This window comes from Hippopotamus amphibius, chromosome 2, assembly GCF_030028045.1.
Source record: "Hippopotamus amphibius kiboko isolate mHipAmp2 chromosome 2, mHipAmp2.hap2, whole genome shotgun sequence".
Lineage (NCBI taxonomy): Eukaryota > Metazoa > Chordata > Mammalia > Artiodactyla > Hippopotamidae > Hippopotamus > Hippopotamus amphibius.
Genome location: NC_080187.1, coordinates 205,791,974 through 205,850,985, shown reverse-complemented (window position 1 = coordinate 205,850,985; position 59,012 = coordinate 205,791,974). Strand labels below are relative to the sequence as shown.

The 59,012-nt window shown below is 38.2% G+C and overlaps 1 protein-coding gene and 1 non-coding gene across 4 annotated transcripts; one reads left to right on the top strand and one right to left on the bottom strand.

The window, feature by feature from the left end:
- Nucleotides 1-1,344: 1,344 nt before the first annotated feature.
- On the bottom strand, nucleotides 1,345-57,946 carry TRIP4 (thyroid hormone receptor interactor 4). Of its 3 annotated transcripts, none has more exons than XM_057723787.1 (13): nucleotides 57,794-57,946; nucleotides 51,882-52,051; nucleotides 50,933-51,066; nucleotides 45,123-45,335; nucleotides 42,652-42,730; nucleotides 39,665-39,794; nucleotides 37,553-37,768; nucleotides 33,633-33,759; nucleotides 29,817-30,004; nucleotides 26,125-26,249; nucleotides 24,822-24,913; nucleotides 7,827-7,929; nucleotides 1,345-1,790 (listed from the first exon to the last, which is right to left on the bottom strand). In XM_057723787.1, coding segments are annotated over exons 1-13 (1,680 nt in total). In that variant the 5' UTR covers nucleotides 57,895-57,946; the 3' UTR covers nucleotides 1,345-1,788. The 3 variants fall into 3 exon arrangements, with proteins under 3 accessions (XP_057579770.1, XP_057579768.1, XP_057579769.1); XM_057723785.1 differs by having other exon boundaries at nucleotides 1,345-1,638; XM_057723786.1 differs by lacking the exon at nucleotides 1,345-1,790 and adding an exon at nucleotides 1,800-2,472.
- Nucleotides 45,877-46,067, top strand: LOC130847469 (U2 spliceosomal RNA). Its single transcript, XR_009052229.1, has one exon. It is a non-coding gene; the product is annotated as a U2 spliceosomal RNA (small nuclear RNA).
- Nucleotides 57,947-59,012: the final 1,066 nt, after the last annotated feature.

Genomic DNA, 59,012 nt, shown 5'->3' with positions numbered 1-59,012 from the left:
AGGCTCTTCACCTCCTGCCTTTCAATTTTATTTTGGTATTAAGAAAACCAGACAATTCCAGCACAGAATTCAAGTTGCTATTGCCTGATAAACTATTAACTGCATAGTGAACCCAGTGTGGCTTCATAAATAGTACTAGGGTCTGCAGAAGGCCAGAGATAGACTTTTTTCCCCCTGAAGAAGTGCCATTAGTGTCCTTTCCACTTTCTCTACAGAAGTTGAACAGAAAAAAAAAAGAAAAGAAAGAAAGAAAGAAAACTACATGTCTGCATCACCAGAACAAGAATTGGGTGGGTTTTCCCTGGGAATCCAGAGTGATCAGGCCCCCGCAAAACCAATGCCCAGAGCTCTGCAACAAACAGGGTTCACAGTTGAGTGAACATCAATGCATAATGAGTAGAGGCATTTCAATGCAAATAAACGCTGAATATGAAGGATTAAAGAAAGGGGAAATTAATCTTTTTCATAACACTGGGCACTTTTTTCTCTCCCTTGTGCTCTCTTTTTTAAGTCATGCACACAACTGCTGGAGGGAATCCAACTTCCCCAGTGTAGAAGTGCTGCTTTATAAAAAGCAGAACATACACATTTAAGACCGTGAATTTCCTGAGGATGCCGGCAACTGAGATTCTGACAGCTCTTCTGAACAGCCTCAGAAAAAAAGTGCTTCACTAAGTGAGACCAGAATGACTAATAAAAATCTCATTTCAAACCAACCTTCTATTTTTCCAAAGCTCATAGCTTTCTGGGGTACAGATGGCTTAAAGGGTTTAGTTTCAGCATTTTGGGGTATCTGGATGAATTTACTGAAGGGATTTTACTCTTGTTTGTTTCTAATTGCTCCATCCAAGTGATACTTTTGCAATACCAACAAAATAAATAGGGTGGTTTCATGCTGCTTTAGCAGGTGGCTCCATCTCATCCCAGTCTGATCCTCTTATGTCCTAATGTCTCAAACCAAAGAACAAAGTGGCAGCACCTCTTCAGGTGATCCCCCCACCCCCATAAATCTGCCAATGAAGGTTACTCAGCTTTTGAATACTATTCACTTGAAGAGATGTTGGACTAGAGCAGCAAACTTGTTAAAAACCTTTTTGTCCCATCACACGTTTGTATTAAACACAGAATTCCTCAAACACCCTAATACTCTACCAGCCTATCAGTTTGAGAGGAAAAAGAAAAAAAAATTTTTAATTCAAGTGGTCCCTTGAAGTACCGTTAACTTAGGTTAAGAATTTTCCTAACTATAACAAATCCACACCTCAGAGAGGAAAATAATTTCCAACTTGTTCCTTTTTCTTCTGTGTCATTCTGAAAAAAATGTCAAAGATCTAGAATTTTTAAAATAAGTTTTTATAAATAATGTATCCAAAGATTTTGACCCACAACATAAAGTAAGAATCCCACTCTTTAAGAAAAATATACAGATTTTGATAAGAGTTTAAATTCTAAGAGGTTCAAGCCTGATGCCAAGCCTTTAGAGTTCTACTGCTTCAATTCCAAAGGACCAGTGGATAGCAATTTTAGTACACAAAACTCCACTATGCTGTACAACTCCTTTTTTCCTGGGTCAGACAGCTTTATTCTGCTTCATTAACCCCTTCTTTGCTCCTTGATGGATCTTGGAATCCAGTTTCCCTGTAAGGGAGAAAAAGAAGCCTCATTATTTATTTTTTATATTTGCAATGCAAATCTTTCATGGCCTCCCAGGTCTTCTGGTTACTGTGTTCCTGTCACATTCAATTATCTTGCTTCAGGACTCCGACACTTTCAAACTTCAGAGTTTCATTCTGTAAGAAGAAGGAAGCAGTGGGAACACTGTATAGGGACAAACGTATGCACACAAACACATTGAGTATTCACCTAAAGAATCTAAGAAGTTAATATTTCTAATTCTGTAGTTACTAGAAAAGAAACATCGTGTTTTCCAGCGTGTCTGATGCTAAGGCAAGTTTTTAAAGAATACACACATGATGATAAAGGAAGACATTTCACACAGTGGGAAACCCATTCCTCTGACCTGTTAACTGGCTGAGCATAATGCACGAACCTCCCTCACAGTGAGAAAAGCAGTTTGACTCACTCCTTTGCTGCCTCAGACTTAATAGGGGGAGTGACCTGAAACAGTGGAGTAGAATCCACATGAATGCTTTACTGACAAAGGGCCCCTATCACCAGCTAATAAGGGCAAAGGTCATAGGCTGTATGACTCTCCTAAGTGTTAAAGTTAGAAAACAAGCAACCTTCCTGTCCCAGGTGACCCTAATGAGAGGTACTTCACTGATGTGGTCTCCAACCTCTGACTCCTCAGATCTACCAGGATAAAGTTCGGTTCAGTGGTAGCCGCCTCAGGAAATATCCATCTCACGAAGAAAAACTTAACAGAGTTCCTGTCTGTCTGGCCTGAGAACAGAGCTTGCAGGCTGCTTTCTCCCACAGAAAGTCTTATTTAAGTCAACAGAGATGCTGATGCTGGAAACAGAAATAGTTCAGTTCAGCCTTGGCACTAAATAAACAAACAAAAAACAAAACAAAAGCAGCTGGCTGTACTACAGGCCTATACCCACAACCACTGCCCCTTGTATGTTTGTCATTTTCATTTGTTGCAGTAATCAGTTGTAAGAGGGAAAGCACTGGACAAGAAGTCAGGAGACCCAGGTCCAGTCCTCCTTTGTCTGATACCAACTAGATGCATGACTTGGGAGAAGTCATTCCATCTCTCTGGACTTCAATATCCTCATTTGCCCAACTAAGATAAGAATATATGTCCTGACTATTGCATAAGGAGAGTGTGAAAAAAATTACTTCAATCTAACAAGTTTCCCTGTTTTCTTAATTTTTTCCTTTTTCTTCATCTCTCCAGGGCTACACCTGCCTCTGGAATAATATTATTTTTCTGGGCTTCCTTAGAAACCATCACTTAGTGATACGCTAAATGATGTCCACAACAGTCACAATGATGTTGATTTTAACTTGGGCTTTAGAGCACAGAGTATTCCCAGGGATTTAGAAGTTCTTTCATCCCCCAGGCTGCCTTGCTGGAAATCCAAACATGTGCCAGCAATCTGGCAAAGAGCCCTGTTATGAGGCAAGTTTGCCTTTGTATCCCTAAGACTACCACAATGACAGCCAAATGGTAGGTGCTCAATCAATGAATTAACAAAAGCAGACACCACATATTTCAAAACCTTTACTTTATAGGGACTACTAAGTAACGAAAAATAGCAGATATCAGATAAACATAAAAGAGTACTCATTGTAAAGGTGGTGGTACCCAGAGGTACAAAGAAGTATTTCGTCTCATTAAGCTCCTTAGGACAAGCCAGGACAGGATTTAGAAATCCATCTAAGAATATAGACTTCTAGTTCTCTATACTGAATAAATTATAAGACCCAGGTCTCAGTTTTAGTCCTAAGACTACCTATCTGTATAACCTTGAGGAAGTCACCTAGTCGCTCTTTCCCTCAACTTTTTCAATGCTACGAGGAAACTGGACTACACAGTACTGGAGGCCCTTTGCGGCTCTAAGATACTGTGCCCTAAAAATGAAATGTAAATTGAAATACTTTGTTTCTGAGGCAATGTAATAAAGTGAGAAAAGCAGGAAACCTATAGGTAGAAAGACTTGAGCAAAATACAATTTCTGTAAACTTGTTCACTCAACTATGAAATGAAAGGAAGAAAAAATTTCTACTAACTTAAGTTGCTGAGAGGATTATAGCTAATGCTAAGTGCTTTTCTGTATACTAAGCACTGTACCAAGTATTTTACATACACTGAATCATTTAATCAAATAATTAAGTGAAGTAATATATGTTTAAGTGCTTCATAAGTACAAAGTTCTCTGAAAAATTAATGGTAGTCATATTATTTATGCTAAGGCTTGGGAGTTGTGTTTCTTAGTTATGGTCTCAGTTTTACTTTTAATTTACCATATTTACCAGACAACTCTAGGCAAGACTTTTAACTATATTTATTTCAGGCTCCTCATATTAAAAAAAAAGAGAGACATTACCTTCTTCATATTCTCAAAGCTTTACTGTATAAGTATATTCCAAATATAATTTTCATAACATTCCAGTCTAATTGTGAAAGCCCTCACATGAGACCAGCTCAGGTAAGATCAACCCATCAAAACAGAGCACTCAGTGGGAGGCAAACTAGCCTCTGGCTTTTGTGATGATGTCATAAAATAGAAAACTTTTAGGAAGAAGGAAATAGAAAGGAAGAAGGATTTCCAGGGCACTCCTAGGGATTCAGAAAGTCTTTCATCCCTTAGGTTAACCTAAGAAAACCATACATGTGCCAGCAATCTGTGAGCTCCTTACAACTAAAAACTTCTTTGCATCCCTAACATCTACCATAGTGACTGCAATAGTGGCAATTCTTGGGTTAGCTGGGCAATGAAGGCCAGGACTGGGGCTCCTTGCGTGAAGAAGCAGTTATCGTGGATGCCCTCTGAACTTTTGAATTCTAGTTTAGCCTGGTTTTTTAAGACTTGGTTTTTGGACAGTTAACTACAGTAATATACAGTACACTCTCTTAAAAGCAGAGTGATACTGCTTAGTTTCTGTATTTCCCCAATATTTTTACATTTAGTACGTACAGCATTTCAGTGTTAAATCACATCCTGAATCATGGTGCCTAAAAGAAAATCAAATGCATGTGCAGCAGATGGGGGAGAAGTTAAAAGGGAAAAAACTATTTGCCATCAATCGATATAACTCTGGTAGGGATTTTCACATGCTTTGCATAAGATATAAGGCAGAATTTGCATGAGTTTATAAAGCATGTAGTTCATTTAAAGTAAAAAACTTTCCTTCATCTCTTTGAGCATTCAACTTATATATTCTACTATACTTAATTTTTGCATTTCTTAATTTGAGCAGACACACAGCCAAGTGATTTCATATTGTACATTGTTTCCTGAATTATTTCAACTTCAAGAAGCACAATTATCCTCAGGTCAAGCAAGCTCAAGTTTATTTGTCCAAAAACATAAATAAAAATATATGCCTTTAATTTAAAGCAAATATATACATGTGATACAACATGTAAATGAGGTATATTGTAGAAGTTTATTTGTAACTCAGAAGCTTGGAACGTAGAATAAATTTCTCATAGAACTAATCTATGAAAAATAACTAGGTTCCTAAGCCATCTCACAAGAAAAAAATATTTAAGGCACAGAGCTGTAACTGAAGTAGAGTATTAATATTATTAATACCATGGAACTTAACCACTTCATGTAACAATACTCTAGAAGAAAATGTGAAGCATTTCAAATTAAGAGCCAAGTATGTATTTTCCTCTAATGACAGTGGGATTAAAGACTTTTCCAGCTGTAAACTACTGGAGGTGGCCCTTATGGCCTGAGGGAAGGAAATCCTGGCAGAGTGTAAGGTTTTTAAAGATAGTAAGGATGAATGAAGGATAAAGGAATGAAGAGTTACAGGGAATAGAAACTTCACACCAGACTAAATCCTCAGGTAGGCCGGCTCCCTCTCAATAGAAATTTTCTTCTGAGATAACAGGGATTGGTCATTTTACTCTCTCCCCTCCACGCCCCCCCCCCCCGGCCCCCCCTTATCTATTGTTTCTGACCCATGTTTCACCTTGTCTGGTCTACTATGGAAGAATCTGCAGTCTCACAATTTCTCTCTGGCCCTGCTGTCCCTGAAACAAGCACACAGCCATTTTGGCTTTTTAAAGCTTTTAACCAACAGAAGCAACGGGGAAAAGCTTTCTCTTAAGACCATCACTCTCCCTGCCCCCTATTAAACCTTGTGGAGAAAAATGAAGTTCACATATGTGCTGAAGGAGGGTCTCTTGGAAGAGAAAGTACTGAAGTAAAACATTTCAGAGAAATATATAAACTCTGTTTACACAGAACATCTTCTCACAGGAGTTTAAAGCTGCAGATGAAAACCAAGATAGGGAGGAAGCTATGAAAAGGTAACTGGGACTAAAGATCAAGTAGCAGTGGGTCTCGGAGAGAAGACTGACTGTGTTTTCCTCCTACCACCAGTGTTGCCATCAGTGCCTACAGTAAGGTAAGAATGGACCATCGTAGGAAGGAGTAAAATTTCACAACCGAAAAAGGAGAGAAAAAGGGAGATTTAAATCCTAAATAGTGATGAAGAAGGAAAAAGAATTTCCAGGGCCACTTGGCTAACAGGAGGGGTAAAGTATGAAGTAAATAATTTGTGTTAAGTCAAGGGCTTATGTTCAGATTTTCTGACTTGCAGGGATCTCAGGAATATGTTTCACAAATCAAGAGGGTTGCCTGAATTTTGGAATGAATATGCATTAATCTAAACTCATACTCCAAGCATTTCATTTTGTGATCAAAAGCAGTATTATCCATAGTGTATCAGCTAACCAACAGCATTAGTATCACTTGGGAGAAGGCCCAGGAACCTGTGTTTTAACAGCTTTCTAGGTGCTTTATTTACATTACAATCTGAGAAGTACTTCTCTACAGAGCAGATTTATAAAACAGTTGATCCCCAACGCACAAGGTGAGGTAGTGTTGTGTACAGCTGACAGCGATGCATGCCCCAAAAGCATCCAGTTCGCACAATGGGAAAGCAGCGTCACACAGTCACAAGACAGTAACTGACATGAACAAATGGGAGAGTGCTGATGTGTTCTTAAAAGGAAGTTAGGCAGAGAGGACACCACTATATGTTTCTTGAGATTCCCTGGAAATAGAAGAGGCTGCTAGATAGAGGAAGAGAAGTTGGGAGTTGAAGAAGAGTTGGAGGTTGAAAGAATAATGCCACAAGCACTTCCTAAAAAGTGAATATGCAGAGGGTACTATAATCACAAACCCATAAAAGCAAACATTACAGAAAAGAAAACCATCAAAAAGTTTCAAGGGACTTCCCTGGTGGCTCAGTGGTTAAGAATCTGCCTGCCAACACAAGGAACACGGGTTCAATCCCTGGCCTGGGAAGATTCCACATGCCACGGAGCAACTAAGCTTGTGTGCCACAACTACTGAGCCTGCGCTCTAGAGCCCGAGAGCCACAACTACTGAGCCCAAGTGCTGGAATTACTAAAGCCTGTGCGCCTAGAGCCACCTAGAGCTGTGCTCTGCAACAAGAGAAGCCACCGCAATGAGAAGCCTGCACACTCCAACAAAGGGTAGCCCCCACTTACTACAACTAGAGAAAGCCCTTGTGTGGCAACAAAGACCCAACACAGCCAATAAATAAATTAATTAATTTATTAATTAAAAAAAAGAGGTTTCAAAAAGAGGATGAAAAGCAAGAGGGTTAGAGCAGAGCTCTAGGAACCAGTAATCAAGGGAATAGTGGGAAGTGGTACCTCCAAAACAGACATTCAAAAATAGACACTTAAAAAGTTGTCTTATTCTCAGATTGCATATGGAGGAACAGTGGATAAATAACAATGTTGCCACTGGCACTGGCTTAATACTTCCTTTAATATGAACAGGACAGTGGGGCAAACGTGCTCTTTTGGCTGACAAATAGGATTTTAAAGGTAATGGGGTCCTAATGGAAGCTTAGAGTGATTCACTAATATATGAATAATTGTGGATCAAGGTATACTTTGGAAAGGCTACACTACAGTTACCCTAACATTAAAGTTATTGATAAACAGAATTTTTTACTGAAGTATAGTTGGTTAACAATATTGTGTTAGTTTCAGGTGTGTGATAAATAGAATTTTACTAATCCTCCAAATATTTAAGATAACATAGAACAGCTTAAAAAGAGAAAAAAAAATTTTTAGTTAAACAAGTGAGATTCAAGACAAAAAGAAAAAAAAAATTAGACCATCAAAGCTTGTGACTTACAGATTTTTGGATTTCCTTTAATAGGAAACTTCACAATCATTTCCTGGGGATTTGTGCAGATGAAAACAAACGGAGAATCAGATTCTTGACTCATGTCTGGATACTGTGAAATATAAAAATAAAAAGTTCAGGCTAGTTGGAACAAATTTTGAATTTCAAAGAGATCAAAGGATGTCCCAGAATCCACCTCAACCTAATGATGCTACTACTCTCCATTACACAGTCAGGTAAAGAGGATTTATGCTCAACAAGCAAGAACAACCCTTCAACTTTCCCCAGGCTTTAGCACAGTATTCTTATGCAGTCTTTTGCTCACCATTTGTGACTCCTATAATGGAAACAACTTCTTAAAAAAAGATGCCTGACATCTTCCCAGAGAATCAAAACTGACTATTCTTTCAATATAAGTGACTGTGAGTTGGGCGATTCAGAGGTCTCCTTCAGCAATATCAGGCACCCCCAGATTCAGCTCAAGAGTGGAAGATTTAAGAAAAATAGAACATTTATGGAAATTCTGCCAGAAACAATCAACAGAGCCCTTCTCTCACTAAAGGGAAGGAAGATGATTCATTCTGAAAGGTATGAACATGCTAAGGTTGTTTTGCTGGATGCATTCCAGACTCACTTAGGGTGAAAAGGTAATGGTAGAGCAATTCTGAAAATAATTTAGAAGACTCTTTTGGATCTCGTATCACAAAACAAATCTATGTGAATACTTAGGACTTTTACTCCTTCTGCAAAGACAGACACAGAATGTGGTGTAGGACTATCTGGCCACATAATCACAACTTAACGAACAACTGAGGGTTGGCAGAAAGTGCTCTCTAGCAATGCCCAATGGACCTGATATTTCATTATTTCCTATCTTGAGATGCCTGGTGTTTAGCATGTTTGATAAATACAACTCAAAAGCTAACTATGGCTATGGGTCAGACTCCATTACCAGAGAAGCCTTTCTCCTAGTAACTAAAAAGTATGAAATTATTTTCCATTCTTATTCACCTGCTAAGATGTGTCCTCGAAAGATATAAGGCTCTAAAGTAAAAATGGAGGCTTCAGCAAAATAAGTAAGAAAATTCAAATGTCTCTATAACTAGTGGAAGCATAAACAGGTAAAGTTCCTTACTGACTACTCTGTCCTAGGTGGTAAGTAATGCTGTGAAGAAACAGAAGGGATTTACGGTGGCTTTTAGTCCTGCCCACATACCATGGATTTTTGTGTGGGACAGGTGTGGCATGTACTTTGATAAAACATAGCTTAATATCAAGTATCAGCCACAATTATATTCACATTAACACTCAAAATGTTCATGGTAGAAAATAAAGACTAAAGATGGAAGGAGAAACTTTCTTCTTTCCTTATCCTTTGGATCTTTAGAACGCAAAGAAAACCAGGGTCCAGCTGTTCCTGCTGAGGTGCTTTGGCACAAATAAAACCAGAGGCTGCCATCAAGATCTTTAAACCTAATTCGACAGAAGCCAAAGCAGCAAAAGTCACAGTTCACAACTCTTCGATTTTCCTGCTCTCTCTTCTCTGTGTCTCAGAGAGTGTTGAGGCAGAGGACAAACGTGCCAAGACTTCACAGCTCTGCTTTTCCAAAACTACAAACCATTTCACTCCTCCTTCTTCCACATCAATAAATGTTCTCTCTACTGGATCAATCCCATTAACAAACATACTTTCTATAATGTCTGCCATAGAACAAAAAACTCCCCAGATCCCACATTCTCCTCCAGCTACTGTCCCATTTCTCAGATTCCTTTCACAACAAAATTCATTACAAGATTATCTATACACCCTGCCTCAAATTCCTCTCCTTTATTTTTTCTTGAATTCACTATAGAGAGGCTTTCATTCTCATCACTCCACCAAAACTATTCTTGTAAAGATCATTGTTCACTTCCATGCTGCCAAATCAAATGATCAATCCTCAGTTCTCATCTTAAATTGATACATGTAGAACTTGACAGATTTCTTCTCTCCCTTCTTCCTGAACACATTCCTTACTTGGCTTCCAGGATACCATTCTCTCTCCAGTGTTGCTTCTTTAATGACTGCTCCTCATCTCCCCATCATTTACATGTTGGAGTACTCCAAGAGGCACACTTCAGACCTACTCTCTCTCTACATTCACAACCTTGGTGATTTCCTTCAATCTCAAAGTTAAAAAATTAGGTCCTGAATTTGTAACTATGAGAGGTGATGGATGTTAACTAAACTTATTGTGGTAATCATTTTGCAATATACAGATCATATGTCAAATCTTCATGTTATACAACCTTAAACTAATACAATGTTATATGCAATTACAGCACAATAAAACAGGAAAAAAATAAGGTCCTGGAAATTTAAATCAATACCACAATGAGATACCACTTCACTCTCACTAGGATGACTTATTATAAAACAAGACAAAAATAAAAAACACAAAAAATAACAAGCATGGGTAAAGATGTGAAGAAGCTGAACCCTCATGCATTGCTGGTGTGAATGTAAAACAATGCAGTTGCTATGGAAAACTACCATATGATCCAGCAATGCTACTTCTGGGCACAGAATTTTCAAAAGAATTGAAAGGAGGGATTCAGATATTTGTACACAAATGTTCACAGCAGCATTATTCACAATAGCCAGTGGTTTCCACAATCCAAATGTCTACCAAAAGATAAATGCATAAAGAAAATATGGCATATACATACAATGGAATATTATTAAGCCTTAAAAAGGAATGAAATTCTGATACATGCTACCACATGAATGAACCTAGAAAAATTATGCTAAGTGAAATAAACCATACACATAAGGACAAATATACAAGTCTACTTATGTGAGCTACTTAGAATAGACAAATTTGGGGATTCCCTAGTGGTCCATGGTTAGGATTTAGTGCTTTCACTGTCGGGACTGGTGTTCAATCCCTGGTCAGAGAACTAAGATCCCGCAAGCCACATGGCACAGCCCCCCAAAATAAAAAAGATAAATTCATAGAGAAAGAAGGTATAATAGAGGTTACTAGGGACTGGGGGCAGGAGGAAAGAGGAGTTATTATATAATGGGTACAAAGTTTCTGTTTGAGATGATGAAAATTTCTGGAGATGGATGGTTGCACAACACTGTGAATGTACTTAATATCCCTGAATGGTACACTTAAAAATAGTTTAAACGGTAAGTTTGTTATGTATATTTACCACAATAAAAAAAAAAAATAAAGTAAAATTCAAGGTCCTGGTTTCCTTTCCAAAGCTGCTCCTCTCTTATTCATATTCCTTTAAAGTAAACAGCTATTACATCTTTCCAGTTGTTCAGGCCCAAAACCCCACAACCAATGCACTGGGAAATCCTGTTAACTCTATCTTCACAAGATACCCAATATCTCAGCACTTCTTAAGACCTCCATTGCTACTTCCTTGGTCCAGGCCATCACAATGTCTCCCTGGATTACGACAGTAACCTCATTGGTCTCTCTGTTTCTGCCCTTAACCTCCCTCTTGTCTATTTTCAACACAGCAGGCTGAGCTATTTTTTAGAAATATATCAGATCACGTCACTCCCGTTTAAAACTCTCCAATGGCTTTTCATCTCAGTCAGAATAAAAGACCAAGTCCTCACCACGACCTACGGGTCCCTAGACATTCTGGTTTCCATTTCCTCTCTGATTCCTTCTTCTACTACCCTATCCCACTTTCCACTTTAGCCACACAGGCTTCCTTTTTCCTGCCTCTGGATATTTTTCATTTTAAAATTAATTAATTAATTAATTAAATTGGCTGTGTTGGGTCTTTTTTTTTTTTTTTTTTACTGTGTGTGGGCTTTCTTTTAGTTGCAGTGAGTAGGGGCTACTCTTCATTGTGGTGCGCCGGCTCCTCATTGCCGTGGCTTCTCTTGCTGCAGAGCACGGGCTCTAGGCGCGTGGACTTCAGTAGCTGCAGCACATGCGCTCAATAGTTGTGGCTCACGGGCTTAGTTGCTCCACAGCATGTGGGATCTTCCTGGAGCAGGGATCGAACCCCTGTCCCCTGCATTGGCAGGCGGATTCTTAATCACTGCGCCACCTAGGAAGCCCCTGCCTCTGGATATTTGTACTTCTTACCCCTCTTTCTGGGATGTTTTTCCTGCTAGGTATCTACATGGTTTCCTCTCTCTTTCTTCAGGATGTTGTTTATTTTATTTTATTTTAAAATAAATTTCCTTATTTTTATTATTTTTTAACTTATTTATTTGTTATTTAATTATTGGCTGTGTTGGGTCTTTGGTGCTGCATGCAGGCTTTCTCTAGTTGGGGCAAGCTGGGGCTACTCTTCGTTGAGGTGCGTGGGCTTCTCGTTGTGGTGGCTTATCTTGTTGCAGAGCATGGGCTCTAGGGCACACTGGCTTCAGCAGTTGTGGCATGTGGGCTCAGTAGTTGTGGCTCGAGGCTCTAGAGTGCAGGCTCAGTAGTTGTGGTGCACAGACTTAGTTGCTCCATGGCATGTGGGATCTTTCTGGACAGGGATCGAATCTGTGTCCTCTGCCTTGGCAGGCGGATTCTTAACCACTGCGCCACCATGGAAGTCCCAGGATTTTGTTTAAATGTCAGCTTCGTAGTGGGTCTTCTGGTACTCTTAACCCCCTTATTTTTTTTTTTCTATAGCACTTACCATCATCTGATACAATGTAATTCACTTATTTAAATTTTTAAATTTGAACCTTCCTTACTAGGATAAAAGGTCCATGAGGGCAGGGATCTTTGTTTTGTTTACCTCTCAGCACCTAGAATCATGCCTGGCACACAGTAGGCAATCAATAAATATTTGTTGGACGTAAGAACAAAAAAATTTACCTACTTATGCTTTTAAGTCATCTTAACCATGCTAAACACACATGCTGGGAACTAGACACTCTTAGGACTAAACTCTGGATAAAAGCAGGTGCTACTCTGTAGTCTGTCATACCTCAAACTACATTAGAACTTTTTTGTCTTGGCAAGTGGCCCATAGGCCCCATGTTTAATAAAAACTACCCTGACATATATTAACAGAGTAAGAAAATGTCAAATAATGGGAAAAATGATGGATAAATGAAATCATAGAACAAGACGTTCCTTGGACCCATTTAAGACTTACAATAAAGATAAATATTAAAATTAACTTTCCCAACTGTATCTAAATCCAAGTTTCAGGTGAATATTCTTTTTCCCAAGCTCTATCACTAAACTTCAGGAGGCTTTCAAGAAATGGAGCTAAAGAGCAAAGAAGCCTACAGGAATAAAGAAAAGTAAGGTCTATGTGTTGGAAGAAGGGATTATTTTCATGGTAAAATGCATTAAAGCAAAGTCAGCTTGGCAGAGCCTCAGTACCTGCAAAAAAGTATAATCTCTGCAACTGGATCTTGGACACTACAGACCATATTAAACACCAACAAGTCAGAGACTTACAAGAATGGGATTTTTGGTTTGAGAGTCAAAAGACTAAAATGCAGCTGACCCAAAGAAAGAGTAAATTAAGAAAAAGGAAGTTCCTATTTGTGAAGAATGTGAATAAACTCTCCATGTCATATCCAATTTAGAGAGGATGCTAGATTAAGGGTCATTGAGATAGCACAAGAGACCTGATAGGGAATATGGGCAACTCAAAACAACCATTTAAATTCAGTAACAGACTCCTCAGGATGCTGCTGCTGTTCTTGCCTTCAACAACATGACTCCTATCACCTGGTTTCTTGACTGACGAGCAGGGAAGGTGGGCCTACTCTTCTTTCATGCCTCATAAGTTTCATAGCTGTCTAACATAACAGGTAATTAACCACTAAACAGCCACTTTCTTCTTCTCTCCAGAGGGAAATTGCTCACCAGTCATCTAGAAAACATTTCTCTTGCCATCTTCATAACAGAAAAAAAGTTTAGTGGTTTTTGCCAACCACTACTGATTCAGAGCCAAGTGGGCATTTTCACCAACTTCACAAGCCTCCATTTAATCCTTGTACTGAAAGGATCAGAAAGTCCTAAACAATGTCACTCTTCCCAACAATTCCCTAGATGACCTATATATAAATCTTACACCTGTCTCCAGAGGGCTAACAGCTAAAGCAAACAGTTAAGAAGAAACTCATTGACAAAGAACATATATTTGCTGTAGGTTTTTTGGGTCTGAACTTTGAGGAACTAGACAGGACATGAAATCAGGCTCTGAAATCTAGTTAGCTAGAAACCAACTCCAAGAAGATTGAGGTGATAATACTCAGAAAGAGAGAAGGAAATGAGTCTGATAAAAAGGCCACAAGTACAACAGATCCAAAGAAGCATATCCTGAAAGCAACTGAGTTCTCTGATAGTTCTCATTAAAAAAAAAAAAAAAGTTCTCATTTTTCTTCAAAGCGATTCAAGGTGTTCACAGGATAACTAGCACCTTGGGCCCCACTATACTGGAGGATAAGAGTTTTCTCACATCAGAGTTAACACGTTGATCATGATACTTTGACAAGATGACTACTGCATATTTGACTGGAGATGGATAAAGATCATGCCAACTGGCCCTAAGTGGGATAGCTGAACTCATGTACCAGTACCCAATGCAAATTATGTGCCTAGTATCAAATACAGGGGGTTCCAGCTCAGTGCTACAGAGACCATTCATATCTGCTCCAGGTGAGAGGAATAAGGGATAAGCAATACGCAGCTTTGGGTCTTCTTCCAGACATTTGTGGAAGATGATCTGGTTGAAGCCACACAGCACTGGTATCTTGGCCCCCTCCTACTCACAGTAAAATTCTCAGTGTGACTTTCTGTGCCTTTAGGAATCTTAATCTATACTGGAACCTCCACACACAAAAGAACCCAAGAACTTATATTTTCTCTAAAATTAACCTCAAAGCTTTTCTGCCCTGATTCTTCAAGGCCTAAATGGGAATCACCCATTCATGACAATTATTTTTGGTCTTAATTTTCATACAGCAGGCTTTCACTCCAACTTAAACTAGTGAGAACCAAAAGAAAGTTGCTCATGATTAAAGATACTACATTGTAAGGTCCTTAACCATTCAAATCTACCCTAATATTTCAGAATGCTAAGACTCCTCTTGTGTTAAGGGCTCTGCCAATTTTAGATTTTTATCTCTCAATGACTGGTCTGACTCAACTGAGAACAACTACTGAGGCAGAGCTTGGCAAATCCTTAGACATGAGTTAACATATCAAGGTAAGATCATTATTAAGCAATATAGTGTCATTAACAGCAACAATACCTCTTTATCAAATAGCATGTCTTTTAGAACAAAACAGATTAAAATATTTTAAACAGTCCAAATGAAAAATCATAGAAAAACTGATTTTTATATGGCCATCACATACTACAGAACATCTCTCCTTTACTGCTACAATACAGGTTTCCTTTGCCACAAGCTCCTTTATTTTATTTTTTTTGCTTTTCTTTCCATTATTTATTTATTCATTCATTCATTATTTTTTTTTATTGGAATACAATTGTATTACACTCTTGTACCAGTTTTTGAGGTACACCAAGGTCAATCATCTGTATTTGTACACAAATCCCCATATTCCCTCCCTCCCTCGACTCCCCCCCACGCTCCCCGTCCCAGTCCTCTAAGGCTCCTTTATTTTAAAAAAGTCATTTTCTTTAAAAGAATATTCTCTTCTTCTGCATACCACATCTAGATTAATGGTACTAGCATTTACCCCCTCACCACAGCCAGAAACCAAAGTTTATCCTAGACTTCTTTCTCTCACCCTTCACATCCAATCAAATCACCAAGTCCTACAGACTTTCTCCTAAACATTTCAATCATCTGTTCCTTTCTTTCCAACTCAACTACCAGAGCACTGCTGCTGGCCTCCATCATGCCTCCACCTGGACAATCAGGATCATTTCCTAAATCATCTACTTGTTTGCAGGCTTGCCCCATCCAGTCCATCTTTCCTACTGCTGCCAGAACAATCTTTCTAAAATGTACATCTTATTATATCACTTACATGGTTGCCTTCAGTATACAAGTCAAATTCTTTCACATGGCATTTAAGGCTTTTCATATATCAACCTGTGCCTGCCCCTCAATTCACTGTCACCACCATTAAGTGAGCACCTACTATGTGCCAAGCTATATGCTAGGACACTGAAGATAACAAGGTGAACTGACATTGATGGTGACCTAAAGGAACTACATGTGAACATATAATTACCAAAAAAAAAAAAAAAGGTTAAAAATGTAAATAAAAATTATGAACACAGTAGCCCAGAGAAGGAAGTGATTAATCCTGTCAGGGAGGAAATGGGCTGAGGTCAGGGAAGACTCTACAGGAGACAGTGACACCTGAGCTCTTTCAAAGAATGAACAGAGGGAACTTCCCTGGTGGCACAGTGGTTAAGAATCTGCCTGCCAACGCAGGGGACATGGGTTTGATCCCTGGTTCAGGAAGATCCCACATGCCATGGAGCAACTAAGCCTGTGAGCCACAACTACTGAGCCTACACTCTAGAGCCCATGAACCACAACTACTGAAGCCTGTGCGCCTACAGCCTGTGCTCTGCAACAAGAGAAGCCACCACAATGAGAAGCCTGCACACCTCAACAAAGAGTAGCCCCCACTAACTGCAACAAGAGAAAGCCCGTGAGCAGTAATGAAGACCCAAAGCAGCCATAAATAAATAAACAATAAATAAATATTAAAAAAAAAGAATGAATAGAACTTTCATGGTGGATAAAAGCATGGAGACACAGGATGGTACACTGAGGAAGATATAAATTCTTTCTTCAGGGATCGCCTCTTTTTTTTTCCTTTTAAAAAATTTTATTGAGATATAATTGACATACAATAAACCGCATATTTAAAGTGTACAATTTGATATTTTTCTCATTAGTCATCTATTTTATACATATTAATGTATATACGTCAATCCCAATCTCCCAATTCATCCCACCCCAGGGGACTGCATTTTTTAGAAAGTTTCTTAACTCTCTCCACCCTGCCTCCAGCCATGCTGAGCTAGGAGTTAGATCCCCTACTTTATGCATTCCTTCGGTCATATGATAATTATCATGGTTGGGCTTTCTTGTCTCAGTCTCTTCTAGCAGACTTAGATCAAGAGCAGATGGAATATCTTGTTAAAACTCTAGATCCTTAATCTTTAGCACAGTGCCTGGCACATGACAGATGGTCAATAAATACTTGCTGAGTGTGTAATTATATAATATTCTGAGTAATAAAGTCTTAAATTAGGAGATAATTTACCCCCTGGTTCATACAGTACACTGAATAACAAACTAAGAAGACTTTCAACAGACTGCAAAAAGACAGCAAGACTGTAAAGCTACAGCAGATTCCTTCTGGATCAAGCAGAATGCTTTCTCTCTAAGCCTGGGTTTACTTACAGGTAAAATGAAGGTGTCACATTAACTGACTCAATCTACCTACATGAAACCTTGCATCTTCCCCCACCCCTCTTGTCTAATTCCACTGGCATTTCCTAGAACAGATTTTAAAAATATATCCAACCTGGATGACGAGTGCCTTTTCACTAGACTTCCCACCTTCAGTCTCTTCACCGCAATCCATCTTCCACATTGCTGCCAGATTCACTTTCTGGCTCCGATGACCTTCCAAACACCCCTCCCCCACCCCACAACTGACTAGAGAAAAAAGTCTTACCTCCATAGCCTACCACTCAAAGCTATCTACCACAACATACATTTCCATTCAACAAACTGGTTTGCTATTACTCTACATACAGGCCCATGACTTCCCACCTCACATTACTCCCTCTCCTTAGAATATGCTTTTCTACCACGTAAGTAGGAAGACTTGAACAGCAACCCCAATTCTATCATTTACTGACTGACAGTACACAAGTTATTTTAACTCTGAGTTTTAAGTTCTCTCATCTCTAAAACAGGGGTAATGATACCTTGCTTGGCATCAAATTGTTGTAAGAATTAGAAAATAACATACATAATAGATCTGGCACATAATAACTGATCAAAAAGTGATAGATTTTATTATTACTATGCTTCAAGGCTAATTCAAAAGCCACACCCCTAAGATGTTCAACATTGCTAATTATCAGAAAAATGCAAATCAAAACTACAGTGAGCTACCACCTCACACCAGTTAGAATGGCCATCATTAAAAAGTCTACAAATAACAAATGCTGGAGAGGTGGGGAGAAAAGGGAACCCTCCTACACTGTTGGTGGGAATGTAAGTTGGTACAGCCACTATTCAGAACAGTATGGAGGTTCCTTAGGAAACTAAAAACAATTGCCATATGATCCAGCAATCCCACTCCTGGGTATATATCTGGACAAAACTGTAATTCAAAAAGATACATGCAGGGCTTCCTAGGTGGCGCAGTGGTTGAGAATCCGCCTGCCAATGCAGGGGACAAGGGTTTGATCCCTGCTCCAGGAAGAGCCCACATGCCACAGAGCAACTAAGGCCCTGTGCCACAACGATAGAGCCTGCGCTTTAGAGCCCGTGAGCCACAACTATTGAGCTCATGTGCTGCAACTACTGAAGCCCACGAGCCTAGAGCCCATGTTCTACAACATGAGAAGCCATGGCAATGAGAAGCCCGCGCACCACAACGAAGAGTAGCCCGCGCACCACAACGAAGAGTAGCCCCTACTCGCCGCAACTAAAAAAAAGAAAGAAAGCCCATGCACAGCAAAAAAGACCCAACACAGCCAAAAAACAAAACAAAACAAAAAAAACAAAAAAAAGATACATGCACTCCTGTGTTCACAGCAGCACTATTTACAATAGCCAAGACATAGAAACAACCTAAATGTCCATTGACAGATGAGTGGATAAAGAAGATGTGGTACATACCTACAACGGAATACTACTCAGCCATTAAAAAAAAAAAAAACAACGAAATAATGCCATTTGCAGCAACATGGATGCGACTAGAGATTATCATACTAAGTGAAGTAAGCCAGAAAGAGAAAGACAAACACCATATGATATCACTTACATGTGGAATCTAGAATATGGCACAAATGAACCTATTTATGAAACAGACTCACAGACACAGAGAACAGACTTGTGGTTGCCAAGGGGGAGGGTGGGTGGGGGAGGGATGGACTGGGAGTTTGGGGTTTAGGAGGTGCAAACTATTACATACAGAATGGATAAACAACGATGTCCTAATGTACAGCACAGGGAAGTATATTCAATATCCTGGGATAAACTATAATGGAAAAGAATATAAAAGAGAATGGGTATATGTTTATAACTGAGTCACTTTGCTATACAACCAAAATTAACACAACACTGTAAATCAACTATACTTCAATTAAAAAATAAATTTAAAATATATAAATGATTAGTAAATATTTGAAAGGATGATAAATGTCACCAATGATCAGGAAAATTAAATGAAAATAAAATATCATTTTCACCACTTTATTAGCAGAAGTTAAATTGATTATTAACAACCAGTTTTGGTTAGGGTATTGGTATAGGAAAGACACACCATCAGTAGAATTTTAAATTAGATTCCTCTTTAAGAATGGTAACTTAGCAGTTTGTATCAAAGTTTAAATGTATGTATCTTAGATCCTTAAGTTCTACTTCTCAGAATCCATCCTGAAGAAATACTGAGTCCCCTTAGGGAAAACAAAAAAAGCCACATTCCTAATAAAGTCTTTCTCCCAGCTGGAAGCATACTTTCCCTTCTTTAAATTCCTCAGAGGCAGTCTTTACTTCTCTTAAGACAGTTATCTTTGCTTTTTATTTTGTATTTGGTTGTTTACAAATTTGGTTGTATACATATCTTACCTACCTAGTGGTCTTTCAAACATTCTGAGGACAGAACCCATGGCTGATTCACCTTTTTGTTTCTCTTAGTGTCTAAAACAAAGTCTGATTTATGGTAGGCACTCAAGTATTTATTGATGTATAAATAATTAAGCAAATCTTAAGAATTATATGTTCATTTTCAGATGAAAAGCTAAACATTAGAGAATTTACATAAATGCACATAAGTGTGTTAATATTCCCTTCTTCTCTTCAGACTAAGTACAACAGAAAGCACAATGCTTCCTGGATTATTTTGTTGTTGTTTTGGGGGTTTTTTTGGTTATTTATTTATTTATTTACTCATCTATTTATTTATAGGTTGCATTGGGTCTTTGTTGCTGTGCATGGGCTTTCTCTAGTTGCAGCAAGCGGGGGCTACTCTTCATTGCAGTGTGTGGGCTTCTCATTGCCATGGCTTCTCTTGTTGTGGAGCACAGGCTTTAGGCTCACAGACTTCAGTAGTTGTGGCATGTGGGCTCAGTAGTTGTGGCTCACAGGCTCTAGAGCGGAGGCTCAGTAGTTGTGGCGCGTGGGCTTAGTTGCTCCGAGGCATGTGGGATCTTCCTGGCCCAGGGATCAAACCCGCTTCCCCTACATTGGCAGGTGGATTCCTACCACTGCACCACCAGAGAAGTCCCTTCTTGGATTATTTAGAAATGTACATGGTTGTCCTCAATTCATCAAGTGGGCACTTGATACCCAGGTTGCAAACAACTCTAAAGACAGTCTGTTCTGACCTAGGAACTCAAATAAATATTCTAGCCTTCATGAGAACTCTGAAAATACATTCCCTGTCTCCCTCAAGTGAGCTGTGATCGTAAAGAATTGCCCAGGGTTGGGCTAGTTGTTGCAGACACACAGGTACCCCCTTTGTTGGGTCTCAGATGCAGCCCTCACAATCCCTTAGGAACCATACATTTTAGGTCTATGAATTGGCAGGTTTTCTTACTAAAACAGGGAAGGCATTTTCACATAATTTAAAAGAGAATCTGGGGACTCTGAATTTTTCAACACCAGTGCCTGGTTTGAATACTATTATTTCCTTCATTCTTGAATTTCTCATCTCTCAGACTTACAGATAATCCTTTGGTGACAGAGCTGATGATTTCTACACATGAAGTGATATATGCAATCTTCCTAAAGATCTGAATCGTATGGATACTCATATAAAGAGGAACAAGTAATACTCTCTTCCCCACTGGAAGACAGTAATTCTTTTGCTGATGTCAACTTGTAGGCACCTAGCAGTAGAACTGCTTCAGCATAATTCCTTAAATACAGGATCTTGGCTATTACAAAAGCCGTAAGATCAAATGGACTAAAAGGTCAGTAAGTTGGCAGGAGAGGAATGGATTCAGTACAGAAGAAGTAGGATAATCAATGATCTCAGAGATCAGACAAATCAGATTTTCTACTGAAGGCAGAGATATAAATAGCACAAACACAACACAGACACATAGAAACAAAAGCCACCAACTCAACTTTCTGTCTGAAAACCTGTTAGGTCTAGAGAACTGTTCAAACCACAGCTGCTAATGGTTATGGATTTGGCAATCAAAATGTCTTTGTTAAAAAAAAAAAGGTTTTAACTGCCTTACTATTGAGGTTACAAACCACAGCCTTGATGCATTGTTTCAGTCAACATCCTCCCTGCTGTTTTTGAGAGCTTACATCTGCTGCTGGCAGATAAAACCCTGGCGAGGCATGGGCTTCTTCCAGGGGAATAGGGGAGAAGTTTTAACTAGATGGCTCTCATCTACCTTTCTTTCCTGAGTTGAGCCTACAGCCTTTTCTGTATCACTCCTACCTTGTTTAGGTTGATCCCCTGCCATTACTCAGGAGTGATGGTCTAGCAGAATTTTTTTCTGGCACAAATCAGGCATGCCAGTCATACTACTTTTAGAAGATAAAAGGAAGATGAGTTCTTAGCTCATGGGAAAGCATTTTAACCACATATTTTTAAAGCCACTTATAGTGTAGTACACTTGATTTTAAACAATCACTAATAAAACCCTTTGTTATTCTTTTTTAAGGAACTAAATGATCACACTATGCCAAAAACAGTGAGGGCTTAGTATATTTTAATGTATCAAAGAAAGGCCAAGAATGAAAGGTCAGGAAGTAAATTACTGAGTTTCTTTGGGGAAGGAAAAAGTTAGGAACAAGATGGAGAATTAAAACATGGTTCCAAGTCACACAGGAGATTAGTTTCAGTTGAAATAAAAATTACTAGGTCCACACTGATTTTCAAAGAAAATGCGGGACTTCCTTGGTGGTCCAGATGCTAAGACTTCACACTTCCACTACAAGGGGCATGGGTTTGATCTCAGTGCGGCCAAGTTTAAAAAAACAAAACAAAACAACAACAACAACAAAACCCCAAAAAGAAAATGCAGTTCAGCTGGGTGATGAAGAATGAGTGGGAAGATGCAGAAAGAAGACATAGGTCAGGAAATTCCTGGATCATTCTCTCTCAGTGAGCTCACCTTTGAGGACAAAAAAACCCGAAAAAATTAGACTAGCACTTGCTAACTATATATACCACAGGATACCAGTATGTAAATATGCTGGCGGGGAGCGGGGGTTATGGTCAAAAAGTTATGAGAACACTGCATTTTTTTTTTCCCACCAGATAAATCAGAGAATTATATCAGAGAGTCATAATGCACATAGCACATTAAGGGCTCTGAGAAATTCTGCAGTAAACAAATTTGTTTAATTCAAATACATTTTCCTGGGGCTTCCTAGGTGGCGCAGTGGTTAAGAATCTGCCTGCCAATGCAGGGGACACAGGTTCGATCCCTGCTCCAGAAAGATCCCACATGCCACGGAGCAACTAAGCCTGTGTGCCAAAAAAAAAAAAAAAAAAGGTAGCTTCCAAATACATTTTCCGAATTTATGTGTCCACAGAAACCCCTTATGCCCCGCTTTTTCCAGAGAACACCTATGCCATGGAATAGTTTGGGAAATGCTAGTGTAGGGGTATTACTTCCTAAACTCTCAACTAATTCTTTAAAAAAAGAGAATAACGTTGGTAAAACATACCAGGCAATCACAGTTCTTACCTCAGAGAACCCTAGCTCAAACAGAGACAGGTAGATTACCAAAGGTGCTCTAGATATTTTCCAAAAGACAGCCAAATACCAAAACTATAACCTTTAAGAGCAGTAAGATCCTTACCCAATAAATAATCCCCAAACAGGACTAATATCAATTCTGAATACATTCATGTGCTACTCTCAAACACAGAAAAGAACCAATGGGGAAAAGCCATAGAAAAGCTGACCATAGGGAAAATGGATATGGGGCTCCTGTTTGATGAAGCCTCGTGGCTTTTGGCCTTTTGGGATATTCTAATGTCATACATGTCAGGGAAATTCATAAAAAGTTGCCAGGACCTCCAGCTGGGAACATATGGGAGGATTCCTACACTTCTATGTGCTGCCCTCAGCATCCTTGGAATAAGATAGAATATAAGCTCAAGGAAGGAGTATCATGCTGACCTGAAAGAGAGGTACCCTTGAGAAACCAAAAAGAGTTGTTTTGTTAATTAGGTTTCTAATTCCCATAAACCTCGTGGCACTCTATGGACCAGGATTACAGCCCCCTACCCTTTTCAACACAAATTTGTGTAGAAAGAAGACGGGTTAACTGCCTGGAAATTGAATTCATTTGACCTTGTATCAAGTGGTGGTCTGCTTGATCAACAAATGAGAAAGTAAAGGAAGGCCCCTGGACAAAACCCACCACCCACACTGCCAGATGCTCCTGGGTTCTCTTTTAGAATGCAAATATCCTAAGAAGAAAATATCATACATCAAGTGATACTAAGCTCCTCGTGAGTCTATAAAACTGTAAAGCCTACACCAATGTAAGGAATTTTTATAATTACTACTTCTAGAATGAAAAAAAGGGACAAGAACAGAGGAAAGAAGACACTGATAAAATGGGAAAAAGGTCCACAGGTAGAAAGAACAGGCACAAGAGTGTGGAAAACAAAGGGCCTCCATGTATCTACAGTTTTGCCTAGGTCTAGATCAGGTACTAAGGGCAGAACAAAAAAGTCAAAGTCAAAATTCACCCGAATAATCAGAAAAAGGCTGAGGAGGCAATCCAAAAGAAAATGAAAGACAGAAAACTAGAGGGATTTCCCTGGCAGTCCAGTGGTTAAGACTCTGTGCTCCCACAAAACACTGTAAATCAACTCTATTTCAATAAAAAAACAAAAAACAAAAAAAACCTGTGCTCCCAATGCAGGGGGCACAGGTTCAATCCCTGGTCAGGGAACTAATAAGATCATGCATGCCACATGGTGCAGCCTAAAAAAAAAAAATTCAGAATACTAGAAGGATAATAACTACTGGCTAAAACCTGTAAGGAATGAATAAGGAGAGTGAGATGGATGGGAACAGTGTTTTGTTTTGTTCTAAAGCAAACACTAATAGCAGTTATGAAAGGCAAGTAAGAATCTGCAAAATAAAGAATTTACTGACAAAATTAAGCTTAAGAACATGTTCTTAATCACAGTGGTGGAACCCCTACTGTGTAAAGTAACTATTCAAAAAAACAGGAAAACCATACTGTTAGGTAAGACTTTTCAGGTTTTAAGGATGGACTTTCCCATTTTGGATTCCTGCTAGTCTAGAGACTAAGCATAAGGCTCTAAATTTCAAGTTTTCCAGTTAAGCTAAAGTTCTTCAGCTCCCTCTGCTGTTCAAAAATGTACTTTAGTTACATCGGTTCAATCTTTAGTAATCAAAATAAATAAAAATACATACATACAAAATGTACAAACACCCCCCCCCCCCCACCCCCGCCACCCCGTGCTGGCACGATCCCAGCAATCAGAGTTCAAACATACTTGTCTTTCATGAATTCTTTGGTCTGGACCAAACGTTCCAGAGTAAGTTATAACAAATTCTACCATTCCCACTACCTTACTGAAATAATTCAAGGAATAATGAAGGGTTTCTTTGCCAAGAGTAGCAGTTTCATTATGGGATGAGGGCTTTACACTGATTAGCTGGATGGTGGCAACGGCTTTTTAGGCAGAAATGTATAGGTACCAGACCTCCACACACTAGGAACGAAAGCATCATCACGTTTTTTCTGTTTCTGCTGTGGTCTTTCCTCTCCCCAATATTCCCTCCTTAGATGACTCTCCTCACCTGAGGAGAATCTGTCCAAGAGAAATATTTTTTACTCACCTGATCCTTAAATTGCTTCTGGGACAAACAGTCAGTTAGGTCCACACAGCCCAGAAGGCAACCTGATGGATAGTCATTGGGAAATTCCACATCTAAATCAAGAATAACAGAAGCATTACATAAATTTCCTCTGTGTGACCTTGGAACTCACAAATCTGTTTTGAATTTTGGGAACAAATCACTTTCTCTATCATCTATTTGTGGACATAAGGAGAAAACAATGAGGCTTTTTACTTGACACAACTGTTTGCATTTCAGCAAAAAATTTAGTGAGTAGCTGGCTTAGTCTGCTATTCGTACCCTAAGCTATAGGAAAATAAGCCTCATACCATTGAAGTTCAAGGATCCCACAACTTCACTCCAAACAAATCAATTCCACTATACTCAACTGGATCAGACTAGAGTTTGGTGGTGATGGGTTCTGGAAACAAGCTAGAAGTGTCAAGAGAAAAGCCATAAAAATGCAGTAAAAAACAAGAATGTCAGAACATGAACTTACAAGAACCCAGGGACTTCCCTGGCAGTCCAGTGGTTAAGATTCTGCACTTCCACTGCTGGGGGCGCGGGTTCGATCCCTGGTTGGGGAGCTAAGATCCCGCATGCCGCAACTGCAGCACACCCCCTCACCCCAAATAAACAGAGAAGGAAGGAAGGAAGAAAGAAAGAAAAGAAAGAAACCCAGTCATACCAGTCAAAACAGAAATGGATTTTTAAGGACACGTGCACTTTTGATTCCTAAAGCTTGGTTTCTTAACTTTTAAAGGTGGTTCTGAATTATCCTCTCATTTTACCTTCAAAAATACTGTATGGGCTGAATAAGAGGAAGGAAACCAAGACACCCAAAGGTCAGAGGTGCTTTTTAGAATCCAAATTGAGTGTGCTTGGGCTGATGGCCAAAACTCACTGCTTACGTCAACCAGCTTTGATCTGTCCAAATCTGACAGCAGATGTCTGAGTCACTCCCAATAAAAAGTCTTATTTGTGGTTATTTTTCCTAATTTAAAAATCCCAGAATTTTCAGTAGCTATTTCACTCTCATAATAAAAAAAATGTAGACAATTAAGACTAGTTGGTTGATTTCTGGTGTTGGGAACTGATATTTTTACTGTACTGTTTGGTGAATTAATGTTTTGAACATCTGTCCATGATTTGCCACTAAACAAACAGACACAAAGTTTAATGTCCCTTTCAGCCAAAAAACCCCCCAAAAAAGCCCACAGGAAGAAGGAAGTGAAAGAAGATGAACGTCAGTGACGTCTCTCCACAAAGTAAGACTGAAATTAGAAGAATATATGGCTGTTACCTTTCCCACGAAGGAGAAGATATGTAGTCTGGAGTTCTGAAACTTCTTGAGGAGAGGGTCTTTTGGCTGTGGCTGCTATCCAAAGTCGTCCTCTGTGAGGGGTGTACCAGCTTCTGCCCTCCACCCTTAAATAAACACAAATTTGGAAAGAATCTAAATCTTAGTGTCTTGGAGGATCTCATAACATACAACAAGTTATCCAGTTGAACCAAGAGATCTATAGATACCTCACCAGGAGGGGTATTTTTTTGTAAAAAAAAGCATTTTTCCTACAATACCTTTCACTTGAGTATGAACCCTGTTCTCTAGTTTTGCCTATCATCAGTAAGAAAGACAATTCATCTCTCTCAGTTCCTATATTTTTGCTTGATCTCTGTAACTCAGAAATGAAGCTTTCACTAGTCTTGGGACTTCTACAATCCAAATATTCTATTTTCAAGGCATCCAAGTTGTCCCACATTGAAAATCCTTGCCTTTGAGTCATGAAATATTTGTTCATTGTTCTCCAACCTGACAGAAAAATCCTCACCCACACATAACTCCCCAAGAATAGTACTTTCATAATTACTATTTAATAGAATTTAAGTAAATAAAAATCTTATCATCTTTACTCTAAATTGCAACCACATTCATTTATATTTTCTAAGTATTTTGTAAAGGATTATGCTCTTTGTAGATAATTAAACAACCTGTTAACTACTTTGAAAGAATCTTTAAGTGGAATTACAAAATGCAATCAAGAGAATGTATTACTGCCTACTTTGCAAAGATTATGAAAAGATGTTTCTCCTTTAGTTCCTACTAAGTGAAATAAAGTAGCTTGATAACATATGACTATTATACTTGCCTTATAATGGGAAACAGGGAATTTCTCACATCCTTAGTTTTCCAATATAGATGAATTGGAAGAGTACCAGGCACATAATAGGTACTCAACAAATGAGGAATGAATCAGTATATTTCTTCCCTGTACACCAAATGATCCAAAGGGTTATTGGGAAAACGTTCTCACAAATGTGGCAGAACCACCCACTTTATTTCTGTGGGATTAGTGATTGTGGGCTGGATGCTGCTTATCCTGTTCTTTTCAGTGAGAAAATATGGATAACAGATCCAAACTAGGGTGAGAGAAATATAAACATTCTGATTCCCTCAGCAGAAAGCAAGCTGTTTAGTTTTCTACTTTGGAAAAGGAAGACACCTCAACTGCAGACAACTGAATGAGAAGAATCGACATCTGAAGGCCCAGGTGCCCTGGAGCAGAAGCAGATTCACACGCACTTGTTGTAATGCCACTACATACATGGATTATGAAATATTTAGGAGCCAAAGCAAGAAAGCCTGACTTTCAAGAGGGGAGAAAATAACACATCTTCACGAAGGAGGCAAATCACAACCAACCATGGAAAACACCAAAGTAGAAATGATTGTTCCTAAATTCTGATAATAAATTTTCTTTCAGGAAATAGAGAAATGACTGAGTAGAAAAAGCATTTTGAAAACCTGAACTCTAGTTCCATCTCTGCCACTAACCAGGTACTTTACCGAAGTAGTTCAAGACTGTAATAATACTGGACTGCTCAAGACTGTAATAACACTGGACTGATCTACTTCAATACAGATACTGCTTTGAAAACTGTAAAATTCTATTTAAATATTATATGAGGTATCATTATTGTTATGACTTAGGACACTGCCAGGGATATAAAATTCTAAGAGATAAAATAAGAAGGAAAAAAGTGGTATCTGCATCCCTACATTCATTGCAGCATTATTCACAACAGCCAAGACATGGAGACAATATAAATGTCCATCGATGAATGGATGGATAAAGAAAATGGATGAAGATTATTCAGCCATAAAAGAAAATGAAATCTTGTCATTTGCAACAATATGGATCAACCTTGAAGTTGAAGGTTATTATGCTAAGTGAAATAAGTCAGAGAAAGATACTTTATGATCTTACATGTGGAATCTGAAAAAAACAAACTCATAAATACAGAGAACAGACTGGATGAAAGGTACAAACTTCTAATTATAAGATAAATCCTGGGGATGTAATGTACAGCACAGTGACAACAGTTAACAATACTGTATTGTATAGTTGAAAGTTGCTAAGAGAGTAGATCTTAAAAGTTCTCATCACAAGAAACAAAAATTTGTAACTATGCAAGGTGACGGATGTTAACCAAACTTACTGTGGGGATCATTTTGCAATATACACATACATATGTAATTATTACCTTGTACACCCTGACAATGTTATACGTCAATTACATCTCAATAAAACTAGGAAAACAAGGGAAAATGAACATGTAATAATAAGTGAAAGAAGAAAAACATAAACATAAATATATATTATGACCTCACTATGTAACAGTTTGCACAGGAAAAAGAATATAAACAAACACTCCAACATGCTAACAGCAGCTGTTTCTAGGTGGTGGAGTTAGAGATGATCTTTCCTTTTCTAGCTGCTTTTCTGTATTTATCAATTTTTTTTTTAAACATCAACTATTCTCTTTAAGTACCTTGACCCTTTCTATTGTTTTTTGGGGTTTTTTTAAGATTTATTTTATTTTATTTTGTTTTACTTTATTTTTGGCTGTGTTGGTTATTCGTTGCTGTGCATGGGCTTTCTCAAGTGGTGAGTGGAGGCTACTCTTCATTGCAGTGCACCGGTTTCTCATTGCGGTGGCTTCTTGTTGCAGGGCACGGCCTCTAGGCTCATGGGCTTCAGTAGTTGTGGCGCATGGGCTCAGTACTTGTGGCACACGGGCTTAGCTGCTCCGTGGCACGTGGGATCTTCCCTGCCCAGGGATCGAATCCATGTCCCCAACGTTGGCAGGCAGATTCTTAACCACTGCATCACCAGGGAAGCCCAGCATTTATCAATTTTCTATTTACACTTACAAAAACAAAGGAAAGAACTATTTTTTAAAAGTTGAATTGAGAAGAAACATATGAAACCATGGAATAGTAAGCTATCACCATCACTAACATGTACAATGGCTTAACTTCATAATACCTCTACTTATCCCTCACTATTTCTCCCCCTTTTTGGAGAAAAGGAATTTGTGGTAAAATAGCTTCTGGATATGGTTACTCAGATTAGAAGATAGATGTATAGATAGAAAAACAAAATCATAGTTAGGCTGGTGTCTTTAAAAAATTAATAAACAGACATAAAAACTTTGAATTTCCAATAGGATCAAACCATTAAGGTTGCTGAGTCCTATATTACTGTACAAAGGCAAAGCCAAGAGAAGTTTTCTCAATAGACAGTTTCTTCCAAAGATGAAGAAACTTATACTCTATTCTTTATTATGACTAGGATCCTTAGTTTTTCCTATCTCAGTTTTTTTAAGCTATTCAATAAAAAACAATTCCATAACGTGAATACATTGCTTAAAGTTCTATGTGCTGAAGAGTATTATAAGTCATTGCTAGATTGGGAAGATGGATTTCAATCCATAATTCTAAATTGTTTATGCAAAATTTTCCACTGCCAAGATTCATTTCTGTCCTTAGCTTTTTTTTTTTAATTTTTATTTATTTTATATTTTGGCCGCACCACATAGCATGTGGGATCTTAGTTCCCCAACCAGGGATTGAACCCATGCCCCCTGCACTGGAAGTGCAGAGTCTTAACCACTGGACTGTCAGGGAAGTCCCCTCATTTCTGTCCTTACCTTTTAATCCCTCTGACAAGCAGAGAAGCCCAGGGCTGATGCATAGAGAGGCACCAGCCACCATCAAAGCCTTCCTGAAATTCTTGGTCCTGGATTCGAAACTGATGTCGACATGAGTTGAACTCTAGTCCTGATCCTGCTGAATGGAAAGCCTTCTTCTGTGAGGCTGCACCCGTCTGATCTATCCACTATATAGGAAGAAAAACCAAACACATAATTTTGTCTGACAAGGGAAAAACCCGGGGTAGGTATACAAAATGAGATGAATTCTAATAATAATGAATCATACTGGGAACATTCTCTTAGAAAAATGTATTCCATCTTTGAAACAGGGTCAAAAAATATAGAGAAAGTATAAATTCAGTAGGGGTCCCAGGTATGCTAACATGGTCCCATCCTAAAGGATAGTTAGATAATGCTAAATTCTCCATACATAGCTTCCTAATTCCAGCAATAGCACAACCATCAGACCAAATAACTGGTCCATAATTATTTGCACTTTAAACTTATTAATGACCCATACTGGATTCTGGACAATTTCCCAATATAACTCTATCAGCCAAATGAAGGTTTAACATTTTGGTCCACACATTCTTCATGTACTTAAGGGACAGGGTCAAATACTGTTACCATGATAAAGCCAAACAGATGTTTTCAGGGGGCAGCAGTTCTGCCTATTGGATGCATGAAGTATTCTCTTATCCTGAAATGAACAACTTGTCCCCTAAAAAAGAGGATGGAGCACTACTGAAACAAGGCTCCCAACATGTAAAGAGAACACGAAATTACAGGGTATAGCTAATTACAGGAGACTAAAAAGTCTTGGCAGTAGTTCAGTCAGAAAATGACAAAGGTTAACATTTTTTCCAGAGCAAGACTGAGGGCTCTGAAATTTATTTTTTAAAAAAAGGCTCTATTAAGATGATGAGGTTTAGAGTTAGTTGTGTTAATTTTTTGATCTTTTATTTAATAATTTACAGGGAAAACAAAAATACTAGAATGGTAGTCTAGAGACTCTACGCAATCATTTAACCCCTAAAGGTTTGTTTTCTCAACAGTTAAATGATGGAGTTGGACTAAATGAATCTCTAAGAATCTTTCTGCAATAAAATTTTATGATTTTAATCAATTGTGTTATTGCTTTAAAAAAAACTCCACAAACATTTACTGACTACTTAACTCAGTATGTGTGAAAAGCTTATAAAGTAGGGAGACATATAAAATATAAAAAAAGATACGGTTCTTTCAAGGAACTTACAATCTTAGTAGAGGACAGACACATAAATAACTATTCAAAACAGAAGGCAAATTTGATTAAATACTACACAGGGATTTAAGCCCCTAAGTAGGAACACAGAGGCAGAACTGATCTATTACAGGGGAAATAAGTGATTTCATAAAAATGTTGGTATTTGAACAATCCTGAGGTCCAAATTCTCTGTTCTATCTTGATTACAGTTCTTGTTTATATTACCTGCTTCTCAATTCCACGGCAACTTGCCTAAATTAATCTTATTGCCTTTCAATAACACTATTTTAGAACCTAACTAATCTCATCTCCATTTTTAGCCTCTAAGTAACTCTGTACTGCCCTATTAACTACAACACTAACTTGGGCCCTCATCATCTTCCCACTGTGCTACCACAATAATCTTCCTAGCAATTTCCCTGCTTCTGTCTTACTCTTCCCTCCAATCCATTCTCTACATAGGCATGGAAGTCATGCCAATCTTCTGCTAAAATTCTTCAAGGACTTTTCCTTGCCTAGTTTAGAATAAAACCAAACTCCTTAGCATGAGACATAAGGGCTTTCATGATTAGATCTTACCTACTATACTGGGCTGAGTAGCATCCCTCCCAAATTTATGTCCTCCCAGAACCTGTGAAATTGACCTTATTTGGAAATGGATGTAATCAAGTTAAGATAAAGTCATACTGGATTAGCGTGGACCCCAAATCCAGTGACTGATACCCCTATAAAAGGATAGAACACATAGAGACAAAGACATACACGGAAGAAGTCCACAAAAACACAGAGGCAGAAAGTAGAGTGACGCAGCTAAAAACCAAGGGATGCCTAGGACCACCAGAACCTCAGAGACAAGGAAGCATTCTCCCACTGACATTCAGAGGGAGTGTGGCCCTGCCAATACCTTGATTTCAGCGTTGAGCACTGTGAGACAACAAATTTCTGTTAAGCCAACCAGTTGCGGTATTTTGTTATGGCTTCCCTAGGAAAGTGATATACCTACTAGTGCAGTTTAATTTCTAACAATACTTAATTACTTGTGGTTTCCCAACCTACAATGCTCTCAAGCTGCTGAGCCTCTGTACATTTTATACGATCTACCTAGAATTACCTCCCCAAATTTGTCTGCTTGGAAATTCCTATTCATCCTTTAAGTCTCTTCTCAAACACCATTTCTTTTGTGACTCCTCTGTGAGTTTATGATCTCTCTTCTAAACTCCTACTGTACCCATGATGTGTCTATCATAGCAATTATCTTAAGGAATCAAAATGCTTTGTATTCAAACACATCTTCCCACTAAATATGAAGTCCTTAAAAACTTCAAGGGCTTTTACCTTCTAATTTCCCAGCACCTAGCAAAGAACCTGGCATGTATACAGTGCTGAATGGGTATTTCCAGTTAAACTGTCTAAAGTGCTGCTCTGATTGCATCTCTTTGCTTAAGAACAGTCTATGATTCACATTTATTTACAAAATAAAAATCTGAAAACTTCCTAACTAAACACTTAACTCTTTAGTGATCTGACTCTACCTATCTCACCCTACTCCATTTCTCATGATAATCCCTTTTATGAGTACTATCTTGGTAGTCTAAATTCACTATTCCTTATATAGCTGATCCTTGAACAACACAGGTTTGAACGGCGTGGGTCCACTTATACACAGATTTTTTTCAATAGTAAATACTACAGAACTACATGATCTGCAGTTGGCTGAATCTGTAGACGAGGAACCTACTGTGGATGTGGAACTGTTTTATGGAGGGCCGACTATAATTTATACACAGATTTTCAATTGTGCAGCAGGTCAGCACTCCCAACCCTCCCCTGCATTGTTCAACTGCATATGTATATATATGTATATACGGATTGTGTGTGTGTGCATGTGTTGTGTGTGTGTGTGTGTGTGTGTATCCCATACCTTATTCCTATAGTTAAGTCTGACTGGAACTTTTTTCCCCACCATCCCCAAACACCATTTTCTTGGATATTTACTTTTAATGAATGCCAACGTCCCTATAAAAGCCTCTTATAGTCCTCTCAACTGTCTTTCCCTCCTTTGGGTTTCCACTGTACTTTATTTATATTTCTATTAATATTAGAGCTGCCTATGTAATCTTTTCCTCTACTAGTCTATGAGTTCTTTGAGAACAGAAGCAGTGTCTGGTTGATCACTTACTTCTGTGATTATACATATTAGATGCTCAATGTACTTGATGGAAAAATGAATGACAACAATGAGTAAGTGAATTAATGTATTAATTTAAAACACCACACTATGGCGCTATCCACATTCTATAAAAGAGAAAGAACATTAACAAAAGAACCATGGGATTATTGTTTAAATCTCTATCGTACTTAACAAAATCTTCTCTTGGGAAATACTCAAATGATAACTTGTCACAAGTGCTGCAAAAAAACTGGGAAAATTGGGTCAGAGAATAAGGTGGGTAGGAGTAATGAGAGAGCAGACTGGCATCTACAGCCTATGAAACAGGCACACATGAAAGGAGAAACATCTGGGCCCAAACTCTTCTCATCATCAGTTAGAGCAAAGGTCCACTAACCTGGGGAGGGGACTGGTACAGGTTGGGATTCACGAGAAGTCCCAAAGGCTCTTCAGAAGATTTATCCAATTTGGTCAGTGGTTGGTTCAAGGTTCCATTGGCAATGGCATGTATTGCCTCATCTAGTCTGTGATAACAAACCAAAGGATGCAACAATTGGTAACGGCCTATGCTCAGAGCATCCTTACTCAGCACATACATAAAGCTCTTCAACAGTAATAAAATTTGAAATTCAAAGAAGGATCCATGGATGACCTTCCCTGCTCCCCTTACCAACTTCCCCTTCTCTTCATTCCAAGAACCCTAAAGAATAGGAGTTAGTAAAAGTTCCAGAGCACTAAGAAAATAGATAGGGCACACTATACTCATTCATCTCTTTAACAAGATTATTAAAAATGCCAAGATTAGAAAAGTTGCCTAGAACCTGTCTGACCCACAGAAGAGTATTCTATGGCAGCCTATTTCTCAACATCTTCAATTATTCTTCTGCACACTCAGCAGTCCCTCTCCACTCTTCCCTGCTGATCTGAGTTCTATCCTTGCTTCATGGCCCAAAACTTCTAAGGAGGCCCTCTACTGGCCCAGCACAAAAGTACTTATTCTTTTCTCTGAAGTCCTGTAGCACTTACTATTTAAACAGTCATCAAATATACCCCATGTTATCCTGTGTCTATGGTGTCTGCTATGAATATCTGGCTCTCCTCCAATGAAAGAATGTGATGATTTCATTTAAAGATTATGAAACTAATCCTATTGGTTAGTAGGAGATCATAGGTCCTGCAGGTACCATATCTTATTCTGCTCTACAGCTCTTCATTACTTGCTGCTGTACTCTATGTCCCTGCCAGATGCTTGACAAATGTTTGTGGATGATTATAATTCTAAAGCACAACATAATGAAAAGCTTCTAATAGTAGGAAAGGCTGAACTTGACCTTGAATACAATTGAAGAGATATTTATTAGGAACTTCTTATATACAAGGCAACTTGAAAGGGGAGGAGGACAGGGTTCCTGCCTTCAGGAAGCTTTGAATCTAAGTGGAAGGTTTAAGACAGCTATAAAAATATATATATATATATATATATATATGTGTATATATATATAAAAAGACAGCTATAAAGATGATAAAACATGGGAGGATGTAATTGTTACTATGCGATAGATACAATTTACTTGGTGATTATTATCCCATCATTGCATGTGTTGTACCAAGTACGTTCAAAGGAGAGGCAGGTATTTGAAAGGCAAAGATGGGAGGAAGGATTTCCAAAGCAAGGGAAAAGCAGAAACAAAGGCATGAAGCTAAAATTTGAAAAAAAAAAAAAAAAAAGGTACAAGAATTTGAGGTAAGGGACTTTCCTGGAGGTGCAGTGGTTAAGAATCTGCCTGCCAATGCAAGGGACACAGGTTCAATCCCTGGGCCAGGAATATCCCACGTGCCACAGAGCAACTAAGCTTGTGTGCCACAACTACTGAGCCTGCACTCTAGAGTCCACAAGCCACAACTACAAGCCCACATGCTGCAAGAAACCAGTGTACTTAGAGCCCATGCTCCACAACAAGAGAAGCCACCACAATGAGAAGCCTGTGCACCGCAACGAAGAGGAACCTCTGCTCGCCACAGCTAGAGAAAGCCCGCATGCAGCAACGAAGACCCAACTCAGCCAATAAATAAATAAATTAAATTTTTTAAATAAAAAAAAGGAATTTAAGGTAAGAGGTGAGGCTAAAATAGGTGGGGATAGTGGAATCTAAAGGAAGGAAATAGATTTGAGACATGGTATACTGGTTAAGTATATCTAGAACTCTAGAATCCATGAAAGAAATAATACAAATAGCTAATTAATACATTTTTAGAATGCTCAGACTTACTAGCATACAGCCAAAGCAAAAAAAAAAGTGAATAATAATTATGATGAAATACCATTTTTCATGTATCATGTATCAGGATGGCGAATATATTTTTTTAATTGAAAAAGAGATGAAGAAACTAGCATCTTGGTATCTGGTGTCAAAAAGTAAAAAAATATGCACAATTTAAATTCAGAGATACTGTCCATTCACTTCTAAAAGGCTGCACCATTTTTTATTGAACATAAAAATGATTTTTATGATTATAAAAGCAATCCATGTTTATTACAGAAAAACTAGAAAATGCAAATTAATAGAAAGAAAATGAAAAATTCCTAAATCTAGCACCCAGAAATAATTTTATCTTTTCTTTCTGTGCATCATGTATGTAATAGTTGAGACCAAATTAATTATTTTGAAGCTAGTGGTAGAATTCGCTTTAGGGAGAGAATAACTTCTGTTTTGGAAACTTCTGTAATGGATTTGCCACAAATGAAAGAGAAAGGCCAAGGACTAGGCTGTGTAGAAAGCATTACTATGTTGACCAATATCCAGTTTTCTGTGTGTGTGTGTGTGTGTGTGTGTGTGTAACAGAGAGAGTGAGAGACAGAGAAATATGTATGCCATTTCCAAAACATGGAATGAGATCTCCACACGCTTTCTTTTCAGTGCTGTGCTAGAGCCAATATGTGTATCTTTTCTCAACTCTATGTTCAGTGACTTCATGTTGGTAATCTGAAATTGGCCATGATGTAAATTTTTTCAATAAACTTTATTTTTTTGAGCAGCTTTAGATTCAGAGCAAAACTGAATGGGAGGTTCAGAGATTTCCCATTTACCTCCTGCCCCCACATATGCAGAGACTCCCCCATTATCAATTATCCCTCACTAGAGTGGTACATTTGTTACAATTAATCAACTTACACTGACACATCATTACCACCAAAATCCGTATGTTCCATCAGCATTCACTCTTGGTGTTGAGACTTGAACATTTTAATATTCCCCTCCACAATAAGAGGGCATATCCATTTTCCTACATTTTCCTACACTCACAGATTATGCAATACTATAAATTTTAAATTTCAGACAATTTAATGATACATTATGTTTCAAAGTTTGCATTTCCCTGATAACTAGTTGAGCATCTTTTCAAACGTTCATTGGCTATTTGTACTTATTTCCTCACTTCTAAACTTAGCCTTTGCCCATTTTTCTACTCGACGTGTCTTTTTAACTTGCAGGTCTTTATGTAGTATGGATATTGCTCTTTTGAACTGTTAAAACCGTTTAAAATGTTTTCCCTCAGTCTTGTACTTCTTTATGTTATTTAGAATATCTTTTTATCATACCAAGACATTAACTATATTCTCCTAAATTTCTACTATTCTATTTCTTTCTGATCCTTTTATTTCTTTTCTTTTGCATTTAACTCTTTTTTTCCTTTTTGATTTTTTGGGGGGGGGGGGGGGGGCTGCACTGCTTGGCTTGCAGGATCTTAGTTCCCCAACCAGGGATGGAACCTGGGCTCCCAGCAGCGGAAGCTTAGAGTCCTAACCACTGGACTGCCAGGGAATTTCCTTGCATTTACCTCTTTAGTCAAACTTATTATCATAGTATGCTTTGAGGTAGAGATCTAATGTAGATTTTTTCAAAGTTGGTGGCCCATCACTTATTTAATCCTTTCCTTACTGTTTAGAAAGGAGCTATAGACACACACCCATACACCTATAATGCAGACACACAGATCTCTTTCTGGATTCTATTACATTTCATTCATCTATTCCTGTGCCCAAACTGTACTTTATTGTTTTAAAGATAGTGTTTTTCTTTTTTTAAATAAAACTACAGTAGTTATTTAGTAGGACAAATTGCCCTTACTGTTCATTTTTAAAATTTTCTTAGTTATCTTCCATGTTTCTACTCCAAATGAATATACTGCTTTAAAAATTAACAAAAATAAAAGAGCCATTAACGGGGGGTGGCGGAGCAGGGGGAGGAGAGATACACATCCTTTACAGTTAAACTGCCCCCTTCTTTCAGACCCTTTCTGGTGTTGCCCACTTACTTGCTGTGATACTCAGCTAGAGGATCTTCATCTTCCACGATCTTCCTGCCTGCAAAGTCAATGGTGATCTTCTTTGAGAGCCGAGAGGCATGTCGAAATTCTCTCAGCTCTTCCTCTCGCTTCTGTAGAGCTTCCCGCTCAATTTTGGACAACCACTGGTTAGAATCACTGGCAAAGTAATCTGATTCATCATCAATGACTTGGGTCCTCCGAATGCTAACAACAACAAAAAAAAAGAACACACGGCAATTAGGTCATATGTTGACAAACAGGGACTTGATTACTGGGAAGCTGTTTCAAGTAGCTCACTCTTCTGCTGTCCTGAAGGTCATTATCTCAAATATAAATGCTCAAGAACGTTCCAAACCCAGGTCAAGCTCTGCCTGATTTACAACTTTTGCATATACCTTATTCCCACTGCAGGCTCAGCTCAGCTCTTAGAACGAATCTCACCCTCAGGCAGGAAAAGACACAGCATCATAATCCATTGTCCTCCTACTTTCTTACTAGTCCAGCTCTCAACTTCTTGTAACTGGGCTTATGTCTGATTTTGCTGCATCTGAGTTCATGCCTTGGCAGTTTACTCAATATCCTAGTCCTTCTACAGTTGGGACCTAGACTATTCCTGCTAGGTCCAATTGCTGCCATTTCCCTTAGAAACTGGAGTTCTATTCTGGACTCTCAGACCTGCAGCTTATTCTTAGGATATCTTATTATTTTACTACTACTACTATATGTCAGTTTCCACCACCTTCCCCATCCCCGCCCCAAACCTATCCCCTATTAATATATTTACAAGGGCCAAGTTCCAAGACACAACAATGAGGCCTGTTTCTAAGATTATACCAACAGAGAAATTAAGAACTAGAAGAAATCTTGATGACCTAACACACTTCTACAGAAAATAGACCTGGGCCTCAAAGAAGTTAAGTGACTACTCCAAAATCACAAATCAGTCTCAACTGCATAATTACTAATTAGTATGATATATACAGGTATAGGGAAATGCTGAAATCAGATTCAGATTTCAATTTTTCAGGACTCAGCTGGAATTATAGAAGTTTTAAAGTAGACGGAGTGGTCCTACAAACCTACATAATGAAATTGGCGCCCTTGGAAATACACCAGTGTAAGGGCAACACCAATAGGGACAGACCCTTTTCCAGTTTCTGTTTATCAAAAAATGTACCCTATTTCTAATGACAAGTTTCAGTGAGTAAGGATAAAAGATATTTAAAGGATTAAGAGCAAATATTAGTTACAAACCTTGTGATGGGCTTACTTAATGAAGAGCTTTCAAAGTATATCTCATGTATTCATAGCAAAAAATGTGAAAGTAGTAGGTGTATCTAACTAAAGGATTATAATGCCAGGAATAGAAATATTCAGTTACCACAGTAAGAGACTCAGGGTCTTTCTAAGGATTCTCACATGGCCACCTGAGAAGTGAGCATTTAAGTCCTATGTAAACATTCTTTACCACTAATTGGTCTTCAATACATATCTTGCCCAAAAGTAGAAAAAAAATGAGACAAAAAAAAAAAGACAAAAAAACCAAAACACAAAAACAAACTAACAAATCCATAACTCTGTCTCCTAAAGAGAAGTGAGTGGGCTAAATGACAAAAGTGTAGGAGTGTAAAACTCAATTTAGGGACCTTATTGAATCAGAAATAAATTCAGAGTCAAAGGAAAAAGGGAGGGTAAATCATGCCTTCCCATGAAATGGTGTTAACACTCTCCCAGAGACAGCTTCTCATGGAGTATCCAGAGCCACCCCCTCAACAGTTTGCACATGGTAGGCATGCTAACATATGTTGACTGAATGAATGAACGGATTCAAGTGAAACAAGTGGGGAATTCTGTCACCCAAATCAACTTTCCAGGGGGTACACTACCATTTGCCAAGAATCAAAAAATGCTGCAGGGTAGGATCCTCTTGGTGGGAGCCTATCATTCAAACATGATTCAAAAACAAGCTGATTCAAAAACAGAGTATTTGGCTCTTTGTTTGCTGTAAACTTTCACAGTCCACCCTAAGAAGGTATTACCAAGTGCCAAAATAATGGACTACTCTGTTTCTTAGCAGTTTTTATTCTGACCACATCATACCTAGTCCTGTCAAACTCTAATAGTTTGTCTTTATGCTTGATAGCCTTCTCCAGACCAGATTTAAATCGTAATTCTTGATGAGGAAGAAGGTCCTTGGTAGAGATGTCCACCTTTCCAGAATTCTCTGCCCCTGAAATTTAATAAGGAAAGCAAATGGTGTCAGGCGATCGTAATTAGTTGTATCACTGCACAGCAAAGAGTAAAATATCAGAAGATCTGGTTGTCCCCTAATGACTGACAGCCTTCATTTCAATGGAAAACAAACAGGTACACAGGCCAGGCTTTACTTGTCAGGCATCAAGCAGTGCTTGACACATAATAGGTTCTCAATAAATGTTTAAGGATCCACTTCTTCCCTTATGGAAATGTGGATCACTGAGGGTAATAAACTGCTTAACAACACAATATAAAAATGCCTTATAAATGAAAAACTTCATTGAGTAGGGCTAAATATCACCTTTAAACATACTTTTATATATCAAAGCAAAAACTAATAAAAGGAAAACAGAGAATAAATTGCAGAAAAGGGACAGAAATGAATAAAAGGAACTTATCAGATGCTAAGGCACTTAATGCATATTATATTACCTAATTCTCACAATAACCCTGTAAGACAGTTTGTGTTTGTTTTACAGATAAAGAAACTGAAGTTCAGAGACAATAAATTTACTGAATTAATTTAGAAATTAAAAGGTAGAAACAAAATTTAAACTTAGGTCTAACTCTAAAGCCCACATTCATTCCTTGGCCCATGTGTTATCTATCTCCTTTGTAACAACATACCATAAATCTATATATCCAAGAAAAGATAGCCATCAGTTATGATAGAACCAAGATCTATAATATGTTAGGAAAACAACTAGGCTATAATGAAAGCTGATCTTTCTCTTTACCTAAAACTCTAGGCCTATTTAAAGTTCTGTCAAACCTTTCTTTTAAAATTAAAAAAAGAGAGATTGATTTTTGTGTTCTAAATATAAGAAAAGCACCGAGAATTACCTTTTCTCATAATAATGACCCTAGAGAAATTCTAATGGAAAAAATATGGAGACCTGTTCTACATCATTAATAATAATAAAAAATTATAACTATAAAAATAAAATAATATGAAATGTCAAAACCCAATAGTGACAGGATTTGGGATAAAATACTAATATTGCTGTAGACTAGTACAATATTTTGGTAAAGTAATATGGCAAATGCATCTTAAGTGTCAAAAATGATAACGTTCTTTGACTCAGTAATCCCATTCCCAGGAATTTATCCCGAGGAAATAAATCAAAAGATACAATATTAATGGGACTTCCCTGGTGGCACAGTGGTTAAGAATCTGCCTACCAATGCAGGGGACACGGGTTCGATCCCCGGTCCGAGAAGATCCCACATGCCGTGGAGAAACTAAGCCCGTTTGCCACAACTACTGAGCCTGTGCTCTAGAGCTCACGAGCCACCACTACTGAGCCCACACGCCGCAACTACTGAAGCCCGTGTGCGCCTAAAGCCCTTGCTCTATAATAAGAGAAGCCACCTCTCTGAGAAGCCTGAGCACTGCAACGAAGAGCAGCCCTCACTAGCCACAACTAGAGAGAGTCCACTCACAGCAATGAAGACCCAACACAGCCAAAAAAAAGACATAATATTAACAAAGTTGACCACTTGTGGTATTATTTATAATTTGGAAAGAGTCAAAATATCCAATAGTGAGGAAACAGATAATCAATTATAATAAATAAATTTAATGACTTTTTAGGCACTAAAAATTACAAATATGAAGAATATATGGCAAAATAAACAATAATTATAAAATATTAGTTAAAAAAGGAAAAACATAAAATTCTATACATACTATGATTACTACTTCATAATACCAACCAATCTATCTATATTTAAAAAACAACCATGAATTAAAGCAGGAACAAAATATTTGCACATATAGAAAGCAATGAATATATTGTGCTCCCTCTAAAAATGTCATTAACTATTTTTGTCATGCTTTTTTCTTTCTTTTTTTAAAAAATTAAATTTATTTATTTATTTGGTTGTGTTGGGTCTTAGCTGCGGCATGCAGGATCTTTCACTGCAGCATGCAGACTTCTGTCTAGTTGTGGTGCATGGGAGCAAGCAGGCTCAACAGTTGTGGCAAGTGGGCTTAGCTGCCCCACAGGATGTGGAATCTTAGTTCCCTGACCAGGATCGAACCCGCGTCCCCTGCACTGGAAGGAGGATTCTTAACCACTGGACCACCAGGGAAGTCCCTGTCATGCTTTTTTCAACTATAAAAAACTCTGAAGAGTTGCAAAAAAAGTAGAGTCCCTGTATAACTTTCATTCATCTTGCTTTAATGTTAGTATCTTAGCTTACATAATAATTGTACAATTATCAAAAGTAAGAAGTTAACATTAGTACAATACCATTAACTAAATTACAGACTTTATTTGGATTTCAACATTTTCCCCACTAATGTTATTTTTCTGTTTAGGGATCCAATTCAAGATCCTACATGGCAATTAGTTGTCATGTCTCTTTAGTCTCCTCTGAACTGACAATTCCTCAGTCTTTCCTCATCTTTCGTGATCTTGCACATCTCCAATTCTTAAACTTTCATCCAAAAATTGTAGCATCCATTGGTGGATCCTGCTTGTAGCAATTACTATCAGTACTACTGTGGTGCTGAAATGGTGATTTTCTGTTACCATAATTCCTTCACTTTATTAATTGGAATTCTATAAGAGCAGCCCCTTCTCTCCCATTTATTAATTTCTTCACTTACTTCAATGATATTAATTTTATTCTTTGGATTATAATCCAATAGTATTATTATTAATTTTCTTTGCTCAATGTTAGGTGGTTTTAGTAAGAACTTTAAAAAAAATAAATGAGTAAATACACTGCATCTTACATACCAGGATACAAGTAAGAGAAACAATCACAGCTACAACAAAATGTATCCATCACCACAGAGATTCAGTTAGAAGACTGCTGCCTACCTGACATGAGCTTCTTTAGCAGTTTCTGGCTCTTGTTTGAGTCACGCTGTAAAATATCCTGTTCTTCACGAGTACATACCTATAAAGTAATAAGGGTAAGACATATGATCCAATAGTTAAATGATACTGTTTGCTTGATACATTAAAAAGTACCCTCAATTACACATTATATATGGCAATAAAATAATGAGACTGTCAGTGTTTTTTAGTCCAGACACATATATCCCCAAAAAATATACAAACAAGTTTTGCCCTTGTCTCTTTCCATTTCTCCCTTCTTTTATGAACCATACAAAAAACTGATGTCACTGCAAGTATCCCTGAATGACTAGTTAAAAGAAAAAAATCTAACCTACTTTCAAAAGACAAAGATTTGCCATCACTGAAAATATTGAAAAAACATACGAGACTTTTTTTTTATAGCCTTTCAGTTCTAATCACGAAATCCAAGTCTTACAAGAGAAATTCTAAGCAAGTGTCTTATTTACTTATTTATTTTTGGCCATCCCACGCGGGCATGTGGGATCTTAGCCCCCCAACCAGGAACTGAACCCATGCTCCCTGCAATAGAAGTGCATAGTCTTAACCACTGGACCACCAAGGAAGTTCCACAAGTGTCTTACTAAAAAGAGACAGAGAGGGCTTCCTAGGTGGTGCAGTGGCTAAGAATCCACCTGTCAATGCAGGGGACACGGGTTTGATCCCTGCTCCAGGAGGATCCCACATGCTGCGGAGCAACTAAGCCCGTGCGCCACAACTATTGAGCCTGCACTCTAGAGCCCGTGAGCCACAACTATTGAGCCCATGTGCTGCAACTACTGAAGCCCATGCGCCTAGAGCCCATGCTCCACAACAAAGAGTAGCCCCCACTCACTGCAACTAAAGAAAGCCTGCGCACAACAAAAAAGACCCAACACAGCCAATAAAACAAAATTAATTAAAAAAAAAGCCAGAGAAAGAGGTAAAATACAGTGTCACCAGTGAAAACTAGCCTAGCTTTTATATGTATTTTGTTTCTTTGCCTTCAAGCATTACCTACATAATAAACATTAAAGCAAAGAAAAAGTTCTGTTTATTATAAAATCGCTAGAAGGGAGGTTACTTAAAAGGAGAAGGGGTTACTTAAAAACAACTTCATATTAAGTTTATAAAACTCCAAGACATCAAGGCCAATCTGCTTTACATTACTGTTTCTTAAACCAAAAGATCGAAGGGACCTAACAGAAAACACTGTACTTGATAGCAGTTGCCTGAGTGGCACACAGAATTCCAGCCAGCAGCTGTAGGGTGTTTCTCTAGAGAAAGTCCCAAATGGCAGGACATTTGCTGCTGTTTTATGAACATTTTTGATGTTAGATACTACATTTTTCAGATCATCCACTGACTATCAGTTTATTATCTGAGTATACTGAAAAATTAAAGGCCCCACCAGAGAAGGGAAAACAAAGCAACACAAAATATATGCCTTCACGAATACCAAATGCCATTGCTTCTGCCAGTCAGCTCAACTGGCAGAATAAGCCTTCTAGACAACTCACTAGGGTGTTTGTAAGAGTCATTACAGCTACACTTCTTTTCTTTTAAACCTTGAAAAACATCATTTTTACTTATTTATTTATTCTTTTATTTATTTATTGGCTGTGTTGGGTCTTTGTTGCCACGAGCAGGCTTTCTCTATTTGTGGTGAGTGGGGGCTACTCTTTGTTGCAATCCACAGGCTTCTCAGTGAGGTGGCTTCTCTTATTGAAGAGCATGGGCCCTAGGTGTGCAGGCTTCAGTAGTTGCAGCTTGTGGGCTCAGTAGTTGTGGCACACGGGCCCTAGAGCGCACAGGCTGAAGTTGGGGCGCATGGGCTCAGTAGTTGTGGCTCACGGGCTTAGTTGCTCCACAGCATGTGGGCTCTTCCTGGGCCAGGGATCGAACCCGTGTCCCCTGTATTGGCAGGCAGATTCTTAACCACTGCGCCACCAGGGAAGTCCCTATAGCTACACTTTTGAGGGTACTCACTCAGAAAATGAAGAGCTATAAAAAGGAGGTGTTCTGGAAAAAGAAGCTATAAAGACCTGAGGATTATGTCACAGTGACTCTGTATCCCTGGGAATATGAGCCACATCTGAAGACTGACAAAAATTTTTGACATTTCAGGCCCTAAAGTTTTCCTGAATTGAATTTAATCTGACACAAGACTTGGATCCCTCAACAATGTATGTTCTCAAAACCCTTCTCACAAACAGGCCTCTGTTCTAGGGTATCACCTTGGATTTTTGACTAAAGTTCCTGCTACAAGAATTTACTGGTGGCACAGCATTGTAAATCAACTATACTTGAATAAAAAAAATAAAATAAAAAAAAAAAGAATTTACTGGACACCTTAGGTAAGAAATTTACTAAGAAAAAGAGAAATTACTAGGGGTGTGAATGTCCCTATATATAAAACCAAAGCATAGTAAAATAGGAAAGAAACAATTTACCAGAGTACCACAGAATAAGCAGGGGCCAGAACCCTCTTGTTCACAAACAATACGTCCACAGATCATACAGTTATTGATGAGCTTGTGCTTCTGGCCCAGGCAATCACAAGGGTGGCGACCAGGGATCAGGACTGCAAGCTTGTCCTGTCCCTCTTTTGTATATAAACTGACAAACTTCGTCTTCTTCTTTAAGGAGCTGCTGTTCTCTTGTGCCTAATTGTACAAAGATATCAGAAATAATATCAAATAATTAATGACAATGAAAACAGTCAAGAGAGAAAAACCTCAGTTCTGTTCAATAACAACTTATACCCTACCCAGGAACCATGAAAGAAGGAATTAGAAGAAATACAAATGAATTATAATCGACGGTCTAAGGAAAGGTTATGCTCTAGAAAAACTAGCTAATATACTTTGCCTTTTCTGCTAGTAGCTTTCAGCTACGTATTATAGGTGGTAGAAGGTAAATGTAGCAATAAAAGCTGTTTAGGTGACATATTTAAGCATAGCTAAATTAGAGATAATAGAAAACAAAAATGCTTCTAAAAGCAGATGATAGTCACAGATCTGGAAATAAGATCAATAAAGTAAGAAAAATCTATAAGAAATTGACCCCATAAGAAAAAGACAGATAACACAATGGAAAAATGCGCAAAGAACCTAAACAGGAACTTCATAAAAGAAGATATCCAAACAGCCAACAGATACATGAAAAGGTGCTCAACTTCATTAGTCATTAAGATAATATGAAATAATCACTTCTTGGCCTTTTGGTTAAGATCAAGTGTAGTATCTGTTCGTATCAGTTGAATATCTGATATGTCCTCTATCTGAGGACAATATACTAAATGGGTTTTTGGAGCAGGGAGTTGGAATAGGAGCTTGCTCCATCCACTCCACGCATCGACCTGGTATTGCAGTACCTCCAGGAACAGTGCACCCTCTGTGGGGACAGAAAAAAAAAGATACAAAATAAAACCACAATGTAATACCACTGCACACCAACCAGAAGAGCTAAATTGAAAAGACAGAAAATACAGAATGCTGGCAAGGATGTAGAACAATTAGAACTCTCCATACTGTTCATGGGAGTGTAAACTGGTATCTACTAAAGCTGAACACATGCATATCCTATGGCCCAGCAATTCAACTCTTGGATACATACAGAACAGAAATGTGTAAATATGTTCAACAAAGGACATATACAAGAACATATTGTATATGAAACATTAGAATTGGAAAACTACCCAAATGTTCAACAATAGATTGTGTATTCACTTAATAGAATCCCATGTACCAATCAAATAAACCATGTGACACAAAAGTGTATATACTATTTAGCTCCATTTATACAAAGTTCATAAGCAGGAAAAACTAACCTATGATGTTGAAAGTCAAAATGATGTTTTCCCTTGGGAGGGTTATTATTGTGGGGCACAATGGGAGTATTCTAGAGGAATGGTAATGTTTTATTTCTGGCTATACAGGTATGGTCAGTTTGTGAAGATTCATTTATTCACTTCTACATGAATGTTATAAAATAAAAACTTTAAAAAGAGAACTATATCAGCATCTGCCTTAGTCCATTCTGGCTGCTGTAACAAAGTATCACACACTGAGTAGCTTATAAACAATAGAAACTTATTTCTTACAGCTCTGGAGGCTGAAAGTCCAGGTTCAGGTGCAAATATGGCTGGGCAAGGGCCCTCTTCTAGGTCACAGAAATTACTTCTTTTAGGTCACTGCATTTCATGTGGTCAAAGGGGCTAGGAACTGTGGGGTCTCTTTTGTAAGAGCACTAAACCCATTCATGAGGACTCTACCCCCATGACACAAGAACCTCCCAAAGGCCCCACTTCCTAATTCACGTTGGGCATTAGCATTTTTTAATACATTTTTATTGGAGTATAACTGCTTTATAATGTTGTGTTAGTTTCTGCTGTACAACAAAGTGAATCAGCTATGTGTATACATATATCCCCTGCTCTGTTTTTTTAAATTAATTAATTAATTTTGTTTATTGGCTGCATTGGGTTTTTGTTGCTGCACAAGGGCTTTCTCTTGTTGCGGCCAGCAGGGGCTACTCATCATTGCAGTGGCTTCTCTTGTTGCAGAGCACGGGCTCTAGGTGCGCAGGCTTCAGTAGTTGCGGCACATGGGCTCAATAGTTGTGGCACACGGGCTTAGCTGCTCCAAGGCATATAGGATCTTCCCGAAGCACGGCTTGAACCCATGTGCCCTGCTTTGGCAGGCGGATTCTTAACCACTGTGCCACCTAGGAAGTCCTGGGCATTAGCATTTTAAGATATGAATTCTGAGTGGCACACAAACATTCAGGCCACAGCAGCTTTTGACACTTAAGGTGTATAGATGCCTCTCCTATGTTGTAGTCTTCCTTTCCCTTCATTTATTTATTTTTTAAAAATAAATTTATTTATTTATTTATTGGCTGTGTTGGGTCTTCGTTGCTGCACACGGGCTTTCTTTAGTTGCTGTGAGCGGGGGCTACTCTTCATTGCTGCGAGTGGGGACTACTCTTCATTGTGGTGGGCAGGCTCCTCATTGTGGTGGCTTCTCTTGTTGTGGAGGACGGGCTCTAAGCGCGTGGGCTTCAATAGTTGTGGCACATGGGCTCAGTAGTTGTGGCTCACAGGCTCCAGAGCACAGGTTCAGTAGTTGTGGCTCATGGGCTCCAGAGCACAGGCTCAGTAGTTGTGGCGCATGGGCCTAGTCGCTCCATGGCATGTGGAATCTTCCCAGGGCAGGGCTTGAACCCGTGTCCCCTGCATTGGCAGGTGGATTCCTTACCACTGAGCCACCTCGGAAGTCCTTCCTTTCCCTTTAAATTGAGACTTTCTCCATCATTTCCAGAGACTGAAACTTTAGAGAAGTAAAGTCGCAGAAGTTCTAGTGGATAGGAGAGTTAAAACAATGAAGGCAACAATTCTTTAGTTAGTGTAAAGAGAGGTGACACGCCCTCATGTCCAAAGCCAAATGTTGAGATATACAGACAGTATCAAATAAATCAACCTAGGTAAAAATTAAAATCTAAGACAAGTGCTAAGGATGTTATCCAATTCTAGCAGTTTGCCATTTTTCAAACTGGTCAATTATCCCTTTGCTCTCAGGGATGTTGGTAAGGGGAGGACTTAAAATCTCTAACTAGTGGGGCTTCCTAGGTGGTGCAGTGGTTAAGAATCCGCCTGCCAATGCAGAGGTCATGGGGTCGATCCCAGCTCTAGGAAGATCCCACATGCCGCGGAGCAACTAAGCCCGTGTGCCAAAAAAGAAAAAAAAAAAATCTCTAACTAGAAACTTCTATTTCACTCCCATTAAAGTATCCAGTTACATTTGAAGCACTGAGGGCTGTGCTTTGATTAGGTCTTTTATCCCTAACAGGCAATAAGTATTCATTGAGAAGGAGGAAAGAAGATCCCACATGCCGCAACTAAGATCAAGTGCAGCCAAACAAATAAATAAATTTTTTTTTAAAAAAGAAAACATACATAACGTTCATATCAACATTATTTACAATTGCCAAGATGTGAAAGCAACCTAAGTGTCCATCAACAGATAAATGGATAAAGATGTGGTATATATATACACAATGAAATACTACCCAGCTATAAAAGGAATGAAAATTTGCTACTTGCAACAACCTGGATGGACCTGAAGGGTATTATGCTAAGCAAAATAAGTCAGACAGAGAAAAACAAATACTGTATGATATCACTTATATGTGAAATCTAAAAAATAAAGCAAAGTAGTGAATATAACAAAACAGAAACAGACTCACAGATATATAGAGAACAAAAAATAGGGGTAGGGGATTCAGAGGTACAAACTATAATGTATAAAATAAATAACCTACAAGGATACATTGTACAACACAGGGAATATAGTCAATATTTTATAATAACTATATATGGAATGTAAACTTTAAAAATTGTGAATTGCTGGGAATTCCCTGATGTTCCAATGGTCAGGACTCCGAGAGTCCACTGCAGGGGGCACAGGTTTGATCCCTGGTGGGGGAACTAAGATCCTGCATGCCACATAGTGCAGCCCCCGCACCCCTCAAAAAAATAAAAATAAAAAAATAAAAGTTGTGAATCACTATGTTGTACATCTGTAACTTATATAATATTGTATATCAACTATAATTCAATAAAAAAATAATAAAAAAAGAAAGGTGTATTAGATAAGCTTTCTTCAGGCATGAGTTATACTGCTGTTGGCTTTGACTTCAATGTTAACGAATCAACAATATATATTAAATAAACTATCTTTAAACAGAAACACATGTAAAATAAGGTTATGCTTTGACTGGTTGATGGAAATGTGATCAGAGGCTCCCGGAAACCTAACCCTGTATTTCCCCTAGGAACAATGGTTCTGTATGCACTGGGGCTTTAAAAAGAAATTAGCTGTATGATATTCCATTAAATAAGGGAACAATAACATTTAATCTTTCTCTTACTGCTAAAAATCAGGTCAGTTCATATTTTCAACATTATAAATAACATTATGCTGAACATAAATTTTTTGTGCACATTTCTGATTACCTTGTTAGATATTTAAGTCATAGTAAGTCAGAAGTATACGAACATTTCCACGGTTCTTGACTGTATGCTGCCAAACTGCCCCCAGAAAGCTTAAACCACTCTACATTGCCACCAGTAGTGTATAGGAAGTTCCCGTTTTAATACAACTTCATCACAACTGAGTATCTGTTTTTAAAATCTTTGAGGGACTTCCCTGGCAGTCCAGTGGTTAAGACTCTTTGCTTCCACTGCAGGGGGCTGGGTCCACTGCAGGGGGATCAGGTTCAATCCCTGGTTGGGGAACTAACATCCTGCACGCTGCGTGGCGTGGCCAAGAAATTTTTTTTTAAGAAAATCTTTAACAATTTGATAGGCAATATCTCATGGATTTAATGTGTATTTATTTGATTACTAATAGAGTAACCAACCACCCTTGTTTGCCCAGGACTTAGGGGAATCTCAGAATACAGGACTTTTCAGAGCTAAAACCAGGAGAGTCCAGGCAATTAGGTGACAAACTGGTCACCTTAATTACTACTAAGGATAAACATTTTTAGTGTTTATTGGTCATTTGTGTTTTTTCTTTTGCTTGTGATAGTCTTTGCTCATTTTATTCCAATTAGTAAAAAGCCAAGACTACTTTTTTTAAGTTCACACGATTTTGGAAACCCTCTTCCATGTTTTTTTGCATGGTCATCACACCCAGAATTTGATCACTACTCTTCCATCATAGCATAATTAACTATTCCCTTCTGCTGGGAAATTTAGCTTGTCAAATTTCCCTAAATATAAATATTTCTGCTTACCTCACGAAGCTATTTTTAGAGCCAAGAGAGAATAGGAAAGAGCTCTAAGTGCTAAATGCCGATGATAATGATGGTTGTGGTGGTAGTGAATGGCCTAAGATAGGAACGCTCTTAAAACAGCTAGAATTGTGCATTCTTTTAGTGCAAACCCACAAAAAATGTTGAAATTGAAGCCCTGGTGCACTTCATTAAATATTTTCTATCACATCTATCTATTATCTATCTATCTACCACATCTATCTATCTATCTCTAAGCAAAGATGTCCTTATAATACTTAACCAGGCTGCCAAAAAAAATCTACCACATGAAAAGTAACATTATCATTATCACTCTCTAAAATTCATTCATTTGTTGAAAAGTTGCCATTCTAGACCAATTTATACCCTTGCTCTCTGAAATGTATCAGTTGTTTGCTCTTCTCCATAAGCCCAGAAAAGGCCTCATTTCCTAAGCACTCACCTTGGCCAAATCAAAAGGTGTTTTGACCTCTATGGTCGTATCAGGTTCAGTAAATGCAGGAACTTCCTGTCTGTTTCTCCCTTTCCGCCTACTCCTCTTCAGCTGGTCTCCTGATCTCTGCCCATCTAAAATTTCTTTAAAGAAGAAAAAGAAGAAAAATATATATATATATTTATATTATGTATATAGAGAGATTGGAAATAGTAGGATTCATTGGTGAATTAATAGCTAATAAAAAAAGGCAATGCTTAATATTTAGAGTCAAGATAAGAAGTCTGGCAGGTTTTTAAATTATCTTTTCCTCTCAAATCAGAATTAAATTTAAACCATTGTTTTCAAGACTGTAGTCAATAATAAAAATTACTGGCTAAAATTAAGAAGTTAAAGGGAATTCCCTAGTGGTCCAGTGGTTAGTCCTCTGAGCTTCCACTGCCAAGGGGCCGGGTTCAATCCCTTGTGGGGGAAACAAGATTCCACAAGCCGTGCGGTGTGACCAAAAAAAAAAAAAAAGTTAAATTAAAACCTGATATTTTAGACTGTATAATAACAATGCCTTATTTAGTTTGGTGCTTGTCTTTTGTACTGTTTAACTTAATAGTTACTTCTAAATGCTATTCATACTAAAACTGGTCAACATTTACTTACATTCATGTATACACATAACTAAAGTTTTTCTTTAATCCATGTATAAATTTTTCAAGTTATTCTGAAGTCACATTATATCTACAAACAAGTATTTTTGTGACATTTTCTAAACTGAAAAAATCTGAACGAAAACAATACTCGTTACAGATCCAAGTAGAACTGAACTAAAACCATCGATACATATGATTCTGCTTAAGTTAGCTATGTGGAAACATGGCGTGCCAGGTCCTATAGACCAGTCAATTTACTAATATTTCAACCCTTACTTTAATATACTTAAGTTAATTACATTAACTTAACTTACCATCTTTTTTGAAGGACTGCTGCAGAGCATCAGACATCAACTCCTGATCATTCTTTTGCCATTTGGTTACAAGCTCTTCTATGAATTGACCTTTTTTGCCCTCATTTCCCTGCAGGAGGTCAGTAACATATTCCCGTATCTCTTCAGCGCTCTCAATTGACAAAACATATCTCAAGAAGAAAAGAAATAAGTTGTTAAAACAAGGCCAGCTTATACTATATTTTTCAATAATCATAACAGACATCAAGGTACTAAAAAATATTCATTAATCAATTAGAGTGTTTACTTTGAGCCAAGCTCTAGGTTAGATACTAGTGATATAAATTTGATTAGGGCAAAGACTCTGACCTCAAGTAGTTCATAATCTAACCTTCATGTAATCTTGTATTTCTAGAATCAAATCAGTGTTTTGAAGATAGGCTTGTGGGGCTTTCCTTAACATGGAATACTTTGTAACCTAAATAGGAAAAGAACTTGAATGGATACATGTATATGTATAACTGAATCACTTTGCTGTACACCTGAAACTAACACAACATTGTTAACCAACTAGACTCCAATATAAAATAAAAATTAAAAAAAATTTACAGTGTACTAAATATTTGTTTTACTATTTTTTAAATTTATTCTGATAGCAAGAGAGTTTTTAATATTTTGACAAATATTTTTGAAGGTCATGCAATAATCAAAACTTTCCCCCAATTCTTTTTTTTATTAAGATCACTTTGCAGCTTGCATGGTCATTTTTACAGTTCCATACTACTGTGCAAAGAAAGGACTACTTATCTCTTGATTGAGGGGTGGTTACAAGGCTATATCTACTTGTCAAAACTCATCAAATTTTACATTTAAAATAAGTGACTCTACTGAATAAAAATTACATCTCAAAAAAAAACTGTTAAAAATAACTGTTATTAAAAAAAATAGGAGTGCTTACTAGGTGGCGCAGTGGTTAAGACACCACCTGCCAATGCAGGAGACATGGGTTCGATCCCTGCTCCATGGACCATCCCACGGAGCAACTAAGCCCATGTGCCACAACTATTGAGCCTGTGCTTTAGAGCCAGTAAGCCACAACTATCGAGCCCATGTGCCGCAACTACTGAAGCCTGCACGCCTAGAGCCCATGCTCCGCAACAAGAGAAGCCATGGCAATGAGGATCCCAAGCACCAAAACAAAGAGTGGCCCCTGCTCGCCAAAACTAGAGAAAGCCCACGTGCAGCAACGAAGACCCAACACAGCCAATAAATAAATACACTTATAAAAAGAAAAAAAGGAATACTTTCCATAACTACACATCTTAAGTCATTATATTTTCCTAGGAACAATTCAAATTACTTAATCTTTATACTGTAAAACCTAACATTCCTTTTTCGCTAAAAATATGAATATATACTACAAGCTAACCAGTTACTGATTTAACATTCTTAAAAATTATAAATCAAGATTAGCCTCACATCAAAATGAGATCTATTTTAAGAAAATGATATGAAAGGGTCCTAAAAGTGAAATGGGGTGGGAGTACGTCAGTACAACTTTTCTTTTTCTTTTTTAAAATATTTAATTATTTATTTATATTTATTTTGGCTGTGCTGGCTCTTAGTTGTAGCACATGGGATCGTAATTGAGGCATTCATGATCTTTAGTTGTGGCATGTGGACTTCTTAGTTGTGGCATGCAGACTCTTAGCTGCAGCATGCATATGGGATCTAGTTCCCCAACCAGGGATCGGACCCTGGTCCCCTCTGCATTGGGAGCACAGAGGGAGTCTTCTCCACTAGACCACCAGGGAAGTCCCGAAGTCAGTACAACTTTTCTATAAATCAATCAGCCAAGATATTTAAAGTGCCTTAAAAACAATCCAATAATTCCATTTATAGCACTCGCTAAGAAATAAGAGACACAGGAAATTTTTATGCAAAAAAACTAACTATATCATTACCTGAGTTAGTGAAAACCTGGAAGCTATTTAAAACATTCATCAATGGTAGGGGCAAATGAATTCAAGTTTTTGGACTTTACAAAATATAATACGCCACCAGTAAAAGTGAAATTTTTAAATAATTACAATTTTTAAAAAATTATTGACTTCCCTGGTGGTTAAGAATCCGCCTGCCAATGCAGGGGACATGGGTTCGAGCCCTGGCCCGGGAAGATCCCACATGCCACAGAGCAACTAAGCCTGAGTGCCACAACTAAGTAGCCTGTGCTCTAGAGCCTGCGAGCCACAACTACTGAGCCCCTGTGCCACAACTATTGAAGCCCACATGCCTAGAGCGTGTGCTCCACAAGAGAAGCCACCACAATGAAGAGCAGCCCCTGCTCGTCACAAATAGAGAAAGCCCACGCACAGCAAAGAAGACTCAATGCAGCCAATAAAAATAAATAAATAAATAAATTTATGGGATTTCCTTGGTGGCGAAGTGGTTAAGAATCCGCCTGCTAATGCAGGGAACACGTGTTCAAGCCCTGGTCCAGGAAGATTCCACATGCTGAGGAGCAACTAAGCCTGTGTGCCACAACTACTGAGCCTGAGCTCTAGAGCCTGTGCTCTGCAACAAGAGAAGCCACCACAATGAGAAGCCCATGCACCACAAGGAAGAGGAGCCCCTACTCGCAACTAGAGAATGCCCACGCGCAGCAACCAAGACCCAACACAGCCAATAAAAAAAAAAAATCACTAACTTGCTTATTTCATATTATTATTATTATTTTTGGCCATGCCACACGGCTTGCAGGATCTTAGTTCCCCAACCAGGGACTGAACCCACACCCTCAGCAGTGAACTCTCGGAATCTTAACCAGGAATTCCTTGAATAATTATTATTACTTGAGAAAGTGAAATAGTAGTGAAATACAAAGTGAAATAGTAGGACAGACTGTACAGCATATGACCCCAATTCCTATGAAAGGAATATATATATTCATACACTTATGTGTAGAAAAAAGGCTAGAAGCTTTTACACCAAAATGATTACTGCTAAGAGAGATGATTAAAAAGAGTTTGGGTTTATTTTTATTTTCTTTTCTCCCCTACAATGAATATATTTTGAAAATGTATTACAATATAGGAAAAAACACTAAGAGAGAAATGGTTATCTTGGTTTCTTCCTTTATTCTTTTCTGAATTTTTAGTTTTCTACAGTGACTGTCACATCATAAGAGAAGTGAAATAATTAAGATATCAGACCATGAAAGCATTATATGATCTGAAGAAACTGTAATGTAGACATACTGGTATGAGATGCAAGAAAAAATATTACAATAATGCTATATCCTTTAAATTTAAAAAAAAAATCATGTATTGTCCCATCCTTGGTAGTACACATACTGGTTTTTTTTCCTAATGTGGTAGTTGATTTGCAAAGTTACAATCTATTAAGTGAACAAACCTGTGCCTTTGGGCCTGTTTAAGAGCATCTTCTAATCCATCAGAAAAATTTTTTAAATACACAACTGTTTTTCAGGACTTTCAAGGTTTAATCAACTTGATCCCCAAACTTACCAGGCCCCATTAAGAGATTAATTGGGATCAAGAACTCACAGAGCTGCAAGGAATCTTAAAGGATCATTTAATTCTGGAGTATTCAAACCACTAGAGAATTATTTAAAGAGTTTCAGAAACAACTGAATAAACGCGCTTTTAACTATTTAACAAAGTACAATAAAGAACATACATCCAAATGTGTTATATACCAAATCTTAACAAAATAGATTCAACCAAAACATGAACTAATAATGCAGATTGTGGAACAAAGTTTATTTTGCTAACTCTGTGTACAGAACTTAATGTCTCATAAATGTATCACTGATTATGAAGGTAAGAGCTCTGTGTTGTTTTAAAAAATTCAGGCCACTCATAAAAAATTGTTCAAGTTAGCACACTACTATAGTATACCTGGGTAATTCTCAATTAAATATCAGGCAAGACAAGGCACAGCAAATTTACACAGCCAACGCTTTCATAGTGGCATCATAGCCTGTTGTGCAATAACTAGTGAAAACCTAGGAAGTGATTCCAATAGCATTATATTACAGGTAGCTTTAGTGCTTATTAAGCAATCAGGGGTACAGCCATACTTAGTGCTTCAACTTTAAAACAAATTTCTGATCACTCCTCTTTCAAGGGTGTGGATAAGTTTAACTGAGGAAAATCTAAGGCTGCAAAATGAGCTATTAAACCACAATCTATAAGAATTAGAATTTTCCCGATACTGCGTAAGCAACAAAATACAACTGGATTCTGAGACTGAGAAGACTGCAACTCTCCACACTCCACTGCTGATTCAACAAAAATAGCCTCAATCTTTTTCTTTTAACTGATTGACTATTTTTCTGTTTGTTATTTTACAAAGCTTCATTATTTCATTTGACAGCATTCCACTGCTTTAACAAATGTCTGAAAACTACTTAACCTGATCTTGCCTTCAAACAAGGGTAAAGCCAAGCCATACAATTTGGCTGGAGTTTTTTGTTTTTGTTTTTGTCTTTTTAAAAAAATACTTTTGTCAATTTTTTAAAAATTGACATATAGTTGACTTACAATATTGTGTTAGTGTCAGGAGTATAGCAAAGTGATTCAGTTACATATATTTTTTCAGGTTCTTTTCCATTATAGGTTATTACAAGATAATGTACCTCTGTGCTATACAGTAAATCCTTGTTTAACTATTCTAAAAATAGTGGTGTGTATCTGTTAATTCCAGACGTAACCTGTGTATCTGTTAATTCCTAACGTAACCCCCTCCTTTCCCTTTTGGTAACCACCTTTGTTTTTCTATGTCTGTGGGTCTGTTTCTATTTTGTAAATAAAATCATTTGTTATTTTTTAGATTCCACATATTAGTGATATCATATAATACTTGCTTAACTGGGTTTTTTGATAGTCTATTCCAGTGTTCAAAATAATCCTTTAAATAGGCTCTCAACTCTCTCCTTGCCAACAAGTCTATTTTCTCCCAAACTCAGAAATTCACCTTACTTCCTAGAAAAGCCCTAGAAATTCAATTTAGGTTTCAGCATCAATGAGCAAGGAAGCAAATCAAGAAACACTTCCAGGTTCTTTAAGCGCAAGTTTTGTAGAAGTTTTTCCCTCCTCCTGAACTCTGCATTGCCACCTACCCATCTTTCAGTTCTCAGATTAAATTCATCCCTTGCAGTTAACCTTACGAATTTCTCAAATCTTAGAGTTCTTTTTCCAATGCTCCCCAATACCCTGCACTTCCCCCACCTCCGCACTCATCAACCATCTTTGTTGTCCCAGCACCTGGCATGCAGTAGTGCCGGAAAAAAAAAAAAAATTAAATCGATTGAAAGCATATATTAAATCACGTCACCATTTCCACTTCATTGGAATCATAAAGGGTTACAGATAACCTCTGCTAATTATTCATTTTACAGACGAGGAAACTAAGGTTCAAAAATGGAAATTCAGCTGCCTAAGATTCCAAAACTGGTGAATGACAGAAAATAGAACCGGGGACGCCCGAGTCAGGAACTATTTTTTGCACAGTACCACGTCACCCCCATTTAAATTTCAGGTCCTCTTTGACACAATCGGACAAACTAAAATGTTCAGAGTAAGGAATTTCTGGAAAGACAATTTGGCTTGCCCCTTCTCTCCAAAATCTGTAAGGAAACTAGTTCCTGGGACAGACTTACAGGTCTAATTAGCAGGGATTTGGCGTTTTCCTGGGGGAAAAAGGCCCCACCGGCCGATTGTGGAGCATGACACCCTATTCCAGAAGCTAAACTATAAAGCCGGGGGGTCAAAATTCGCCCCTCGGAGATAGACAGCAGCCTTTTTATCATTTCTTCACTCATCAACTTTTTAGTCCTCTCCGCTTGCCCGTTTGCTCAACCAGTGCACACCCCAGAGCTCCTTCCCGCCTCGGACCCGAACCGGTCTTACTGTATGATCTCCTCACTGACATCCAAGCCGAAAGTTTTCCGCAACTGCTGGGTGCACCAGCCCACCAGCTGCTCCTGGGACGCCGCCCCAGCCACCGCCATTTTCCCCAGCCGGAACCAGCTGAGCTGCAAAAGCTCGGCGTCCTGCGCCGGACTAGTCCCCTTCGCAACACCGACCTCTCTCGCGCGGGTTCCGCCAGCCTGCACCGCCCCGCGCGGTAGCACCGCCCCCAGCACAGATCCCTCCCACCTGTGCCTCCTGCTTCTTCTCGCTTCCTGAAGTTCCTCGTATATCAGAGACGCATCTGTGCGTGATTTTTCCGCGTCGTCAATTGTAGGACTCGAGAATTGGGAAATCTGCTAAGGCAATAAAAATACCTCTAAAAAGTACGGTTTAGGAAAAAAAAAACAATACCCGTAACCTGAGGGTCCAGTTTTTAAATTGTTCTGGTTTTATGTAAAACTTTAAAAATAGCATTTGAAAGCTAGAGTAAAAGCTGTAAGGATTTGCTCAGGTGGTAGTGGATTTATTAATACCGCCTGTAGTCTGATGCCTGATGCACGCTGCCAAAACCTCTGTTTGCTTTTTGGAGCCACGTGTTTTCCAGGAGGGCGAAGACAATTCTTCAAGCTCGAGGGAAAGGATAAAAGAGCAAAAACAAACAACAATAACAAAGACTTTAATAAAACAGGTTGCTGGGGTTTGGGTTTGAAGACCTTCCATATGAATTCTCTGTATTGATTTTTACGAAGTATTTCAGCTCAAGATGACTAGATTGAAGGGTCTTTTGCTACTCCCTATTCCATTGGGACAACGGACTGGGGAAAATTTAGCTAGATTTTTCTGGAGAGCGTAATGTCTTCTGATATATTTCATCAATCAATTTAATTGACTGGCTTTGTGTTATATGTATGGCCTCTTCATTCCCATTAGGCTATTTATACTAAATAATTACATTAATTGGATGTTTGTTCACCTTTTATGTTAGTGTTTTCACCTACATAAATAATCACAATCATATGTGCGCTGATTTACACTGAGTTTAGATTATCTGTTATCTATTTGGAAAATATATGGCCTTCCAGCTTAAAAAAAAAAAGACTCTGAATTTTCATAAATAGTGGGTACAAGTTTTGTTTCTTCATAGAAATCTGCTAATTATAACATATCCAAATCCTTTACCTATTTTTATATCTGTTCTGTTCCCATAACTAAAATG

Coding starts and splice junctions, on each gene's coding strand:
- TRIP4 (XM_057723785.1), bottom strand. CDS start 57,894: ATGGCGGTGGCTGGGGCGGCGTCCCAGGAGCAGCTGGTGGGCTGGTGC. Junction 37,769..39,664: donor TTAGAGTTTGACAGGACTAG/GTATGATGTGGT, acceptor TGTTGTTGTTAG/CATTCGGAGGACCCAAGTCA. Junction 30,005..33,632: donor TGTACCAGTCCCCTCCCCAG/GTTAGTGGACCT, acceptor CTTCCTATATAG/TGGATAGATCAGACGGGTGC.